The 72089-nt window shown below is 34.6% G+C and overlaps 4 protein-coding genes across 4 annotated transcripts; 3 read left to right on the top strand and 1 right to left on the bottom strand.

The window, feature by feature from the left end:
* The first annotated feature begins 1771 nt into the window (after positions 1–1771).
* Positions 1772–8923, top strand: uraha (urate (5-hydroxyiso-) hydrolase a). The gene is made up of 4 exons (NM_001045452.2): positions 1772–1915; positions 4233–4375; positions 8339–8474; positions 8677–8923. The coding sequence occupies exons 1-4, from the start codon at positions 1868–1870 to the stop codon at positions 8764–8766; spliced, it is 417 nt and encodes a 138-aa protein (NP_001038917.2). The 5' UTR covers positions 1772–1867; the 3' UTR covers positions 8767–8923.
* Positions 8924–18597: 9674 nt separating this feature from the next.
* On the bottom strand, positions 18598–37294 carry drc4 (dynein regulatory complex subunit 4). Its single transcript, NM_199634.1, is given in 11 exon segments — positions 18598–18783; positions 21342–21407; positions 21515–21724; positions 21910–21996; positions 22117–22284; positions 27071–27276; positions 32175–32229; positions 34598–34804; positions 34888–35085; positions 36785–36868; positions 37201–37294. Coding segments are annotated over 11 exon segments (1428 nt in total). The 5' UTR covers positions 37204–37294; the 3' UTR covers positions 18598–18639.
* A 5505-nt stretch (positions 37295–42799) lies between these two features.
* On the top strand, positions 42800–54512 carry mvda (mevalonate (diphospho) decarboxylase a). The gene is given in 10 exon segments (NM_001007422.1): positions 42800–42987; positions 43149–43219; positions 43484–43598; positions 43688–43825; positions 44180–44379; positions 46214–46288; positions 50302–50520; positions 53776–53891; positions 54018–54126; positions 54323–54512. Coding segments are annotated over 10 exon segments (1203 nt in total). The 5' UTR covers positions 42800–42911; the 3' UTR covers positions 54407–54512.
* Positions 54513–59040: 4528 nt separating this feature from the next.
* On the top strand, positions 59041–61396 carry cyba (cytochrome b-245, alpha polypeptide). The gene is given in 6 exon segments (NM_200579.1): positions 59041–59112; positions 59575–59644; positions 59761–59835; positions 59998–60081; positions 60209–60290; positions 60746–61396. Coding segments are annotated over 6 exon segments (558 nt in total). The 5' UTR covers positions 59041–59054; the 3' UTR covers positions 60935–61396.
* The last annotated feature ends 10693 nt before the right edge of the window (positions 61397–72089 follow it).

The raw sequence follows: 72089 nt of genomic DNA on the forward strand, positions 1-72089 counted from the left end.
AATCAACATAAATCTAAATAACATCCATTAAAAATAGTGATAGTTATAAGTATATGCTTCTAGCATTTTTTCCCCCTCAAGGAGACTAAATGCTCCTGGATGTTAAGTGAAATTCATGCTGACTGTTAAAGCTTTAGATAATGATAAAAGTATAAACTGGAATAATTCAGCATTGTTTATATGGAGAGCAATTTTAAAATCTAAGGAGGTCTGATTGTCTTGACACTCCTAAGCACACTTGTCCAGCACTTTTGTACATGTCAGTTTTATCACCATTAAGCACGACCAAGGGTTGACCAATATGCTGCAGTCAAAAAAAAAGCAATTACTTCTGTTAAAAACATAAAATGCCAATGAAAATAGCTTATTTCACAATTTAGGACCAGCTACTATGAAAGCCTGGTCACATCTGCCTTTCAATCTCAACTTAGAAATACATAGTAATGCCTGATTTAACGATTGAAGACCCAGAATGGGTCGAGGTAATCGAAACTGGGAATCGATAAAAATTTTAATCGATAAGTGAAATCAACCTGGAATCTGAATTGATACAATTCTAATGATACCTAATCTAGGTCTTAAATCCTATTAAACAGGTCTTATTTTTGCTTTTGCTTTTTTCAGGTAATGCTATCTCGTCAGTACTCCCTTATAACTAATGTTTATAATTTGCCGATAGAGTGTTTTGTCAATATGTGTGCAAATGCGTTCTGTGTATGAGAGGTGCTGGTGCTAGCTTTGACTGTCTGCTAAATCTACATCTAGCTGGGTTTCATGTGTCCTGTATATGTACCATCAAGAGTTTAAGGTAAATCCTGTTTTAAATGGAATTCTGCTGTCATAAGTGTTCAGTTTATTTTTGTTTGAGCACAAAATACTGAAAAAAAATATGACAATCTATGCAGTGTATAAAAAAAATATAATATTTAGATAATGCTTACATAACACCGTTAAATAAAATAACATGAGAGCATGTGATCATCCAAGGACAGAGAAGTAAAGAGGCTCTTGCTCCTTTCAATTTGCATATAGGAGCAACAGGGGGACAGATGATGCAATGATAGCAGTGACTCATCATATTAATAAACATTTAGAGGATCCAAACTCATATGCGCGACTTTTATTTGTTGATTTTAGTTCAGCTTTTAACATGTTGCAGCCACATCTTTTAATTAAAAAATTGAATGAATTTAAAGTTCATCCATTATTAATTAAAAGGTATTACTTTTTTCTAACTGATCAAAGGCAGCAGGTTAGTGTAAATGGTACAATTTCTGAGCCAAAAATTTCTGAGTATGGAAGCTCCACAGGGCTGCGTTAGCTCACCTGTTTTGTTCACTCTGTATACAGATTCATGTAGATGTTCTTATTCTAATAATTACATTGTTAAATTTTCAGACAATACTGTCATCTTAGGGTTGTTGAATAAGAATAGAGATTTATCTAAATATTTTTCAGAGATTGGAAGATTTGCGAGTTGGTGCGACGACAATCTTTGAGATTTGAATGTCAGTAAGACAAAAGAGATGGTGTTTGACCCTAGAGGAATTGGTGATCATAGCCACTACCCAGTTGTGCATGTGTCTTGTGACAAGAAAATGTAATTGGTTCGATACAGAAACCTCAGAGTACAAATTCTTGTTTGGTTGCATAGTCACAATATCAATTCAAGGCAAATAACACAGAGGTCACTGTCTGGCGCTAAACTATGTAACCAAACAAGAATTTGTACTCTGAGGTATCTGTATCGAACCAATTACATTTTCTTGTCACAAGACACAGGCACAACTGGGTAGTGGCTCATTTGTGCTCTCACACTACACTGCTTCTGCTCCTGCTCCAGCTTATCAATTTAATTGCATTTTAGATGAACAGACTTCAACATATCAGAGGTCATATTGTTTCAGCAGATAAGGTAAGGTAACTTTTTTGAAATGCAAAAAATAATTTGTTTATATTCTTCCTCGTTATGAATTGCATTGAGACCTTGTTTTTTTTTTTCAACAACATTGAACCTTTTATTAACATTTTTAATAGTTTAAATTGGTATAATGTGTGGGTTTGTGTTGTATATTATGGTACAAAAACTTGTAATAAATTCCAGTACATTTTCTGTTATTTTAGAGGACTTTTCTCTATATATTCTCTAAATAGGTAAATGTTCTCTGTGTATGATTGCTTACACATTATTTGAAATGACTAAAATGTCAATAAGTCACTTTTAAACTGTAAAGTTGAGTTTTCAATAGCAAAAGTCAAAAAAGCAAAGATGAAGTTCCCATAATGGAATTCACAACAGTAAATAAACGGAAAACACAAAATATGGAAACGGTTCATTTACAGATTTAGTTTTTTCAAATTGCATTGATTTTCATTGCAATCATTGGTCCCATAACCACATTGTCTCCATGGCCAAAATAATAATTGATTATAAGCTGGGATTCATCCAGATAACAATAAAGAAAATTTTCAACTGTTATTAAACTTTAATTTTGGATATTTTATTAACCATGACAAGAAGTGCCAGACGGGTGTTTTTTCAAGGGTCAAAAAAACATAAAAATGTTTACTGGGCAATGACTGCTGAGGTTGTATCATTCACTGAATCTTTGATAGAATACGGTAAATCCTTAGTGTCGAGCCCTGAAAAGTCATGTGAAATAAAATCTAATTGCAATGCAACACTTTGAAGCCACAACCCATTTGCTTATGCTCATTGAACAAGATCATACAAAAGGACAAGAACAACAATAATGTTGAAAAACTGCTTGCTACTAGGCTAATGCCAAGCCTTGACTATCTGCTTCAGTCCAACATTCACATTAGAAGGATGATGAAGAAACCAGGATTTAAATTTCATCAAAACAATGAAACAAAACACAGCCAAGAAACTTTCAAGAGGTTTCAGAGAAAGAAAATCAAGCTGTAGAATGGCCCAGTAAATCACCCGACTTAAATCCAATGAAAATTTCAAAACAAAGCTCAGATTTGATAGACAAGAACCACAAAGTTCATCAAGATTGTTAAACTCTTTTGAATTCTGTGAAAAAACATCCCACCTGAGCACTTAATTGTCCATAGCTGTGACCCTTCTGGAATTTAGTTTGAGACCATTGGTTCATATTAAAAAGCTAAAGCTGTTCATTTTGATTAGAATTAACAATATAAGCAAAGATTGGATTACTATTGCTAAACTTCAGATCATTGTTGTAAGAACGTAGTTTTCGAAATGTAGTTTTGACGAATTACAAAAAGTTATCATGATGGTGAAAACCTGTACATTTGTAGTCTAACCATCTTCCACCTTCTGCAATCTTACTCCAAAAATGAAAAAAGGGCAGTTATAATAGCTAAAAATGTGGAAAAGTGGTGGTATTATGTAATTGTATTGTATTGCAATATGGAGAATTAGCTCATTGTTTTCTTTTTCTAGCTTAATCCCTTTATTCATCTGGGGTCACTACAGTGAAACCATCAACTTATCAAACATGTTTTACGCAGCAGATGCCTATCTAGCCCCAACCCCTTACTGGGAAACATCCATACACTCCCATCAACACATACACTACCAACAATATTGGCTTACCTAATTCACCGCATATCTTTGTACTTGACGACAAAACCCTAGCAAACACGGGGGAAACATGCAAACGACACAGTTGAGGCTCAAACCAGCAACCTTCTTGCTGTGAGCCAATTGTGCTACCCACTGCCCCACCATGTCACCCAATATGGAGCAATAAAGTGTTAATTTTAAATCAAAAATAATTCACAGATACTTAAAAATGAAATGATTTAATGACAATGACTTGAACTAAGTTACCCGAGAGTGAGACGATGAGCAGAAAGAAAGGCCCAAAGACAGAGTAAGATGGCAGTAACCAGTGAAGAAAGGCTCCAAATCAGGAAAGAACAGAACAGCAAAAGAGCCAGAGCAGGAAAAGAGTAGAGATAAGTTTACCACCTATTTTGTATCTTCCTTGACCATGTGAGCAAAGCCCAAATACTGAGACATACAAACTGACCAATCATTGTGTGACCACATCGTAAAACCCCTAAGGTACACACACATTCCTGATCTTATCAGCATCTGCCTTTGGAATCTGTATGAACCTTCTCGGTGAAAAAGACATGTTCTGTAATGGAAACAAATGCATATGATAATTTACATTCATTTCAAAATTGTTTATACTTTACCATCAGTTAGTTACTGTTGTTATATTCTTCTACAGCACATAAACATGTCTGCTACTCTGCCAAGTCCGCTTTCGACTCATGTGCTCAATATAGCCCAAGGAGTTCCTGGAGCCAATATGACCATTGTCCTCCATCGCCTTGACCCCGTCTCATCAGCCTGGAACATACTGACAACAGGGTAAACTGATAAGCAAATTATTTAACCGATTAACTGACATGTCATCATGTCAATGATTCGTTGTCAATTGGTGTCATTAAAATACATGTGCTGGTCTTATTAGAATATCTTTAAGAAGTGAAACTTAAAGAATGTATACATTCATTCCACACAGATTGATAAATTTGAATGATTATTTTCAGTTGATCAGAATACTTTAATATAACTTAAAACCCAATACAAAGAAAGGATTTTTAAGAAATATTGGCCAAGTAAAAAGTATAAAGATGGTATGAGTATAAAGTATAAATGTATACGTAAAAAGTATGCTCCATTTTTTTTTCTGTCCCGAGAGGTCATGTTTTGATCCTCGATTGGTCTCACGCAGTCTAGTGATGCGATTTAGCAGGTCAGAGTTCACCAAGCTTGAACTTTGCACCGCAGCAACTTGCGAAACTTGACGCATGACCCTGCGTTTCCAGTCTGACCCATTCGTGTGCATATGAATAGAAGTCTATGGGAGGAAAAGCCCAGTGTGACCACAGCTTTCTACTGTTGTGTGTGGCATGCTGTGCATACTACTTAGCATTTTGCAGAAGTAGATAAATGCTGGTCAAAAATTTAATTCAGCTCTGCAGAAACTTCCTGTCAGAAAAAAGGTGTTAAAACTGAACACAGAAAGCCTTAAGCTTTTATTGTTGTGAATAAAATTCCACCTGTTAATATCAGTTGCCTATTTAAGTTGAAGAAATGAAAGTTGTTGTGCACCTCCTTAATGTAAACTTTGCATTGAGGATAACAGAATTCTATGAATCGAATTATTCATTTGTATCCAATAAATAGTTACGATTTTTGACATTGAAGAAAAACCTCTCCTTACCTTATTTATTGAACACGCATGCAATTGAGAGATTATTCCAACAGTTGCTCTGATAGTGGCCTCCACCTCTTCTGCACTGTTGGGTCTGGCATGTCGCATTTTCTTCTTCACAATACCTCATAGATTTTCTATGGGGTTAATGACAGGTGAGTTTGCTGGCCACTTAAGAACAGATATAATGTGGTCGCTAAACCAGGTACTGGTAGCTTTGGCACTGTGTGCAGGTGCCAAGTCATGTTGGAAAATGAAACCTCTATCTCCATAAATTTGGTCAGCAGCAGGAAGCATGAAGTGCTCTAAAATGTTGTGGTATAGAGTTGTGTTGGCCTTGGACCTCAGAAAACACAGTGGAGCAACACATGCAGGTAACATAGCACTCCAAATCATTACTGACTATGGAAACTTTACACTGTACCTTAAGCAACATGGATTATGTGCCTCTCCTCTTCTCTAGACTGTGACCCTATTTTTTTTTTCATCAGAGAACATAACTTTAGATCACTCAGAAGCAGTCCAATCTTTAGCCCAATATGCTTCTGATGCTGTCTGTTGTTCAAGAGTGGCTTGACATAAGAAACATGACATTTAAAACCATATAAATGTCTGGCATTTATACATCTGTGCAAAGTGGTTCTTGAAGCACTGACTCCAGCTGTAGTCCATTCTTTGTGAATCTCTCCCACATTTGAATGGGTTTTGTTCTCTCCTGAGTGCAGTTATCCTTAACTAGACTGAGAGACCATTTAAAGGCTTTTACAGGTGTTTTGAGTTAATTAGCTGATTAGAGTATGGCACCAGGTGTCTACTGAACCTTTTCACCATATTCACATTTTTTGAGATATTGAATTTAAGGGTATCATTAGTTGTCATCAAAATTAAAAGAAATAAACACTTGAAATATATCAGTATGTGTGGAATGAGTGTATATTGAGTGTATACTTGTTATACAAGTTTAACTTTTTTTTCATAAATTTAGTTTGATAAATCAACTTAAAGATATACTAATTCTAGACAAGCACCTGTGCACTTCATCCATGTAGGAACTTCTGTTTAACTGTATCTTGAGAGCCCTGATCTTATAGAGAGCTTTATACCTACTCACTGCAACTGATATATCAGGATATATGACCTTATATATATTCTGATATGGCAGAATGACCTTATATTATTAGTTTTCTGCAAGCTGGTAATGTCTAAATTGTAGTGTTTATGTGCAGATTGTTTAATTATGATATTGCTAGACCTAAAAAAAGTCATATTAGGATTCTCTTGCTTACTGATTGTTACAGTTTAATACATGAGTTTTGAAGGTAGGCCTAATTGTTATTAACTTTTGTTAAACTATATAACTATGACATTTAACTTGAAAAAATGTTATGCTAGTGCTCCATGTTTATTTGTAATTTTCAATAAATTTACAAAGATATTCATGTTGTCATAATGGGCTATAGTTTGTAGAAATTTGTAGAAGATCATTAATTAAATAAATTATTACAACAAAACAACACATAGAAAAGTGATGTACAGAATACTTTTTGAATGTGGTGCAATAACTACTATAATGATTGTGTGAAGTATCTAAATGTGCAAGCTTTGTGCAAAAGTACATTTACATTAAAAATAAAAAAATAATCATAATAAAAATATATAACAGTGTACTGGAATATCATGGAATTTCGTAAGGTCCGGTATAATTTCTTTCAACTCCATTTGATTAGATTGATGCAGGCATTCACCAGACAAGCTAAACATTGTAACCAGCGGATATGACACTAAAAACCACATGCAGGTTTAATAGCAAGGTCAGGTAAGCTATGGTCAATACAGGGGCATACAGATGTATACAGGCAATCCATAAACCTAGTCAAAGTAACAGGCAAGAGGTCAGATGGTAGGCAGCAGGCAGGGATAAACAGACTAACAACACAGAAAAACAAGACAAAGTAAACGCATTGTAATGTGATGTAAACAAGACTCTGCGAGTGAAGTGAGTGTGTGTGCTACTTAAGTAGTGTGTGTAATTAGTCCTTGACAATCCTCTGGTGGTGTCTGTGCCATCAGTCAGGATGAGGAAAATGTGTGTGAGAGTGGAGTACATTGTATGGAGATAAATAAAATGGTGGATTTGTAGTCCGTAAACTATTGTGTGTGAATTCCAGCGATCTGTGGAGTTAGAATCGCTGGTGATCATGACACATATCAAGATAATATAACTTTTAATAGCTGTGGTTTCAATATGACCACTTTAAAACCTGTGTGTTAAAAAGTAACTGGCATTGTTATTCTCATAGTGAATATTAAAGTCATGCGAACATGTTTTCAAGCTAAAAAACATTTTAATATTATGTTACTATTTTAACACATTATTTTAATAGTATTAATATAGAAGCACAACAACAGCTTGTTTTATGTTCATTAGTTAAATTAGGTTTTTCAGTTTGTGAAAGTCTGAGATTTTAAAATTTAGCTTAAAGTGCACAGGAACAGTGGGCATCCCATTCTCCATTCGCATGCTGGATAGAGGATTGAAATAAAATTTTTATTTTAATTCTAAAATATGTCAGATAGTGCATAGATCTATAGCAGCAACTGGCTAAAGGGTAAGAGTGACCTGTGTGAGAGCAGTGGGCTGCCTGGAAAGTCTCAAAAACACACAAAATCAGGGTGAATCAAACATGAAAGATGGTTTGCACATTCATAGGGATAATTAACTTGCAAATTTGTCAAATATTCAAAACTTCCTGTACACTGTTATACATTTGTATGTATTTGTATTTTATGATTTTATGTATTTTTATTTTGTAGCCATAAATTGTTAATATACTGTCAATTTAGTTTAAATGTATTGTGCATGTGAATTTAGCTACTCATGCATAAATAATATCAGTGAATTCTTTGTAAAACTATCTAGCCCCATTAATGCCTTCCAAATATTTTTATGTTAATCTATAGTGTATATTAATATAATATTAATATAAATAACAATATATATAATTCATATTAACAGCAAATCTTGACATGGCCTAAGCAATATGTATCAGTTTTGTCTAAATAATTGAAAAAGATTTTAATGGACATTAAAATTGAATGTTTGTGAATTATAGGATTACTAATGATGATGGGCGGTGTCCTGGGTTAATCACAAAAGAAAACTTCATTGCTGGTGTGTATAAAATGAGATTTGAGACTGGAAAATACTGGGATGCTTTGGGCGAGACATGCTTCTATCCATATGTAGAGGTATGGAAAAACTACATAACGCACACAGGTCATTTTAATTCCTGGACCTGGGGACTTAATTCAGTTCATAGAACTGTGAGTCTCAAAATTGAGCGTGTTAACTAGAATGATTGGTTGGTCCCCAGGACCAGGAATGAAAACCACTAACTTGCCATTCTTTTGACAATTTTTTCAATAACAACTGATATTTCCTTTTTTTCAGATTGTCTTTACCATCACTAATACATCACAGCATTACCATGTTCCTCTACTTCTGAGTCGTTTCTCTTATAGTACATACAGGGGAAGCTAAAGGTAAAACTGCTTGTATTTTACAGTGCTGTACTTGTATGCTCCCACTGTAACCACTTTGTTATAATCTTCAGTTGTTAGTCATTTAAGTATTTTGTTGATGACTTGAACATTACATGTTAATGTAGAGGATCAATAAATTTTGAGTTGACACATCAGAAATTTGTCATGTATTTGTTTGTTTGTATGAATCATAAAATGATCATGAAAAAACAATCGGTAACACTGTAGAAGGATGTCATTTGGCATGCAATGCACAAACACATGAGTATACTGCTGTACAAATCCACTGTATTATGAGGTTTAAGGTGGCAGCTGAAGTGCAGCAAGGAGTATGCATCTTTAATGTCAGTTCCCATCCATTGACAAGTAAGCATGAGTTATATATCCATATGGAACAGTGCCCTAACTCTTTCCCCAAGATAACTTATCAATTCAGAGAAAGCACTTTATTGTGGTAAGGGAAGCCCTTACACATGTCCTGAGTGGGAAACACTCTGTCTTCTGGGAATGAAATATAAGACAAAGTAAGATCGTAGGTAAAAATGTTATGTAAAGAAATTATGCAACCTTCCTTTAGAGTAGTTTCTTCATTATCACAGCTTGCCAGAGTGAAATGATCTGCCTTCATTAATCAGCAGGAGGATGAAAATGTGTTTTATCCAACCTGAATTTAAGTGGGGATAAAACATAAATGTAAATATAGAATAAAATACTTTTTTGTTGTTTGAAGGCATATTTGGTTCTTTGCTTTGATATATATTCCTAGAAGAGATTTTTCTGAGGGAAATCAAATTAAGATGAAAATCATCAAAAAGGCTGGTAGTGGCTGGCAACTTAAAAAAATGTAAAATAAAAAAACACTGACAGTGAAGAAATGAAAAGTGACATTTTTGATTTCAGTTTGCACTCAAAATAGATGTGTACTGTACTTGCGCCCAAATGCATGGTTTCGGATTAAGTTTATTAAGGTAAAAGTCATAGTTAGTGGATTGGTAATAGTGAAAATTATACCTTAAAATCAGATAAGAGTTGAATACATTCACTCATAACTTTTTATTGCATATTTATATTTATAAACTACTCAATCATCACTGTTAAATGCCACTGAAACTGGAGTAAAGAAAAGCATTTTCCCATTACCTACAATAAAGAAACGTGAATAGTGTGATTTCAGTATTTTGTACTTAAACATTATATTTCCAAAAGTTTTGGATCCGTATAATTCATTGAAATAAGAAGTTTCCATTACTGCCTTTATGTCCACAGGGGTTTAAAATTCAGCATCTAGCCATGCAGACAGCTTCTACAAACATTTGTGAAAAAAACTAGTTCATACACTCAGTGCATTTATTTTTAAACACATGCCATAATATATTAAATATCTACCTTTACCAAATGGTAGATATGTTGGTTTATGGTAAAAGTACCAGAATATGCTATCAGAAAATATGAAGTGTAAGACTAATTTATTTACAAACATAATCAAAATAAATCACTTTTGAACACTAAATCATTTTTATTGTTTGTTTGAAGCATGGCATAAAATATTTCAAATTCTCATTTAACATCTTTTCTTGTTAGTTTTTTTTTTTTTTTTTTTTACAAAAAAAATGTAGTAGTGCAACATGATTATGTTTGTTTAATTTTTTTGTAAACCATTTGTAAACATGTGTAAACCATTATTTAAAACAATCCTTTTAATTACTTGAACATTCATTATTTAAAACAGTCAAAACAAAACCCTTTGATAGAGCGGCAGTCAAAGGGATAAGGGATAGGTTGCCATCTGTGTTGTGTAATAAATGCAGTCATGAAATTCCTTACTACTAAATATGCCAAGGTCAACAGATAGTGGTGGTACTATAACAAAGTAGAAGCAACAAAGTGGAAGCAACAACAAACAGCCAACAAAGAGCTCAAAGCCATGATATATCTCTTAAAATTACATTTAAAGATTTAATAGAAAATTCAATACAATCATATATATATATATATATATATATATATATATATACATATATATATATATATATATATATATATATATATATATATATATATATATATATAAATTTTTTTTCTTGTCTGCTCTTCTAAACTATGAAAGTATGCTCTCCCCTCCGTCATTTGGCCCTTGAATGAATGTAATGTTCAATCATCTTTTCAACATAAATACTATCTAGTTAGATATCTAAGAATATATCAGCCTCATATTCCACCTGTTAATGACACCCTGTTAACATTTTTAAAATAAAGTTGGTAATTCAACTTAACTTGGTAAGTTTTTGCTGTCTCAACTAGTCTGTTATAGAGTGTTTGTCCACTCAACTTAAAAACATACTGAACCAGCACCCTTTAAATTGTGCCCCATACTTCCAATCCAGCAGGTAGCGGAATATGCACCATTAATTAAGTTTGCCAACCGCCAGTTAAGAAATCAGACACATGGAATTTTTTTGCCAGGTTTTTTAATTGTTTAGTCATCTCATTTGATAAGTAATCCTACTTCAAATGTGTAATAACTTTTAAAATGACATATATATGTACTGATAGTTAATGTATTGTTCACAGTATAAATGTTTCTTGAGCAGATTAGACCTTTGCTAATGCATGTGGAGTTTGGCCACATTTATAATGCTTAGTAAAGATTGTTTTAGGTTTGAATTTGCAATATCTCAATATGTGTATAAAAAGTAGGACTTTCTTTTTCCCTGACTGATCTACTACAGGTATTTTTATATAGACTTTAATGGATCTCAAATGTATATTCAATGGAAGACATTTTAGAAAAATATTAACAGTAGTTCATTTAAATGTAATTTTCTCATTTTAAAGGTTGTTCCAAGAGCAGACTGACTTAAAGATATTTTACCAGTATTCATTCATTCATTTTCTTGTCGCCTTAATCCCTTTATTAATCAAGGGGTCGCCACAGCGGAATGAACCACCAACTTATCCAGCAAGTTTTTACACAGCGGATGCCCTTCCAGCCACAACCAATCTCTGGGAAACATCCACACACACATACACTCATACACAGCTTAGTGTTTTTAAATAAAAAGATTTTTTACTGTTTTGCATTTCTTATATAAACACAGATTCTGAACAAGAGCTGAGCAGTGGAAATCCGTAACTTTTAATGAACATTGGAGCAGACATACATTGAAATAAAGATGCTGAGATCAGATTTTTGTGTTCTGGGCCCGGATTTTCAAATGGTTTAATCCGTATAAAATTGATCTGGATTTAGTAATCCTTTTTTGTGATCCGTGATCATGTAATCCAGCTTACTTTTTGAGCCAGTTTTTCAAAGCAACATCGGGTTGCATCAATCTGATCCGGATAGAAACTTTTCAGGAACACTAAATCTGGACCGGGATGAACAGGATAGGAAATCACAACGTAGAACTAAAGATATGTAAAGAGCAACAAGTAGAAATATAGATGTATTGAATTTAAAAAAAAAAGACTTTGTCAAAAACTCTACAATAATTTTATACTTTCTCATCTGATGTGGAGAGAGCAGCTTGTCTGAGTGTCACCTTTAGGAGGCAGATCTCAAGTCTGGCCTTGGTTTGCTGCAGTTTGGTCAGAGTCAGTTGTTCCTCTACCAGACGAAGCTGTGCTTCTGCCCTTTCAGTCTCTTTTTGCAATTGTTAAAAGTGATTTCAAAAATCAGCGATTGCCATTATTTGGATTTTTTGGTTATTCTGTAATTATTGCATGCATCACTAATAAATATTCAAAAAAATATATATATATTTTCCATTGTAATGAATATATACAGGAGAAGTCAGAATTATTATCCCCCTGAATTATTAGCCGCCCGGTAAATTTTTTCCTCCAGTTTCTGTTTAATGGAGAGCAGATTATTTTTAACACATTTCTAATCATAAAAGTTTTGATAACTCATTTCTAATAACTGATTTATTTTATCTTTGCCATGATGACAGTTAATATTTGACTAGATATTTTTAAGACACTTCTACACAGCTTAAAGTGACATTTAAAGGCTTAACTAGGTTATTTAGGTTAACTAGGCAGGTTAGGTTAATTAGGCAAGTTATTGTAAAAGGATAGTAGTCTATTGAAAGAAAATAAAGCTTAAAGGGGCTAATAATTTTGACCTTAAAATGGTTTTAAAATAACTAAAAACTGCTTTTACTCTGCTTTTGCTGAAATAAAACAAATAAGACTGTCTCCAGAAGAAAAAAAAATATTATCAGACATACTGTGAAAATTTCCTTGCTCTGTTAAACATCATTTGGGGGAAAAAAATCAAAGGGGGGCTAATAATTCTGACTTAAACTGTATATCAATTAGTGACAGAATAAACTATATTGTTTTTGGTCAATTTTGACAGCTGTTTGGGGGATTATTTTATGAGGTCAAACTCTCTATTTTGATGTAGGTCTATACTGAAAGGCTGAATACGTTAAAGCCTACCTAATCACTGTAGCCTGATGGATGAACAAATACAATTAAACCTTATGAATAAATGGGATATCTTGTAAGATACTGCATGATCCAAATCTAGTTTTGTTTGATAATTTTTTAAAGTTTTTATTACATTTTGGGCATGAAATCCATGATGAATCCACCCTTCTGATGGGATCAGTTTAATCCAGGTTTTTTGGATCAAAGTGATCCAAATCCTACAAAAAAAGTCTGAAAACCCCAAACTAAATGCTTGATCCGGATCAAAACCAAGATCAGATTATGTGATCTAATCTGATTATGTAATCCATTTTTTCTTTTGAAAAACCCATTTTCAAGATTTGATCCAATACCTTATCCAAGCCCTGGATAAGGTCCGGCCCTGGGCCCTGGGCCCGGTTTTTCAAAAGGTTTAATCCGGATCAAATTGATCCGGATTTAGTAGTCCTGTTTTTATGATCTGTGATCACGTAATCCAGCTTACTTTTAGAGCCAGTTTTTCAAAGCAACATCGGATTGCATCAATTTGATCCGGATATGAACTTTTCAGGATTACTAAATCTGGATTACCAGTGCTCAACCACAATGTAGATAGACAGGCCTGTGTAAAGAGCAACAAATATAATAGCCAGTGTGGGGTCAATATAACTTTATTTTTATCTGAAATAAAAACTAAGAAAATTTTATAAATAATAAAATAATAATAATAATAATAATAAATAATAAAAACAAGAAAAACCCCACCCCATCCCAACCGTTGCAGGTCTTAGTCTGCTCATCTAAGACCTGCAACACTGTACATTGAGGATATTTATAATAAGTTTCAAATATAGATGTAAATAAAAAAACACTTCATGTCAAAAACTCCACAATAATCTCAGACTTCCTCATCTGATGTGGAGAGACCAGCTCGTCTGAGGCCTTTAGGAGGCAGATCTAAAGTCTTGCCTTGGTTTGCTGCAGTTTGGTCAGAGTCAGTTATTCTCTGCCAGATGAAGCTGTGCTTCTGCCCTTTCAATCTCTTTTTGCAATTGTTGAAAGAGAAATCTAAAGTCATTGCCATTCTTTGCATTTTTATTTTTGGTTATTCTGTTATCATTGTATGCATCACTAATAAATATTCTAAAAAGAAAAATATTTTCCATTGTGATAATTATATATAATTATAATTATATATGTATATCAATTAGTGACAGAATTTTTTTTATTGTTTTTGGTAAATTTTGACAGCTGATTGGGGGATTATTTTTTGAGGCCAAACTCTTTCTACTTTGCTGTAGGCCTATACTGAAAGGCTGAATACGTTAAAGCCATTAAACACTATAGCCTGACGGATGAACAAATAAAATTAAAACCTTGTGAATAAATAGTATATCTCGTAAGATACTGCATGATCCAAAAATAGTATTATTTAATACATTTTTAAGTTTTCATTACATTTTAGGCATGAAATCCACCCTTCTGATGGGATCAGTTTAATCCAGGTTTTTTGGATCAAAGTGATCCGAATCCTACAAAAAAGGTCTGAAAAACCCAAAGTAAAGGTTTGATCTGGATCAAAACCAAGATTGGATTACGTGATCTAATCCGATTAGGTAATCCGTTTTTTCTTTTGAAAAAAACATTTTCAAGATTTGATCCAATCCCTTATTCAAAATCCTAGTGGATTACTTTTGAAAAACCGGGCCCTGGTGTCAGTCACACCCTCGGCTGGTTCCTGCAGCTCCAATCACCGCTCTCGCTCACCAACCACCTCTCACCACACCCGTGCACAATCAGCAGCATACTAATTACCTGCACCTGAACCCACAATTACTGGACACCATAAATATCCACCTCTTTTTCTGATTCATCGGCTGGTATCGAAGTTGGGTGGTTCATATCACTGGCTTGCCTGCTTCCACTCCACTTCTTCCATGGATGTCTGAATGAGGGAAGTGACTAAGCTATTTTGGTGTTTACCTGAAGATCCGATGTTTACCTGATGAGCTGTGTGTGTATGAGATCGCCAACATCTACTACACTCCTGCTTCATCACTCTGATTCAGTAATGTTGTTTTGAAAAACCCTCAAAAGATAACCTTTCTTGCGTTAAACTGTGACAGTGTCAAAGTCCTGGTGCCATTTTTTTATTTTTCCTCAGAGTCTGTGTTGTGTATTTTATTTTATAGTTTTACAGTTGTTGCACATTTTTACTTTACAATTACTTTGTAAAAATACTTTATGGGAAAAAAAAATACTTTGTAAAGACAATTATGTAGTATTTTATGTGTAAATGCTAAATTAGGAGTTAAGACCTTTTAATAAAAAAATAAAATAAAAAATAAAAAGTGTTACCTTTTGATTTTTATGGTTCATCTGAGTATTAGTAGACTGTCGGTTTTAATATCTGTTGATGCTGCTCCTTCATCAGACATTTAACTGACTATAAGAAACTTTACAAGTAGGTGTCTACTTGCACTAACCCTAACCTAACAGTATAATCTACTGAGAATTATTTGGCATGTAGATGCAGTGTAATTTTAAATTAAACAAACGGACCATTAAAATAAAGTGTGAATGAATGTGTAATGTGTTTTTTTTTCATCTGTTTAGTTTCTAATTGAGAAAATTTGCTAGATTAAGTTTAGTAAATTTGAACATTTAGGTTAATGTATTTAAAATAACTTGGCAAGTGTTGCTTACTTGATAATGTAAGTTTACCTACTAAAAATAAACTTTGCAAGTCCAGTTCACTTGAAATAAGTAATTGGGTCAATTATTAACTGTCCACTAAACATTTTAAGTTGAGAACTTGGATAATTCAGTCAATACAACAACTGAGTCAATGCAACAAGATAATTTAACTAAGTTAAGTGAACAAATCAATTTTTACATTGTAGCTTTAGCTTGTCTTGTTTATGCTACAGCTCTAAAAAGTTAGTTTTATTATGGAGTTATTCTTCACTGTGATGCCAATGACATAACTCTATATCTTGAAAAACATTCAATATTCTTTGTCACAAAATACAGTGAAATACAGTCCATACATGCCGTCACACAATGCTATAGTATTAGAACTGCAATAAATAAATATACATTTTATATACATGGATACAAAATCGAAGTAATGGTATGGACAAAACAACTGTAGTCAAAGTCATCGCAATAAGACACAGGACTCTATGCATGAACGCGTGTTTACTTCCACATTGCGCATTTTACAGATGGCAAAACCCAGGCCTTCTGGGAATGGCAAAGAGGGGAGGTTTACACTCGATATGAATGAGAATCCTGTACCAATGAATGCCCAAAATCTGGAACATGAATATTTTCAGTTCCAGAGCCAACTTGGGTGAGTGAGGCATCATTGAATGTTGTTGATGGCTCTTTTGGGAGCTCTTGGATGAGTTTTCGCTGTGCTCTTGGGATAATTTTGGTCAGCCGGCCACTCCTGGGTGTGGCTATCCATACAGTAAAAATATATATTTTTCCTCACCAAAATATGTTTTAAACATGTGTTAAATGTTCTATCTGTGAATTTTATTTTTCTTAAATCAAAAATATATTTTATTTTAACCAAATTTTTTTTCTAAATAGATTTTCTATTTCTAAATATATTTTAGGGTGAAAAAAAATACATTTTGAATTTCACTGTAAAATTTGATCAAAGTGTCCATTATTTAAAATGTTTAAATGTGTAAGTAATTTAATAGAATAATAATACCTTATAATTTATTAATTAATAATAATAATAATAATTAATATGTAACAGACATGCATCATGTGTATCATAAACTGTTGAATACAAACAAAATGTTTAGTTTCTGAGATTCAAAATTATTAGCCTCTTGAAGCTAATCTTTTCCCCAATAGTCTACAGAACATTGTTATAACTTGCCTAATTACCCTTTCCTGCCCAGTTAACCTATATAACCTAGTTAAGCCTTTAAATGTCACTTTAAGCTGTATAGAAGTGTTAAGTAGAGCTTGAGAAGTATTGCAAAGAGGAATGGGTAAAAATTACCAAAGACAGGTGTGCCAAGCTTGTGGTATCATATTCAAAAAGACTTGTGGCTGTAATTGCTGCCAAACAATTTCAAAAAATCTTTTTTCACATTGTTATTATGGGGTATTGTGTGTAGAATTTTGAGGAAATAAATTAATTTAATAAATTTTGTTATAAGGCTGTAACATGGAAAAGGTGAAGTTTACAGATGCACTGTACATCAGTTACTAGTGTTTTTGTGTGCTTAAGGATGGGGTTTTCAAACAGTGGATGTTTCTGTCCAGGGTTCACAAGCATTGCGAGGTATTTGAATGATTGACAGCAGTTTCGAACAGAGAGGCCTGCTTCTCGAACAGCGCGAGAGGACTGAATTCAGTTAACTTTTGCAGTGTATTGCTGTCAAATACATGCTTATTACTTAAAATGCCCATCTTAGTGTTTATTTTTGTGAACCACTTTGTTCAAGTTTGTTCGAAAAAAAAAGTGTTTAGGAGAGTTTTAATAGAGCAACATCCTCAGATACATGCAGAAAATAGGATTAAAAAGCAGACATGGCAATAGTGCAAAACAAATTTAATTTACCATTTCAAATAAATCAATAAATATAAAGTATAGTAACCCATGTCAGTTGTACTTTTTATATAATATTGTTTTAGAAATTCTGCAACCATGAGTCAGTAACCCTCTCTGAAGATAAGTTGTAATCAGAATGTGTGTAAAAATGAGAGGTCAACTGTCTGGCTTTGTCAATAAAAAAAATTAATTTACTATTTAAAGAAACAGGTGAGAAACTTTTTCAGTTCAGTAATGATGAAATAAAAAGCATTGTAAATATGAGTAGTTAGTAGCAGTAGTCACTGCCTGTTAAACAAACAATAATAAAAGGCTGATTTATTATTTTTTTTGTTAGCAGCCATTGGCATAGTTTTAGGCCCTAGGTAAAATGATACTTAACAAGGCTCACTTCACCATTACTATTGGTCAGTATAGCTGCCCTGAATTTCTTCTAGTTTAGTTTAACACCCCAATTCCTTTGTCTTTTGCATATTATTAGCCTAAATAACCTGATGATTAACTGTAAAATTATTACTGTGGTTATATACGATAGCTTAATTAACTGAATAACCACAATTAAATATAATTTCTATGTCTTTAATAAAAAAATATTTGCAATGCTTTGTTAATTGTTGAAATATTGTCACAATAAATTGCAGGAGAATAATATGTTTTCTTAACTTTCAGCCTGTTGAGCTCTCTTGGACACTGCATATGTTATTCAGATGGAATGTCAAATTTAAAAAGAACATTTTCCATATGCTATTTAACAGAAGAACACACTGTAATTCTTCACATTTATTAAAACTAAATACTAAAAAATCTGAATGAAATTTTATTAAAATAGCATTTGATTATTTGTTTATTATTATTATTTTTTTTTTCAAAATGCTAATTTGAAGAAGAAACAAACATAGCAGGGCCCTGGCCAACACTCTGTCCATTGCTTTTAAGTGGCTCGAAGCAGAGCTCTTCCACAGGAATACCAAATGCTCGCAGCTTTGCTTCAGAAGTCTTTAGCAAGTCATTATGGGCCTGTGGATAGAAATAGACAACTCTTTACACATCATAAAGGCAGACTATAGTACATAAAAATATTTTTAGTTTAATACTTTTAAACTAATACACAGTCATTCAGAAATACGAATAACCTTCTTGACATGCAATTTTAACTCCCATGTTCATTAATTTTGTAGAGATCATCCACAGGATACAAACCCTTGAGACTTTATGTAGTGCAGGGGTGTCAAACTCAATTCCTGGAGGGCCGAAGCCCTGCACAGTTTAGTTCCAACCCTGCTCCAACACGCTTACCTGTAGGTTTCAAACAAGCCTGAAGGACTCAATTAGTTTGATCAGGTGTGTTTAATTAGGGTTGGAACTAAACTGTGCAGAGCAGCGGCCCTTTTGAAACTGAGTTTAACACCTGTGCTGTAGTGTTTAAATTATCTTACTAGTTTATACTCATGCGAGTGAGTGATTTATGTAGAGATATGAAGCAATCACAACCATGTACACCACTAAATATTCTGCTCATTAGTAGACATTTCAAATAAGACATCCCACCCAGCAAGTAACAAGAGGAGAATGAGTTGGAATCCAGATGTACGTTTATTTGTGGATTTTGGAAGAAAATGCCGCCTTCTCTTAATTGTTGTTGCAGCCGCATGCCCTGCAAGTGTTTTTCTCACTAAAGTGGCACTATTTCCTCTTGTTTGTTCTAGATTGATATTTTATCTAGTAATTTGCGGCTATCATGGAGTCTATGAATATGCAAGACACCTCTGAGACTTCCTGAAGAGGTGGTATGTCTAAAAAGTGTAAACCTACCTACACTAGGGATTTACACACTCTAAAATAAAAACAAAATTCAAATTGTTTGCATTTTTTGTTTGGTTATAAAATATATATATATAGAATATTCCCTTTCACAGAATATTCCCAGCAAATATCCATAAAACTACCAGAATGGCTTTACCAGTAAATTAAAACACAAAACATGTGAGGGTAAGTTCTGATATCATTAACTAGTATTTTTGTTGACAAAATATGATTTCAAATTTATTTTAAACTGGCATTAATGTAGCTGGTTGTCTCAATTAAAAAAAAAAAAAACTAAACCACAGGATATAAATTACGCTCTACTTGCAGGTTAAAAAAAAAACAAAAAAAAAAAACTTATTTATCCCAAATAGTCATGGGTTGAATCATACATTCCAGCAACAAATATAGAAAAGTTACACAGAAAAGTACACAGCAGTGCAACAACTTAGGAATCATTAACAGTGTCCTTGTGTTTGAAAACAAAAGATGCCGAAATGCCATGTTGTTGTAGTCATTGACTTGCTACTCTAAATAGACGCTGTGTCAGAAATCACCAACTACTCAAGTATGTAGTGCATTTGAATTTACTACATGAGCATTAGAAAAGTACATTTTATATAGTATGAATGTAGGTAGTATAAATGGGACTCGGATGTACTACATTTACAATTTGTTGTAAGTACATGACCTACCCATGTCAGTTGTGTTACTTTAGTCTCATGAACTGAATCACGTGGAATCATGGGATAGCATAGCGTCCATTGGATGTGCACTTCAGAATACTGTGCATACTGTTTTTTGAATACTATGAATTCAGACATACTACTCGGGTCGCTCGAATTCAGACATACTACTTGTTTAATGTACTAAATACTATGAGTTTTTGGATGCAGCCAGAAGCTCACAATGCTTCTTCCGCTGAGTTCTTCTGATTGGTCCATTGCTTTAGAACTGAAATGAATGAGTGTTGCAGCGTTTTAAAGTTGGATACAGTGTTAGCATTTTCATTAGGAGATTTCAGTTTTGAAGTTTAGAGAATACAATTAAAAAAATATTCACAAGTTATTGTTTTTTCTGTTGTTTCATAAAGACGCTTGGCCTCAAACATTGAAATTTTTATACACAGTCTTCTAATTGTACTACTTTGTTTTCATTATTCCACTTATTTTGTACTTTTGTATCACAAGAAGCATTTCAAGTTCTGTAGCTTATTGCAATAAACACTTTTGCAAGTTTGAAATAAACAGAAAAAAGCAAGCACTGAAGATTTGTTGCTTATTCCTGTCGTACATACTGAACCTTGACTTCTGTTTACCCTTATACCCTTAATATTTACCAATTTGACTACACAGATGTCTGAGCAATGAAGATGGGCTGTGTGTGATATGTTGAAAAGTATTATATTATATTATATTATATTATATTATATTATATTATATTATATTATATTATATTATATTATATTATTATATTTTAATATAATATACAACTCTGATGAAGAGAAACACTTTCGGATATGTAAACGAACATTTGAGTATGTGCTGCAGCTTGTGATATCCTCTTGAAATAAAAGACCAAAACCCTAACTCACCAGTTGGCAGCTTGCACTTACCGAAAAAGTATGTATGTGTGAAAGGTGCTTTAGACTAATTCAGCTTTTTTTCGTGACCATGGTTGTTATGTTTGCTGTTGTATGCTAAAACTACATGTGACATTTATTTTCTCTGAAATACTTAACATTGGTGCCATCTGCAAAAACAATTGCTTACCTTGCAAACTCGTGCAACTTCATACTGTAAGTCTTTAATAGTATGGTTTTTGGACTCCAAAACTTCCTAAACAAAAGTAAGTAACTCTTGAGACACATTAACAAACACCATTTTTTTAGAACCAATTCAATAATTATCTTTTCAATTGGAGAAGTCTTTATAAAATCCTTTACCTCCAATTTATGGGTGACCACACTGAGGGTGGTGGGGTCCAGGTTGGAAGCAGACAGCACCTCACTGAGCTGGGCTTCCTTCTTCTCAAGCGTGTCATTGAGTGTGTTCAATTTGCACTCAAGCAGCAAGTTTTTAAAACCACTCTTCTGTTGAACCTCTAGAATGGCTTTAGTGAACTTCATGTACAATTCGTCCCGCTCCAGTTGAACCTGCACAATCAAAATTTCTTTAGCTATTACACATGCAGCAGTCATTAATCATTCTGCTGTTATATTACAGTGTGAACACAACATTCTTGTCGTTCTTGCTCTTTAAAGCATAGATCAACTTTTTTCCCTTCAAGTATGATGTCTAGCTTCTACTAAATTTCTAAAGAAAAGTTCCTCCAAATCACCTTAGAAAATCTCTGCTCCAACACTTCAAGCTCCCACTTAAGCTCTTTCATTTCTCTGTCAGACATTTTGAGACGAGCTCTTGACCGCTGTGAGCAAACATATAGAACATACATTACATATATCACACCACATACAAAAAGGAAATTCTGTTATATTCCAGAACAATTCACTAGCTTTACAGTACATTTCTAGGACCTTAAACATACAGTTAAAATGCTCTTGTCCTTCTCATAATTGGCAAGCTGTTTCTGAAGCTCAGCAACTTGTTCTTTTGCCTTCTGTGAAGACTCTTTAAGCTCCTTATTCTGCTCAAGTACTTCCGCCATCTCTTTATTTCTCTTCTCCTCGTTCTTTTTCATTTCCTTTAACTCTTCCTGCACACATTTCACCACAAGAGAAAACATTTAAAGCCTGACAAAAAAAAACACTTAATGTATCTCAGCAGCAGCAGTGTGAGAGCATGACATCAGGGAGCAAACATATAGCTTAAGTGCACAATACATAACAATAGTACAAGTAAAAACTTTAAGTACTTTAAGTGATCGGCGTGACCCACCGCGCCTGCCTTGAACATAGCCGTGCATTTATACTTCTGCATGCTTATTGTGTTCTTTAATAACGCTTCCGAAATGCAAGCTGGCAGTTGGTTTTATGTTCTCCTTTGTTGAGTTTTTCTGTGGGTATTTTGTTCTTTCTGAACGCTACAAGTAGCCAAAACTTACTCATTTAGAGGCGGGTACCAGCGGATGTGCAAAAACTTTAATCATAAGGTAAACCTAAAACACAAGTCTCCATCTGGAGCACCTTTACGGGACTCCACACTTGTGAACACTCACTCCATCGGGCTCTCAACACTATCCACGCTTGTCACCTGTACCAAGCCGACAGAGCTTGGGCTACACAACATTGCGACATGTAGTAACATTTTTTGAAAGGTGCGTATCAGCATTGTCGGCCATGCGACAACACGAAGGCTGTGCCGGAGCATACGTGTGCACTTGACGCAGAAGTATAAATAAGCCTTTACAGTTGGCGTGTGTTTGAGCGCTTCTTAGAAATTGAGCACATTGAAAGAACAATGGCTCATAATTAAGTCAATTGTCAAATGACAAAGACCAGTGTATTTGCAGATAAGGGATGGGGAGATGCTTTTGAGAGGCCACAGAGAGGACGCTCTAATGCTGATTCACATGGAGCCCTCAGCGCTTGACCGAGGGCGTGTCTGAAGTTAGAGCTCATACAATCGTCATAGAAGCATCAGCCAATGAAATTAGACCGCAACTGGCTACTGTCTAAGCTAGAGTATTTGCATGAATCAGACTGATTGGCTGACGCTTCTTTTGGCCCTTGAGAGGTTGAGAAATTCCCAACTTCTGCAGCAAGCTGCACACAATTTAGTTTGGCAACACTTCCGTGACGTCTCCCATTTAAATTGAATTGAAAATGTTGGCACTGACGCCCCATGTGAATCGGGTGTAAGGGTGAGAGAGCTTGTCTCTACAAGATGGGCAGTTTCCTAGAAGATTTTTTTTTTTTTTTTTTTTTTTTTTTTTTTTTTGCTACAGCACCTTAGCGTCTATTTATTGTTGAGAAACCAGAGTAAAAAATGTTTTGACATGAATGACAGCTGCCATCCCTGACTTCCTCATCATCCAAGCCCTCTGGACTTTTTAAATTAAAATACATTTTCATTGATCGGATCTCAAGTGAACAACACTAAATAGATGTGTGAAACGTTTTGAGCTTGTACACTTTCAACCCTATTCTAAGGTGAATTTAACTCAACTGCTTTTGTAATGTGAATAAACATGTGTTTGAATTCATTGAAACAGCTGCTAAAGAACACCTCTCCACCTACTGAGCTCATTCAGTAAACGAGCGAGATGTGTTGTAGAAGTGCACTGGAGAGACAGGTTTAAACCTTGTTGTTGACAATCCTTTGACAAGCTTATATATTATTGGAGAAACATGTATAAAGGAGAATGTTCTCTTACCAGTCCAGATATGCTTTATCTCTTATTTATTTAAAAATAAATAAGTATTTGACTGCTAATTAGATTTTTAAAATCTCAGTTAATAATTTCTGTTCAAAGCAACATTCAAGAATGCAATTTAAGCCTCAGAAACTGGATGGTTGCATGCTTTTGATCTGTCTTCTGAACAACTGATTATTCCTAGAGTATCAAAATCGATTGTGGGCAGTAGATCCTTCTCATATCTGGAACCTCAACTCTGGAACAGCTTTCCTAGCACAGTTCGGGAGACAGACACTCTCTGTCATTTTAAAACAAGATCTCTTTGCATTAGCATACACATAAAACAAAAATGCATAACTTTTGAAATCTAAATCCTCTAAAGGATTGTTACGCTGCATTAATTAGGGCAAATGAATTAAGGCAAACTTCTCAATAGACATTATAATTTTAACGGCATCTAGGCTTACATTAATCTGTTTCTCCTTAACCCGAGATCTACATAAATCCTGCACCAAGCCATATCCTGAGCAGATGCTGTGGCGGTTATGGAGGAGTGGAGAGCATGAGACTCGTAAAGATCCCAGTAACAGACAAGTCTCCGAATTGATCCTATTGGCTAGCCTGAACTCAGACCTGACACTTCTCCACGATGGACAGCCATCATTCTCAAGTCTCCGCCACCTAGACTGCAGCTCTGCACAAAAAGTTTGGCCAATGGAGAACTGGTCATGCTCAACTGACCCTGGTTTTTCTCAAGTTTTTTTTTCCCTTCTTTTTCATCAATCGGTGAAATGTATTTCTCAAGACTGGCTTGCTTGGTTTGGGACTTGGTGTGGAGCTGCGCATCACTGGATTTGCTCCAGTGTTTGGGCTTTCAGCAGTTACATTTTTACTATAATTAAAGCTTGGCTGAATATGTTTACATTTACTAGAACTTCTTCAATGTTAAGCTGCTTTGGCAAAATCCACATTGTAAAAGTTCTACAGAAATAAAGATTACTTGAATTAAATGATTTCATAAAAAAAGTATTACTTTTGATTTAAAAAAAATAGTGGTAATGAATTCAAAACAAAAGCATAATAAGAACAGCATATAGCATATAAACATGTACATATACAAATATACATTTAATTTTGTAAAACAGAATAAAGTATGTTGGCCTAATAGAAGTCAACTGGGAAAAAAATGATTTATCTATAATTTTCTTAGTTAATGTATATAAAGTAGTCTATTTATAAAGTGTGCTTAATTAATCTGGTACTTTTTAATGTTTCTTTTTGTACAATATGAAAATTGCAATTTTATTTTTTTTTATTTTTATTTTTTTGCAGTAACAACACCAACTCACAGACATTTCCTTGTCAGAGAAGTGGCTAAAATGGTGTAAAGTGGACAAAATGGACAGATTTAAATGCCAGGTGTGAATGGTAATGTGACACCTTTGTCCATGCGTGATAGGATATATATCTATAACACACATACACTTTCCTTCACACACATACACTATGGACATTTTTTTTAGCTTACCCAATTCACTTGTGTGTGGGAAACCTGAGCACTCAGAGTAAACCCACGCAGTGAGAACATGCACACTCCACACAAAAATGCCAACTGACCCTTATGCTGTGAGGTGAAAGTGCTACCCACTGCACCACCGAACCACCCTATAGAGTCATGGTTATAATTGTTGGCACCCTTGAAGTTTTTTCATAAAATTAAGTATTTTTCACAGAAAAGTATTGCCGTTAATACATGTTTCCTTATACACATTTTATTTCTTTTCTTATGTTTATTATGTTAAATATGTTTATTTCCTTTGTGTGTATGGAACAAAAAAAAAAGGGAGGAAAAAGAGCTAATTTGACAATGTCACACAAAACTCCAAAAATGGGGTTGACAAAATTATGGGCAGCCTTTTAAAATTCTAGATAAATACGAATGTTTTAAGTATGTGATGCTCCTTTAAACTCGCCTGGAGCAAGTAACAGATATGGGCAATATAAAAATCCCACATGAAAGCAGATAAGTTCACTTGACCTTGCACTGTGTGCACCTGCCTATGCCACACTAAAACCTGGTTTATACTTCTGCGTCAAGTGATCGGCGTGACCCAAGTGCATGCATGCATTGGGCTCAAACGACTCTCACGTCCGCCCTCACTCGTCAGCGCTACCAAGCTGACCAATCATAAAGCTTGCACTACACGTCGTTGCAATGTGTAGTTACATTTTGTGGGAGGTCCTCATCAGCGTCGCCTATGGCCACAGTGAGGGCTATGCTTCCACGCGTAGTAGGCTGCACTGTAGCGTACGTGTTTGCTTGAAGTATAAATCAGTCTTCTTAAGTATGGACAAAAGCCACTGTTGCTAATCACCCTGGGCATGGATGGAGAAGAAAAACTGTCCCAAACAAGTTCCAAAGAAATTCAAGCTCTCCTGCAGGTTCAGGGAGCAAGTCAGAATTATTAGTCCCCTTGAATTCCTAGCCTTTCTGTTTACATTTTTGCTTAATTTCTGTTTAACGGACAGAGAAAATTTTTTTCAGCACATTTCTAAACATACTCGTTTTAATAGCCTATTTCTAATAACTGATTTATTTTATGAAAGTAAATAATATTTTACTATTTTCAAGACACTTCTATACAGGTTAAAGTGATATTTAAAGGCTCAACTAGGTTAATTAGGCAGGTTAGGGTAATTAAGCAAGTTATTGTATAACAATGGTTTGGTTCGAAGACTATCGAAAAAATAGCTTAAAGGGGTGAATAATTTTTAAAAAAATAAAAAAATGCTTTTATTCTAGCCAAAATAAAACAAATATATTTCTCCAGAAGAAATAATATTATCAGACATACTGTGAAAATCAGACATACTGAGCTCAGTACATTCTGACAAGAAAGAATGTTTACTTATTCTTATAATTTGTAATTAAAACTTCTGCTAGCTAAATTGCAGAGAAATTGCAGATCACATATACCATGGCAAACAAATAATTTATACACAGTTATTCAGTTATTCAAGACCTTCTAACCAAAATACTGGAAATACCATATAAAGGTAAACAACATTGCCAATCCCTAAATTCATTCTGTCAAATGTCTTTGTATGAAAACTAAGCATTGACAGCTACAAGCAAACTGCATGAACCTGCAATATAAATAAAACCATCATTGTGTTCTTTTACCTTGAGTGAAGTGATAAGGTCCAGATTCTTGTAGACTATGTCACTGAAGTAGTTTCTGATGTCTCTGAAAGCTTTTTCATGGTTCTTCATCAGCATGTTAATGTGGGTGTTCTTCCGCTCCTCAATCTCATGAATCTCTGTCTTGCGTCTCAGTTCTTCCTCCTGACGCAGTTTCTGCATCCTTTTCTCATATTTGGACCCAATTTCTGTGACAGTATTTTGACTCAAGTTAGATTATTGCACAAAGTCTTCATTTCTCATTCCTTTTGTTTTATGCTACACTGTATTTTTACAGAAAATTATGTAAAAAATATTTGCTACTCATCAATACACAAGTGCTTCAAAATCAATAATGAGATAATGAATTAAAAGAACAGCAAAATAATAATTATCAAAGGGGTGACCCAAAATGGTCGAATATTTAATAATTCGATAGGAGGGGCCTGATTTAACTGTCAATCTCTGTTAAATAATCACATAGATTTTGTCATAATGATGTAAATAAAATTCACAAGTATTTTAACATGCATTAAATAAATCCAACCACCCATAAAAGGTTTACGTTTCACTTTCTATGATCTGTGACAAACAGAGAATGATGATCTATAGACAGCAGGGATTTAAAACCTTCAAAACAACTGTGATAAGAAAGTTAATAAGTTCATTTTTAATTTATTAAAATTAAAAAGGCACTTGTAAAATATGATACAAGAACAGGAAAAGGCAAGTTGTGCCAACAGCTCATGTCCTCATTCAACATCTTCTAACTTAAAGCATGTAAGTTTTTGTAAACCTATAAGATTCTCATATCCTTTCTTTTCATTCAACTTGATTAATCAGTGTTTTTTTTCCATTAACAAACTTGACAGGTCTGCAGTGCCAGTAAAGCCTAGTTAATGTTACATGACTTTCAACATTGGCAAATCGCTATGGCATTCAGATTATGTGTCTTTAAATCACTGTGGTATTTCACAAATACGCCAGTTTTAAGAATACATTTAACATGATTCCTGCCTTCCTACCTTATCTAATGCTTTATGTGCTTTAAGACTATAGGACAATACATACAGATTACAAACAATACATTACATGCACTTTGGAGTGAATTTAGGGATTTTTAAAGTCCATTTCAATATGGAGAGTAATTGCAAACAAAAAGGGAGTTTCTCGTTCCCCAACCCCACAAGCTGATGCATTGGGTTAAATCAGACTTTCCAGTCTCCATAGTCTGTCCATTACTTCTACTGTATCTGTTCACCTTAGGGAACGGAAGCAACCCTGTGATGTCAGACAGAGATATTCCAAGATTGCAGCGCCCAAGCTCTAAAAGCTAGAATAAAACCTGCTATTTTCGTCAAAACAGTTAAATTAACCTTGTTTGTTTTATATATTTTCATTACAATGAAAATAGAATTGCCAAATAATGTAAACTTACTGCTTCACTTTTACTTTAAGACACAAAAGTAGAGTCCAATATTATATTAGACGACTAACATTACACCCAACAGGAAATTTCTTAAACCATGTAAAGGATTTTTTCACCAGCAACAGCAACAGCAGTGCCCCTTATTTTCCTTTTATTGCAATGTTCAAATTATACAAATAAGTGGACCAATATGAAATATTTTATATTTAAAACAATTTTATTGTTTTTTTTTATAGAAAAAATACCAAAAGTGGGTCATGTTTTTAGCTGTAAAATACTGAAACGAAAGAAGTTTAAAGTTTGATTGTTTCCAAAATACACATTAAACAGTAAGTAGTAACTGGACAAATCTTTTTAGGCAGTTTCAGACTTCATTAAAATGTTGAGCCATTTTAAATGCTCCATTGTTCTGAGGTTACATGGGAAACGGCATGGACCATCAAGTTTTTTTTTTTTGTTGTTGTTGTTGTTGTTGACATTTTTGGATAAAAAAATTCAATGTTCTTAAAATACTGTTTATGATTAAACAACAAACCTCCTTTTTCATTCAATTTCTTAAATGTTACTGCTTAAATACTCCTATAAAAATGTGAAATATAAACCACTGTTTGTTTTATTTGTATATTACATGGATTTGTATTGTGAATCTTTGTTCTTTGTTTTATCTTTTTCATTAAGAAACATGTCTGCCTTTATTTTGTTATATTTTGCAACCTACCAATAATGGCTTATATTGCTTATAAAATAAGGAAAGTAATTTGGCTGTACAAAAAATCCAAAAAGGTCCACATATTAATAAATAATGCTATGACAGCTGTTTTAACATTAAGATGTGGTTGAATTGTCTCTTTTTACAGTTATAAATAGTTCAACAACACCAGATTGAAGTGGTCTTTACAGGTACACAAAAAGTTGATTTCACTATTTCAATTCAATTTAAAAAATGAAACTCTGGAAAGCTTGAAAACTCGACAGTGTCCACACTGCAGCCCGTAGCTTGATGACAAACTGAACCAGGTCTAATACATAATGAGCATGTGAGTGAGCGGTTGTGTCTAGAAACCCTAATTTTTTATATCAATTATTAAATTACACATTAAATTGTGTGGTATTCACATCTACACCTCCTCTAACCCTAAACCCAACAATTTCAGATATTAACGTCTACACATCCACCAACTCTAAACCCAACCATCACTGTAGCATGAGCGTTACTTTAGTTACAATAGCTATGTCTCATTTCAGAGGCTGCAGCCTCAGAAGGATGCAGACTTCAAAGGTGAGTCCTTCAAAATCCTTTACGTTTTGAAATTAGACAATCTAGCCTACAGAGGACAGATCTTGTTAACAGATCTGTTAATAAGCTTTGATAAAATTTGTAATGACTTTTTTAAAAAGTTTACAACTTATTTTAAGTAATCTGAAGGCAAAACAAGCTGAAAAATATATCCTTTGAATAATACAAGTACACATAAAAATGTAAACTGTCTATTGACCTTATTCTAAAATGTGGAAGTGCGCCTGTTTTCGCGATTGTCTTAGAACTTCCGTTTCAGTCGCCTATGGGAGAAATGACAAGGAATAATAAACGGCAAAAAACGGTCAAACTACTTGCTCTACAAACAAATGTTTGCATGACTATACAGACCAAGTAGAATAATATAACAAGGAAATATCAGTTAACAACATCAAACAGTGAAACGAGCAGTTTTTAATGTCTAAAAATGAATGGAAGTGAATGAGACCGGAAGTCTCGTGCCAAAAAGATTCAAATGGTAGCGCCCGCTCGTCTGCGGAGAATAAGGTCAATAAAATCACTCTTTAGTAAGATGTGTCATACTATTTTTGTTTATTAACAATGTTAATAGTGTTTAGATATCCAGGTAAAATAAACTTATTTCATACATTTAAACCAGAGTTTTCTTTTAAAAACATCCTGCTGTTTTTTTTAAGATACAGCCTTTGTCATGCAGCGATGACACAGCGCACTTCAAATGCTTCTTCATAGGATGCAGCCTCTGAAATGAGACACAAATAATGTCTACTACGTATTGGACCCTTACCAAACACACCTGTATGTAATTATCAAGTGCTGCTTCAGATCCTAACTAATTGATTTAGGTGTATTTAATCAGGATTGGAGCTGAATTCTGCAGGAAGGTAGCTCCCCTGGAACAGGGTTGATGACCCCTGATGTAGATTTATTACACTTAAGCTGCAGTCACAGTAGAGTTTGTATGTGCGAAATTATTAGACATTAAAAAAGCGAGTGATTGCTCCATGTTTTAAATTTCTGTCTAGAGAGTTCATGTTTTGATCCTCAATTGGTCTCGTGCAGTCAAGTGGTGCGATTTGACCCTTGACGCATGACCCTGCATTTCTGGTCTGACGCATTCGTGTGCGTATGAATGAAAGTCTTAGGGGAGAAAAGCGCAGCTTCAGACCAATATATTTATTGTGTTTATTTCTTTTAATTTGGATGATTGTGGCTTACAGCTAATAAAAACCCAAAATTTAGTATGTCAGATAAATTAGAATAGTACCTAATATATAAAAAGTAAAAAGTTTAACAGAAACGTTGGACTACTAAAAAGTATGAAAATGTACAGCACTCAATACTTGGTTGGAACACCCTTTGCATTAATTACTTCAGCCATGTGATGAGGCATGGAAAGCTTAGGTTGCTCGGATAGCAGCCCTAAGCCTTTTACGTTGTTTGGGGCGGTGTCTTGCATCTTATCTTCCTCTTTATAATACCCCATTCTCCATGGGGTTTAGGTCAGGTGAGCTTGCGGGCCAATTTAGCACAGGGATATAATTGACCCTAAGGCTGCGTGTATACCAAAGGTAGTAGCAGTGTGGGTTAAGGCCAATTCACACTACAAGACTTTAAACATAGGCAGATCGATGTGCCCTTCAGACTACACGACTTAATTTTTTGTCTTTAAATATATGTGGTATATACACTACACGACACTATGTAAATTACCCACAACAGCTTTGTTCAGCCACCAAGACCCAGCCAATGAGCTGTTGAGGGCACAGCTGTCAGAAAGAGCTGATGATGCATCATTGACACAGAGATATGTCAGCAGATCGATCACTCATCTATCTACACACTTTAAGGGATAGAAATTGCTTAATCATGCTCTTGTGTCCATGTAAACACAGGGTGAAGCGAGTACATCGATAACTATTTCAGTCAATCACAGACATGTCCGTTGAGCTGCTGAACACAACAGCCATTCAGCTCATGGCTCTCTAATTTGCTGCAGCTTGTCACTACATTTGATCAGTTGGCCAACTGGTCTGGAATATTTAGCATGATGGATATTGATGTTTCGTCTTTGACCAAGTATTGAATGCTGTACATGTTTATACTTTTCGGTAGTCCAAAATTTCTGTGTTAAAAATCCTTTTTTTTTTTTGGTCCTAATTAGTATTCTAATTTTCTGGGAAACTGATTATTAGGTTTTCATTAGCTAGAAGGCAAACATTAATAGTTAAAAAAAAAAAAATAAACACTTTAATTATATTAGTCTTAGTGTAATGAATCAATATAATATATACATTTCACTTTTTGAATTGAATGACTGAAATAAACTTTTTAATGATATTCTAATTGTGATGCACTTGTACTTAAGTGTGTCAAAATAATTTATTAGACAGCAACTTTACCTTGTACTTGTCTGGCAAAATCATTTCTCAAATCAGTAGTTTCCTCATCATGTTTCTGTTGAAAGACAATTTTGTTTAGCTAAACGTAAAATGCAAAAAAGAAGTGTAATTGCCACTGTAATCAGTAATCATGGTGTGAATTACAAAAATACAACTTTCCAATGTTTGTGACATGGATCAGATCAATTTTCAGAAATACATAAATATTATAATAATTAACATTTCTCAAAATGGCAAATGTAATTTATTACAAGAATACTGTCAATTAAATTAATTTGTCAATTAAATAAATGACATCCTTAATTAGACAAATGTTTAAATAAACTACTTACAGGGCTCGACAGTGTGACCATTTCACTCGCATTTGCGATCTGAAAATAGATGTGTGCGAACTGGATAATTTATTTAGTCGCACATGTGCAAATTTTTTTAATAGGCTTTATTGATGACTAGGCGTATAACGTTGGAAATCTATTGCAACTGCTCTCAACAACAGCAGATCTCTGGTTTCACACCATGTTAAAATCAGTTTAACGTTTAAATATTAGTCTTTATGATGCACAATCTTTGTTACTGTTTTTTTTAACAGTTATGTGTTTGTTGATTTTATATATAGTAATAAATCCATATTTTCAGTAAATCGGATACACTGTAAACACTTACATTAATTAAACTGACACCATTTGATATAAAATATTCAAATCAACTCTAAACATTTCTAAATAGTATTCTCTATGACGCACAAGCTTTTTTTTACAGTTGTGCCTTTGTTGTTTTTATATACAGTAATGAATCTATATTTTTATTAAGTCAAATACACTGTAGACACTTAGGTAAATTAAACTCTGACACCATTTCAGATAAAACATTCAAATCAACTCTAAAATTGTCAGAATACTATTATCTATGATGCACAAGCTTTGTTATTTACAGTTATGTCTTTGTTGATTTTATATACAGTACTGAATCCATATTTTCAGTATATCTGATACACTGTAAACATCTAAATGAATTAAACTCTGACACCATTTGAAATAAAAGGTTCAAATCAACTCTGATTGTGAAGGGGGTCCGGTGTGAAGGGGGAGCATTGTGCGGTGCGCGTACTGAAGAGCGGGAAGCCGGTATGGAGATGGTTGCTCATTGGGTTTGGTGTGCATGGAGAATGTAGCAAAAAACAGAGACTGAACAATACGTGAGATGGGTCTGAAATACAGGAGACTCCCGGGAAAAAACTGGAGTGTTGGCAGGTATGTTCTTTACTGATCACTAATCAGTCACAGCTTTACTCTAGTACAGGCTTATAAATAGTACAGGCTTATAAATAGGTCAAAGGTGATGGGACACCGCCTTGGTCCCAAAAAAAAAATGGTTTGTTTGCCACCCATTTACAATTTGTAGTTTTGATCCTACCTACCTTTTCTAAATAATATTTTACTCTAAAAAACAAAACAGGGGAATCCCTCTCAGCCTGGTGCTGGAAAGTAAAGTATATCACGGCCAACCCTATGCCTGCGTGACACTTCTCCGGGTAATCGAGGCTTTTCCCTCTGAAACTCTCCACACACAATTGCGTTCTTTACTGTATTATGGAGAATATACTTTTGCTTTACATATTTTTATTATTGTTTTTTTTTTTTTACATTTTTACATACAGCATGCTTATGGTTTTGTTGTATGCTACTGTATACAACAGTTATGTTTCTACATGTCATTTATGTTTACAGTGTACCTGTTCCTTCTCTTAGCAGATTATTTTCACTGTAGAACATTGTATTGAAATGTAGTAATAAGTCAATGCAAATGTTAATAAAAAAAAAATGCCAAGCAGTTTTAAGTTTTGCATTTCTTCTTCCTAATTGTATTAAAATTTGACTTAACCAATGATAAATCAAGATACATACCTCAAATAAAAACACATGGCACATTTTATTATCTACATTATAATATTTTCTAAATGTTATATTTTTTATACAAAAATATTTAAACCAGCTAGAACTTAAATGTAAACAATAATAAATATTACAATACATATACACTATACTTACTTCCAGACCATTTATATCAAAGTTGATATTTAGCCGCACCATGTTGGTGTTTCGTAACATCTCATTTTTAGGAGATGGGTCGTTAGCCCAACACTCAACTCCCAAGATGGAGTACCAGGACATACACACATACACTACAAAAAATGTAGCTTACCCAATTGTTGCTTCTTGACCTTCTTGCTGTGAGGCGACAACGCTACCTCTTGCACCACCATGCCGGCCACACGTTTACACCATACATTAATTATTCCTGTATGTCACACTGGACCCTGTAGTTTTAATTTCACCCTAACCCACGTCACCTAAACTATTTGACCCTTTAAAAAGTAAAGTAATTCACACCTTGATTTAATGATGTTAAAATCATTGACGTACTAGATGAATTCTCTTTAACACATTTTCACTGGACAGCTCTTGTTGTTTCAACTCAAGTTTCAAACTGCGCATATCCTTCCACTGCTCCTTCTCCAAATCAGCATGCTCATCCTGCAGCAGTTTGGTGCTGATGATGCTTTCAGCCTTTAGCTCAGACAGCATGTTCTGCTGTTCGTACAGCAAGTGCTTCACCTTCTGTTTATAAACCTGAATGATACAAAAAAACTGTGTTGTTTTTGTTTTAAGTGTTGACTTAATTTGTGGTAAAATGACTAGACCGCTTTTAATACCTTAATTTCCACTTGGTGGCGTTCCTCTACTTCCTCCAATTCACGCTCTCTGTTTCTCAGCTCACACTTATTCTCTTCGAGATGTCGTCGTGTAATTTCCCAGAAAGTGTGAATTTTGTCCCTCTCTAGCTGGAAATAGTTGCGTTCTTCTCTCTCCCTGTCCAGCTCCTCTCGGAGACGCATTATGTGCTCCTCCAACTACCAAACAATCATGAGTTAATGGCAGGTTGTTGAAAAAAATAATAAAATGAACATCAACAGCTTACAAATTATGCTCAATTACATCATCAGGGATGGGCAGTATTTATAATACATGCATTTTAAATACGTATTTGAGTATTTTGTAATTTGTATTTGATAGGGATGTTTAAAATGGGTTAATATTTTGTATCAAAATACTTTAGTGTCTTGTATTTTTAAAATATAGTAAAATACTTAAGAAGGTTACATGATGACATCATAAAAATGCAACCTCTGATTATAGCTTTATCAGCTATTTGGCTTGGCTTGAGATCAGAACAGAAAGTTTATTAAGAAGGTCATCACTGCTTGGAGTATATGCATGGAAATTTTGCACACATAAAGAAAACAACAGACAAATGGCAAAGGTATATTTAAGAGCAAGTCAACAATCAAACTGAGACTGTAAACTGAGACTCTTCCAGTGGAAAAAGAACTGAAAAAATCTTGGGAAAATGAGTAACCTTCACAAATAAAAGTAGTTTTAAATAGATTGATGATAGATGTATCAGAATAAGACAAACAACAGAAAAATAAGTCATACAGTGGCGATACCTATACTTCATTGGCTGTTTTAAATGAAAGTAGCTAATCTGCCGGTGCTCTTTACTGGTAATGAATAGGAAAGATGTCTGTCTAAAGATGTCAAAGTGGCAGAATACAGTATATAAGTCACAGAAATGTAATACTCTAGTATACAGATTGGCCAAAAACTCTAGACTCCACACTTTGCAAAAACAGATAACTCAATTTTTTGAAGATGGTGTGCACTGAAGAGAACAATTGCAAAAAAACTGAAGATTTTAGTAGTTGTTCAGAAATTATGTTTTATATTAAGCATTGAAGATTTCAATAAAAATAGATGTATTTAAAAACATGGTGTGAACAAAAAAATCAAATAACCTCTTCATAGATCATATACGTTTTGAAATATGAGACTGTTAAGAGATTGTTGCAGTTTCACTAGCCAGGCAATAGATGGAAGCACAATAAAGATTTTCCCATAAACGCACCGATAATATAATCCTTCCTGTGCAAACTGGGTGTATAGAGGTATGCAGTTACATACCTTTGACAAGCAAATATGATGGGTATGACAAGCAAATATGACAAATATGTTCAGACAGATGAACTTTATATGATTGGATATATTCCAACTCATTATCTTACATGGCTTTTACAGTGATTAAAGAGAACATATTCAAGACAGGACTTTGTGTATAAAATTTGTACAAATGTATACTAAAATGAAAGAGAAACAAGGATTATTAATACCTGTCAAATCTTGTTTACTTCACTAAGTCAGTAAAATGGTGAAGAGATTGACCGAATAAGCCTATTGATTGAAGGGTTGAGAAGAAATGTTATACTCCCTTGTAAAAGTACTTTGTAGTATATTCAAAATACAAAATACTGCATTGTTGTGGCTGCAGTATTTTGTAGTTTATTTTGATAGATTTCAAATTGATGTATTTTGGTATTTTATTTTAAAATACAATTCAATGTATTTTTGCCCATCCCTGATCATCATCGCCATAATATTATTTTAAGCTAACTTACTATTAAATTAGGGTGAACTGGCTGACAAGGACATTTTAGTGGAAATGGGTGACTATTGCAGATCTGTGGTTACTATCTAACGTTACCGACAAAATACCTGCTCTTTTGACATCTCCTCTGTGGACAAGCCGTCCACTACTGTTGGAGTTTTGCCCTTCGGCGACGATTTTCTTTTTGGTGGCTGAAATATGAAGTGATAAGTTAACGCTAAACAGGCTAACGTTACATTCGATCAAGATGAGATCTCTGCATCTATTACAAACAGCACAGTATCGTTAGAATGTAATGTTGCTAGTCAATAAACGATAAGAAATACGTTAGATTTGGTAGATTAACTAAGTTACCATTTGCAATTAACGTTAACACATTATAACACATTTTGGCTTAACGTTAGTGTTTATCGATGAGCTAACATTTAAAAACTGAAAAAATAACACTAAATTTATAACACAAGTTAACAACATAAGAAATACATAAAACACAAAATTTCAAAAAGTTTTAAGATTTTCTTACCATTATTTGGGAACGCGTAATTTTCGCCACAAATGAAAATGCATTGAATTGTTTCACAACGGTTTCCTAGCAACATGGGACTGGTGAACCAAAAGGGTAAAAACATTGTCTTCTTCTTTGTAGGATGGGCTGCGTTTTTTGCACTAACTAAAGGGAACATAGCGCCACCTCCTGTTTTATTTTCAACATGGTTGATTAGGTTGAAGTCAAATCTATTAGCCCTTCTGTGGAATTTTATTTAAAAAAATCTCAAGTATGAATTGGGTTAACTAGGCAAGTTAAGGTAATTAGGCATGTTATTGGATGACCATGGTGTGTTCTAAAAACATTTATGGGCTAATAATATTTGGGCTTATAATGTTGAAATTTAAAATTGTTTAAGAAAAATATATTAAAATAGTTTAATTCAAGCCAAACTAACAAGACTTTCCATAAAAGAAAATACAGGAAACACAAACACCACAAACATAAGGAAGAACTTTTTATGTGACAAAGAAGACATGGAAAGCAAATACTGTTTGTAACTTTCAATAAGTAATTCTGTGCAGTAATTGTATATAGAAAAGCCTAGATTTCATTTACATTTCAAGACATACAGTGAATTGTTAAAATTAAAACAAATGGAAGAAGTTTCAGTTTTGGCTATATGTGTAAAATATAATTTCATAAAGGGCTTTAATATATACAGGGGTTGGACAATGAAACTTAAACAGTGACCAATTTAGTGTTTTTCATGGCTAAGTTCGACCAGCCGGGAGGCCAATCATTGATTGTCTATTCCACCAGTAAAAGCAGGGTGTAAAGGTTTAATTAGCTGCGTAATAGAACAGTTTTGCTTTAAATATTACAATGCACACAACATTGATGACATATCAGAGTTTAAAAGAGGACAAATTGTTGGTGCACATATTGTTGGCATATCTGTGTCCAAGATAGCTAGTCTTTCTAGTGTATCAAAAAACATGGTAAGCAGGAGGATTTGAGCATACCACCAATAAGGATGTACCACATTCAAAAGGAATAACTGAGGATGCAAGAGGTAGTTGTCTCCCAAATTGTACCCGAATTGTCATCCAAAACAATAAAACCACAACTGCCCAACTCACTACAGAATTAAATGTGCATTTCAACTCTTGTTTCCACCAAAACTTTAGGGAGATCCACGTTATCAGTATGAATTGATAACAGGAAAGTCAAGTTAAACTTCTCCCATGGCCTGCAAAGTCACCAGAACTAAATATTATTGAGCCACTTTAGGGTGTTTTGAAAGAGCAGTTAGGAAACGGATTCCTCCACCAGCATCAATTAGTGACCTGGCCACTATTCTGCAAGATATATATATATATATATATATATATATATATATATATATATATATATATATATATATATATATATATATATATATATATATATATATATATATATATATATATATATATATTATATATATATATATATATATATATATATATATATATATATACATATATATATATATATATATATATATATATATATATATATATATATGTATGTATGTATGTATATATATATATATATATATATATATATATATATATATATATATATATATATATATATATATAATTTATTTATTTTTCTCTCTCTTGTTTTTTTATATTTCCCAAATGATGTTTACAGTATTTCCTATAATATTTATATATATACATATATATATAATTTTTATACAGCAGTTCTTCTTAACCCAGCCACTGAGGCAATTTGTTCCGGCCCTCCAAATAGTGTGACCAAGACATCAAAAATAAATTTAGTTCAGTCGAAAAATGGCTGCTATTGTTATGAAGTGACGTGCGTCTGTTCAATACAGCATAAGCTGCAGTTAAAGCATAGGCAAGTGGCGCGGGCAGCCGAAAACATTTGGATGTGTTTGTAGAAAAGGCCTTTTGTACTACAGTATACATTGACATCGTCAATAGGGATGCAACAATTAGCCGATTTCACTATAATAACTGCGCTTTAATTTGACACAGTTAACTAATCATAAAGGCTTCTCTAAGCCGCATTTCTGTTGCACAGAACAAAACGAACCTGCTGCAATTAAAGAAAGTTATGCCAAGTTGCCAACTGTGCTCTATTTTTACTATAACAGCAGCCATTCCCATATCATGTCTTCTCCCCTTGCAAGTTTGTTTAATGTAAGAATATATGACAATATGCGCGCACAAGCGGAGAAACGGATGCGCTTGCGTCTTTCTGGGTGCACACAGTATAAAACATCTCACTGTGAGAGTTGTGCGTGCCTTTCAGTGCAATGTAAACAAAAGATATGTTAGACAAATTATTATTAAAATGATTATGCATAAACGCAGATGCAATAACAGTTAATCTAAATAGCTACTTGCCTAATATAAAGCTTGAATTTACCTTAGACGTGATAACCGTGAAACCATGATTATTCTTTAGACTATATAATCGTACAACCAAAATCTATAATTGTTGCATCCCTAATAGTTATGCAGTTCAAAAAATAACATTTGAATGTGTCTGAATGTCTGAATGTAGAAAAGTCTACTTTAGCAATGCAATAATTTTGTTGTGCTCAGAAATACAACATTTGAATGTTTGTAAAAAAAAAAAAAAAAAAAAAAAAAAAAAGAAGAAGTCTATTGTACAATGCACTGATTTTAAGTAGTTTCAAAATACAACATGTTAACATTTTATTGTAGAAAAAGCCAACGTGGGTGTCCTAAGGAAAATACAGCATATGGGCTCCTATATGCAGTTATGTTATCACTCATAAAGCAAGTCATTTCCCTCTGGCCCTTCGTTTGGGATGCTTTTCATGAACCATGCCCCCATGAAAAACTAATTGAATAGCCCTGGTCTACAGAACAAACCACTGCTATACAATGACATGAAAAGTCATGAGGAACACAATAAATAGAGTTTTTTGTTTTGTCTGCAATACACTACAAATCAAAGTAAATTTAAAAAACACTACTTTCTTTTTTTATTTGCATTTTCCATACTGTTACAACTTTTTTCTGATCTGGGGTTGTAGTTCAGAAGGCCAGTGTAATCAGGTGAGGTATTATTCAGTGGTTGGTATTGTGATCTCTAGTCGCGTTTCCACTATCGTGCCTAAAGTGAGCGAGCCAGTGCGAGCCAAGGCCAGTCGCGTTTCCACTGTCACTTCCAGGGCCTAATCGGGCCAAAGTGGGGCTTTCTTGGGGCCAGCTGCCGGCCTTTTTCAGCCCGCCGAATACCTTGGGCCAAGGAGGGCCAACTGGGGCTTCGGGGCGGAGTGAAAGGAGAGGCGGACTTTGCCCCGAGTCTGGGAAAGATGGCTTGCCATCATTACACTAGTTTGCGCCAAAACACATTAAAAAACACAGAAAAATTGACTTAGTGCACATTAAATTGGGAAAACTAAAAAAATACAGATTTTGTATTATTAAAAAGTTTAGAAGCTAAACTTAAGAGGCAGTTGTAGTTTAATTTTATTGATGATTCCACATACGAAATTTATTCGGAAGCTTAACAAACTGCTTTGGAGAATTTGATGTTCCCCCATTAAAAGAAAAGGCCTGAGCATACTGCCCAAGAGGTGTTTCAAAGATGGCCACTGACTCACCAAGTGAAATGACTTGCCTTAAAAGGACTTTGTTGAGATGCATCCAACATTGATGTCACGTGATACCTATAATTTTTTCACCACTCTCTGGATTTCTAGAAAAACGCAAGATGAATTTGTACATTTAAACAAGCATTCTGTAAATTCCATCAAAAATGTATTGTTATGCTCCTGGTTGTACTGATCTTTTTGTTTGACTTACTCATTTTTAAACACCATGCATATAAGACCATGGTGAACAATAACTCCTCAGTGGCTGTTACCTGGAGAGGCTGCATGCAGATACTATTGGTTACCTGCAGCAATTGCGGACCTTTATACTTAGAATTATTGAAAACAAACAAAGACGCATGCAGGCAATATGGACCCTTTTCACAAGACTGTTATGACACATTTAATGGTCATCAGCATCTTAAATACTTGAATAAAAAAAAAAAAAATATATATATATATATATATATATATATATATATATATATATATATATATATATATATATATATATATGTATATCTATATGTTTTTATGATTGTATTATAACATATTTCTATCAAATTACAAAAAAATGAATTACCGCTTGTGTAAGGCGTTTCTAATGCAGTGTCAATGGACAGGGCAGTAAACTTGATGTTGTTCTCCCTTCTGGCTATCATCAGTCTCACACACTTTTTTCCTTTTGTTTTTTCCTTTTTCTTGATAACACCATTGTTGTGGTTTTATTTTATTATTACAGCAAATAGGATTGTAAACAAAATATTTGTTGTACCCTCTCATTCACTGTATATTAAGTTTCCACAACTGCAAATTCTGCTGCTGAGAAACCTGGAAGAAGGGAACAATGTGACAAGGGTATATTATGGACAATGTTCAAACGATACAATTAAGCTGTATAACACACATTTAAATTTTTACTGCCAGTTCTAAGAAAACTTTCATTATCCTGTTATTAAACATTTCTGAGAAACATCAGATCATTTATCAGTTTTCACGGTAGAATTGTTGCCAATTAAAACATTACAATGGATAGAGAGCTCATAGAGAGGATAGAGGACTCATGTCCTGCATTAAATTCTTTACAGTCACAAACACCTAATGGTTGAAAAGAATTAATGAATGAGATATTCAAACATCTACATAGGTTTTAAAATACAAACATCGTGGTTATATTTTTGTGGATACCAGCTCACAGAGGAAAAAGAGGCAATGAAGAAGCTGATAGACTATGGGGGAGATGGATGATGGGTATTGTATCTCATTAAGTAAATAAAATGTAAAAGCAATCATTAAAGCTTATCAAGAAATAATATTATATTATATTATATTATATTATATTATATTATATTATATTATATTATATTATATTATATTATATTATATTATATTATATTATATTATATTAAACCATTAATGGAAAGAATATGGGAAACGCAACAAAAGCAGGATAAGTGAGAATAATAAAATGAAACACAGAATAAGAATGCATTTTAACAAGGTTAGTAGTCGATCACACTATGCTTAACAAGAAATTAAAATTAATAAATAAACACCCAACATGACTGAATGTGGAGTTGTGTGAGGAATCTGTAGCAGGTCATAGTGAAAGACAAAACAATGAAGAAGGAAACTAGGAAAGTGTGAGAGGAAGAAGACACATATTATCATTTATGGAACAACGTGTTAATTCCGTTTTGTTAGTAGTACTATATTAATATGAGTATTTAATAATTATTTTTTTACAATACGCGTCTGGTTATTCCTACACAGTAGGTGGCGATAATACGCTTTAAACGTTGGTTTTATCCGTTATAAAACCGAGGAATAAGAAGTAAGACCATTGTGGTCCGACGCCAGTTATTGGTTCATTTTCCATAGTGTTGTACGGTGAAGTCTTCAATTGGTCAAACACCGAACCTCGTGTTCATCAAGAGCCAATCCCAATCCGCTTTGCTGTGCTTATTTGGTTTCAGTGTTTAAACAAGCAAAGAGTAGTTTGCGATCAGTGGAAGTCTGTTTGGAAGTATGTTTGTTGTCATTTAAAAAATATATAACATTTTATCATTATTATTTTTTGTACAAAATTATAAATACGAAAATGTCGGAAAATATTCTCCAAGATCTTGAAATGGTCACCTGCACCGCACCGGTAAACATTGCGGTCATCAAATACTGTAAGTGTGATTTGTCAAATAGAAAATATCACACATCAGTAATGTTAACATTAACATTTAGTAGTTTTACATGTGATAGTCGCTTTTTAAACTTCTGTTAACGTTAGGATATCGATGAATGTTCTACTTAGAGCTGTTATTGCTTATTCACAATTAATCAGGGGGTAAACGTGATGAAGATCTCATTCTGCCAGTCAATGCATCCCTCAGTGTGACGCTGCATCAAGATCACGTAAGTGACAGTACCCATATACTTCAGTGTTGTCAGCATCTGTTTTTCAAACTGCATTGTGTGCTCCAAAATATTTGCTGAATCAGTGAGACCAGGGTAATATAATATATAATAATCAATGTAATATATATATATATATATATATATATATATATATATATATATATATATATATATATATATATATATATATATATATATATGTGTGTGTGTGTGTGTAATTATATATTATAAAGTATAATACATATTATACCTCTTTTTCAGCTCAGAACAACTACAACAATTGCATGCAGCAGAAGTTTTCATAAAGACTGCATTTGGCTGAATGGCAAAGAACAGGATATCAGTCATCCAAGGTTGCAGTCGTGTTTGCTGGAAAGTATGTTCCTGGCTTTCATATTGGTAAAATAAATTAGACTGTATGTCAGGTGTCATTATTATGACATTATTTTTATTTTAATTTACCAGTCCGTAGATTGGCTCAAAGAAGAAAAAATACTGGAGATCCCGCTTCTGATGTCAGCAACAAGGTCCATATCTGTTCTGTGAATAATTTCCCCACTGCTGCTGGCCTGGCATCATCTGCAGCAGGCTATGCCTGTTTAGGTAAGTGGGGAAAATACTTATCAATTTTTGGCAAGCTGTGCTCATGATGATGGTGATGATTTGAAGTTCAGTTTGTTTTAGTATTGAGGTAAAGTAGTTTTTGTATTTGCATATTTAGACTTTATTAATAATAATAAAGTTTCAAAAAGTATTTTTGCAAAATCTATGTAACAAAATCATATTAGCAGCTAGTGACTATCCAAGTACAACATTTTCCACAGTCATTTAAATAGTGCTAATGTTGTTTTGAAGTCATACTTGTGTGCAATTTCAGATCCAGTATGAAGAAGTTGTTACTGTTCAAAAATGAACAAATGTGCAAATATTAAACCAACTTTACCTCAATTGTTTTAGTCTACACACTGTCCCAGTTGTTTAATGTGGAGGGTGAGCTGTCTGGAGTGACGCGACAGGGCTCTGGCAGTGCCTGCAGGAGTTTGTATGGTGGCTTCGTTCAGTGGAAGTTGGGGGAGCGATCAGATGGAAAAGACAGTATTGCTGAACAAGTGGCATCTGAGTTGTACTGGCCAGAGCTCAGAGTATTGATTCTTGTGGTGAGTGTATGGACATAACAATCATAGACTAAATTATTTTATTCAAAATATTTGTTTAATTGTTTACATCAGTAAATAAGTGGCTTATCTCCTAGGCTACTTGGATATTGGAAACAATAGTTAAGATTCATTTGTTAATTAAACCCTCTTTAAAACATTGCTGTGTTGTCAAAACCTTTTATGGGGTCACCACAGCAGAAGGAACCGCCAACTTAGCCAGCATTTGTTTTTCGCTGCGGATACCTTTCCAGCTGCAATCCATCACTGAGAAAGATAACTGATTAAATAAAACAAATTTAGATTAAACTAGGTAAAAATATCTGGATAGATTTAACTATGCTTACTATGTGTGCTTGGGTTTATAGTGTAGGGCAGATCTATCAATTCTTAAAATCATGATCAGCAGTAAAGTGACTGGACAGCATTATTTAATAATATTTCATGATCAATCAAAATAAGTTATAATTTTTAATGATATGAAATAAATTTTAACAAATTGAAGTATTTGTAAAGGCTTGGTGCAGACAGAGTGTGGTCTTTATAATATAAATTTTTCCTTTAGAGGGATTTTGCTATACATGACAATATAAACATTTCTTAATCTCATGGCGTAAACCATAACTAACCATGTAGATTAATTTAAAAAAAAAAAAAAAAGATTTTTTTAATATTGTAAAAGTGGCTTGTATCTTCATCAATCCACATGGACAACAGCTGTCTATTTTTAGATAAAAAAATAAGATAATTATATATACACATACATACACACACACATATATATATATACATACATACATACATACATACATACATACATACACACACACACACACATATATAAATATATATATATATATATATATATATATATATATGTATGTATGTGTGTGTGTGTGTATGTATATATATTAGTTAAGCCTTTAAATATATATATATATATATATATATATATATATATATATATATATATATGTGTGTGTGTGTGTGTGTGTGTGTGTGTGTGTGTGTGTATGTATATATATTAGTTAAGCCTTTAAATATATATATATATATATATATATATATATATATATATATATTTATGTATGTGTGTGTGTGTATGTATGTATATATTAGTTAAGCCTTTAAATGTCACTTAAAGCTGTATAGAAGTGTCTTGAAAAATATCTAGTAAAATATTATTTACTGTCATCACAGCAAAGATAAAATAAATTGGTTATTAGAAATGAGTTATTAAAACTATTATGTTTAGAAATGTGTTGAAAAAAAAAATCTTTTCTCCGTTAAACAGAAATTGGGGGGAAATAAACAGGGGGGCTAATAATTCTGACTTCAACTGTATATACATTAGTTTTTAGATGTGTAAATTTATATATTTTGTTTAAATCATTATAGACCATCATCATTATTTTCCAAAATTCAATACAGAACTTTATTATTAAAAAATATCAGTTCTAAAGGTTTTAGTATCACCTTCACCTAAAATAAGATTTAAGCTTGAACCTGTTACAATTACTGCAGAATGCGGTTCAAAAAAGCAAACAAGTTTTACCTTTTAAATATGTCTTGACTATGTCCAAAGTTTGTTTTAAGTAAACTATTGTTTGATGGGTGAAATCTCACAAAATATATATATTTATATTTTACAAATCATGAATAGAAATGTCCTGCAAGATGCATTATAGAGGAAATCTCCGCCTCCAAATGTGAACTTACTAGTGATCAGTTACAGCAATTTAAAGTGTACAATTTCTCTCATATAGATGCAGTTTTTCCTAAGAAATGGTAGTCAGTTACTCGTTTTATTGTCTAATATGAAAATGTTTTTTCATAGGTCAGTGCTGAGCAGAAATCTGTTGGCAGCACATCTGGAATGCACACAAGTGTGGAGACGAGCCACCTTCTGAAGGTAAATTGTTTAATCAATTATGTTCTTATGGGATGTATTTTTGCAATATCATAAAACTAAGTGTTGTTTTGCTTATCGGTATGCAGGTAATCAGCAAAGTAATAAATAAATGGCAATCTCTTTTTTTGCACCGAGGTGGTTTTTGTTACAGAAAATGTCATAGTGCCTGAAGTGTTACCTCTAAGATTTTTTCCAGTTGTGGCGGCAGGCCTTTTACACAAATTTATGAACTACCTGTGGCGTTATTTCAATGACAATTGGAGAAATGTCGTGAGCACAATATTACAAGTAGAGATCGCATTTATGTGCAATACGAACGTGCTTGCGCGCCAATTTTCTCTTGCACGCCCCCTCAAATATACGCTGCTCAAGCGCAGATCTTCTTGTGCACTCTTAAATAAACGATACTGAAATCCGATATAGCGTGTTTATTTAGTGAGTGTGTTTTCAACATTTAATAGATTTGCTAGGAATATTTATGAATGTCTCCAATAGACTTACAGAGCGGCATTAATGCGTCCTGAAGTAAAGTGAAACGGCTATAAACTCCAGCAAGATAAAGTCATTATATGCAGAACCACAGACCTTTATCTATAAATAAATTATAACTATACAATCTGTGTTCATTATAACTGAAAGCCATGCCGTGTTTGCTGGCCTCATGGATCACGCACCTGTCTGTCAGTTAGTCAGTCAGTCAGCACATAAACTCAAAGGGTTAAACAAATAATGCACAGCACTAAACGGTTACAGAAAAGTTTGCGCTGTTATAATTCACTTACTTTTTAATACGTTTTGGTGCAATTGTAATCCGCTATTAAAAACAACAACAACGACTGAATGTCTTGAATAGGAAGCATTTTGGTGTGGCGCCCCGCAAAGGAAGAATTAATGTAGCGGAAACCATGGCCTGTATCAGTATGCATTTTATTCACATTTAATAAAAGAAATCATACTTTTCAGTCAAAATAAAAAGTCCTTTGGTATTTGTATTTTCAATTTCATGCAAAATGCCAAAAAAATTCTGATCTCGATGTTTAGTTATCCAACTTGGCTTGAGCCAGAATTTGTAATTGTTCAGTAGAGGTTCTGCTACACCAATTCTTCTGTTTACAATGATTAATTAGGAAGTTTAGGTCTGATGATATGCAGATGTTGGTTAGATCTTTATGGCCCTGGCCTGCTTATTTGGATATTTTTAACAATCAAAATTGTTCTGATAAAAGTGTTTCTGGGCCCATATTTATCAAACATCTAGGAATTACTTCAAATTTTTTTTTATCTTGTCTCAAAGCTGCACTTAAAAGTTACTTATTATGCATCTCAGCCAAAAAATTAAGTTAATTGTAGCAGTAAATCTTCAATGTCAGTTATGCCACATACATGATTTTGAATGAGAAGAAAGGCATTGATGAGTCACTGAGTAGAATAATGATAAGCTTAATAAGACCTGTCCCTGATCATTAGTCAATTCAATTGTTGGTCTTTGCATTGCTTGGGTCCTTCAATGCCTTAATACAAAAAATATATATTTTTATTCAGTAACGTCTATACACAAATTGCTGCACATTAATTCAGTTTTTAAATTAGCATTTATTGATAAAAATAATGGATTTTGCAACATTGAAGTTGTAAGGTCCAGCCAGCTAGTCCAATGTTGGTGTCTACTGGTGGACAAAGGTTCACTGCATGTATGGTCTTTCCAGTGCACAATGTTGATTAACTTTAAACTTAACTCATATCTGACTCCAATTTTAGTATGAGGGGGTTTAGAATATTAAAATATTCTCGTTTTATCTGACTCCATTTATATAATATTGATAAGATTATTTTGTTTCCTTTAACATTACTTTAGATTATTATTTAATGTTCTCTTAGATTCATTATTCTATGTTATTCTCATTCATTTCGATTCCTATAACATCCTGAGTCTTGTACTGGCCGAGTATACAATCTCTTAAGCACAAGCATGTCAGTCTTGGTCACTAAACAGAGGCGATTGACCACTATCCTAAAAAGATAGAACCCTACTTTCTCAGATTAGGATATTTTTTATGTGGTCCCCATAGAGCTATTTAGGACATACTCACACTATGCTATCCGAACCGTGCCCAGGCCCACTTCCTAGATTGTTTGAGAAGTGTGAGTGCGCTGAATCGGGCTCAGGCACGGTTCACTTGGCCGGCCCTAACCCGGTTGGAGGAGGTGGGCCTGAACGTGGTTCACTTGGGCTTTGGCACAGTATCCTTGTGTGTTGGGTGCAAAACGTGCCAAAGCCCGAAACTGAAAGGAAGACGTGACTTTTAAGGGACCGTTTTATGTGGATTTATTAATCAATCTTACTGTTCAATGAACGCAAACTGTCGTAGTTTATTAAATACGCAAAGCCCTCACTGTACGACAGCTGTGCACCTTCAGCAAACCTCCTCATTCCTGCAGCACGAGGGCTTTATGATCATTTATGAGCACCAAAAGTGGAGGATCTGTTCAGCGAAATATGTGACTGTGTGTCACCGCATCCCTAAGGACTGTTTGGCAAAATATTTGTTTGCATGTCACTGCATATCAAACGACTGAAACATTATAACTAGAGAAATCTCCACTGTGCATGACGTAAGCGTGCCCAGGCCCGATTGTAATGTGAGTGCGGGCTGTCAGGGGAGACGGGAGGAGGGACAAGTGTGCTGTGGCCCAGTTTGAGGCAACTGTACATAGTGTGAGTATGGGCTGAGTAATCACTATACTATCCAAATAGTATTATAAGTTTAAAGATGAAGGTCTATCCCCTTAGATAACCTTTTACAGTCTAAGTATACATGAATTAATGCCAATGTGTTAGTCGGAGCTCTAGGAACATCGTATAGCGTGCCACGCTGCTCCGTCTACCGTGTTTTAGTCTGTTACTAACCTGTACAGGGGCTTTTGTAGCTATGGACTTAATGAATCTACTAGAGATAAAAACACAACCTCTGTTTGAACAATTCAAAACATAACAATTTATTAGCCAGGTAAATGTGTATTATGCCGATTCATTCAGTCAATTCATAAATGATCAATAAAAGACATCAAATTGTCAAAGATAAATCCAAGATTAAAAGATGCATACCTAACTTCAAAATATACATAGCTATGGACTGATCTGGATAACAGAATCGTGCCGAACATTTTGAAACTTTAAGTAGTCAATCCAAGAATCTTCTTGAGGAAAAGGGTGTGTGAATAGCAAAAGGCATTTGCAGTTAGTGAAAGAGTTTCTGCCTATAGGAAAGGCACACCCTTCGCAGTGGTTCAAAAAATACCTGAAGTTAAGTTAAATATTGATTGTTTTGATTGTCTATTTCTGAGAGAATGAGACCATTGTACTAGTCAAACTGAGACATTTCAAATGGTATCAAACATGATTGATAAAGTTATTTGGGTTGATTTAGAACATACAGACTTTGAAATGACCATTCTGTGTGAGTACAGTATGTAGAGGGGTGGTTAAACAAAGGGGTTGCAGGGGCTGCAAATATAAATGGAATAAAGGAGGGGAGCTGGTTTTTCCTGCATTCCCACCTGGTGGGTTGTGGAGCCGATTGTCTCTGTGTTTTAAGCTTGTATTTATATTGTTAAAGACATAAAATTATTTATGATATTAAATAACGAAGTACATAGGACATAAGTACATAGGAAATTTTGTTTGCTAAGTATTTTGATGTAATGTTCTAACATAAGCATGGTGTGAGAAACCCTTTTTTCATAAAATCCCATCATAAAAAATCTAACTTTTCTTTTACTCCAATAAAACATGACAAAGTCTGGGTCACTCCAAAATGACATAAAGGTGTAACTTGCTGAAAGAATCAATAAAAACTCCTCACCAGTAATGCATTTACAGAGTGACTACAAAACAAAATAAGAAAGTTAACATCTTCTGCAATTTACCAGTGCAATGCAAGTAAGGTATTCATGTTATTGTGATGTGTATAAGTTTGTAGGTATAAAAGTTCATATGCTATACTTTTCCACAGTACAGAGCAGATGCTGTGGTCCCCGGTCGTATGGAAGAGATGATAAGGGCAATTCACCTACGAGACTTTCCAAAATTTGGTGAGCTGACCATGAAAGACAGTAATCAGTTTCATGCCATCTGCCTGGACACCTACCCACCTATATTCTACCTGAACAACATATCGCACCAGATCATCAGTCTTGTACACCGCTACAACCAGTACTATGGCGAGACCAGGGTGAGCATAATATAACAATATTTAGAGATTTCACTAACATTTATGATAATGAGAATTTCGTGCTTAAAAGAGCCACCTCAGCAGATATTATGACTTATCAACCAGAACAGAAACAAAAGGTTGACTGAGAAAAGCAGAAGTAGGACACAGTGATAAAAAAAACGTTGTACTTTTGTAAATTAGACCTGTGGTTTTACACTTACCACATCTGGAAGCTTACTGCTAAGCAACTTCTTAACAGATAATTTACCCAATTATTAATATTCTGCCATTGTTTATGTCTCAGGCCTCTGATTTACAAAAGTTAAGTGATCTGACCAAGCAAATAACATTGTGAGGCCGGGACACACCAAGCCGACGTTCCGGTTCTTTAAACTGGATTTATACTTCACCTGGCTCTGCACCAGCACCACCAGTCACACCCTATTCATACAGGGCTTCAGCATCAACGCTTGACAGAGTGTGTCTGAAGTTGGAGCTAACGTGATCGTCATAGCAGTGTCAGCCAATGAAATTAGTCAGCAGTGGGCTACTTTCTGAGCTGGTGTATTTGCATACAGCGATCTGATTGGCTGACGCTTCTGTCTGCGATTGAAAAGTTGAGAAAGTCCCAACTTCTGCAGTGAGCAACGCCTTTAAAGTGGCTTCTACAGTTACACAATGCAGTTCGGCAACGCCTGATGTCACCCATTCAAAGTGAATGAGAAAAGTTTAAGCTGACGCCCTGTGTGAATGGGGCGTCAGTAGCTATGTTTCCATCTAAAGATGCGAATAAAGCAGCATTTTTATCCATTGAGTCAAAGACAACAAAAATATCTCTGGCGCCAAATGTCAAAAGTAAAAACGGAATTTACTGCAGTTGGAGAAGCTGCGTGAATCTTTTTTATTTAATAAATAATTTGCGCCTCAGAAGACAATGCTGGCATGCAAGGAACGTGTGGTGGCGTTTCAAGGTGTGAGACATGGAGCACAGACGCTCTTGACAGTTCTGGAGGTAATTAATAATATAATAACACTAGTACTGAAATGGTTAAGGCTTTTTAGAATGACCAAAACAACATTTTCAGATGATTTACAATGTGGTTTGTCCATTCACACACATTTTTATCATCACATAATTTCTTATAACAAAATCACATGACTTTTTTAATGCACATACTGGAATTTGTTCGGTTAAAGTGTTTCCATCGTAGTTTATACGCATCTTTTCTTATCGAATAAAAAGTTTACCCTAATTAGTTATGCACATACATTTTACACATAACTGATGATGATTGGCTGTAACACAGGAGATTGCATATGCTTGGGTGTATGTAGTGGGTTAGGAGAACCAGCTCATTTGCATTTAAAGGTAGAAGCAACAAAACAGTTACAATGTAATATTACTCAAAATTTCACATATTCAGCAGGGCACAATAAATTATCTGAAGAGTATTTTGAGCTGAAATTTTACAGACATATTATGGAGACATCAAACACTTATCTTACATTTTATAAAAGGGATAAAATAGGAGCCCTTAAAGGGGTGTCAAATTCAGTTTAGGTTCCTTGGGGTCAAACTAACCCCATATTGAAAATTAATGGGAAAAGTGAAAAACAAAAAAAGATTAATTTGTCCAAAACAAATTTAAATCCATTTAAATTCTGAAAAGATTTGCAAAGGCCTGGGTGTAGAGCACAAATGGAAATTAGAACAAAAATTCATACACGAAAACAAACAAGAACACATGTATGACTGCAACAGAGAACATGTTTTACTGACCTTATTGTAAAATGCGGAAGTACGCTTGTTTTTAGATTGTTTTAGAACTTCCAATTCAGTTGCCTATAGGAGAAATGACTAGCAATAATATATGGCAGAAAACGGTCAAACTATTTGTTCTACAAACAAGTATGTCCATGACTATATCTAAAAAGAAGAGTAATATAATCTTATATCAGTGAAAATATCTGTATGCAACATCAAGCAGCGTAACTAGCCATTTTTAACGTCTAAAAATAAATGGAAGTGAATATGACCGGAAGTCTCAAGCCAAAGAGATTCAAATAGCTGCGCCCGCTCGTACACTAAGAGTAAGAAACATGGGTGTCTATGTGTGTATATATCATATAAAAATGAACATTTCTCTATGTAATTGGTTTACCCCCCCTTGGCTACTCCATCTAGTTAATTATTGATCCACTATAGAGATCATAGAATTTATAATAGCATATTATATTTGATTGGTGTCTCCTATGTTGTCCATTAGCAACATTAATATAGTATAGAATAGTGTAGAATGTTAGTACAGTGCAGTATAGTATAGAATGTTAGTATAGAATCGTGTAGAATGTTTTATAATAATAATTTATTTAATTTAGTGTTTGTTTTATTTTTTATTTATACATTTTTGTACGTATTTTTGTAACTTAATAGTAACTTTCCCTGGTAGTTAATTACTTTTGTAACAACGTAATTCAGTTACTATTTGTGAGACATAACTAGTAATTATAACTATTAATTACTTTTCTTTAAGTAATGTGCACAGCTGCGAGTTGTGGAGGCTTTTCATTACTGCATAGATGTTCATAACGGGCCCTCAGAGCATTCAAGCAAGGTGTCCAACTAGCATTTAACTTAGATTTTTTAAAAAGACAGATGCCATGTTTATTTTTTTTCTCACTGTGAAACCTTTCTATAGTTCAGACAGAGAAATATTAAAAATAACAAATATTTTTGTACAACCTACATATTTTATTATTATTTTTCTATTTTTGTATAGCGGCTAGTGAAAAATAAATTTGAGATTGTGGAAAGGAAATTTATATATAGAGGGAGCAGTTGGGCCATGATGAAAACTTCACTAAACAGTAAGGGGTTAACAACAAGTGAATAAATAACAGAAACAGTCAGGTGTATGAAATAATCTTGTCAAAAAGACAAACAAGATTATTTTGATTACCTCATTGGTAGTTTATTACAAGGAGGCATTATGTTAATATAATGTTTACATTATATCAAGGCATACAAGTCTTGATACCCTTAAACTGTTTGGTGCTGTCTTGCAACTAAATAATAAGTAGATGCACTCAGTGTTTTTTGTTTCCGTCAGCTTTTTAGCTTTTTGTGCAAATGAAGAGTTAAAGAAATAGTTCATCATTTACTCATGACATTTCTACATTGTCCCTTCTATGTCCCTTTTGTAAAAGTCAGTATGTTTTTTGAGTTTATAGTGTAAAGTGAATGATGTATTTTCACCTTCTGTCTTGCTGTAGGTGGCATATACCTTTGATGCTGGTCCTAATGCAGTTATTTACTCCTTGCAAGACTACTTACCAGAGTTTGTAGAGGTGGTTCGCCATTTCTTTCCCCCTAAGGTCAATGAAGAAGAGTAAGTTGCTTAAATCAAGCATGTTGCTGTTACAGTATTACTAGTTTAAAAACAAACTTTGCAGCTCTTTACAGTACACAGAGACACAATGTTGTGATCAGAACTATCAAATGCTTTGATTTACAGATTTTTCAAAGGTCTACCAGTGTGCACAGCTGACCTCTCTGAGGAGATGATAAGAGACATCAATATGAAACCAACCCCCAATGGAATACGCTATATAATCAGCACTAAAGTAGGCATCTAAAAACGACATGAACACTAAAGCATATCTATCTGTTTGTTCTGTATCTGTAACAATAGTATGTCATAAACACTTTAGGTAACACTACAGTTTTATTACCAGTATAGTGTTGTTGAATTCAGTGTCAGTAAAATAAAAAATTGTATGTGCTTTCTTATAACTGCTTATAAATATTTTGCACTTTCAGGCTGGCCCTGGACCACGTGTGGTGGAAGATCCAAACCTTCATTTGCTGGGTGCTGATGGCCTGCCCAAGAAGATTGCAGTTTAAGAATAACCATTGTATACTTGTAAAGATCATTTGTAAATATATTTCAATAAAAAAAAATTGCTGTGAGTAAATTTACTCTTATTAGAATAAAGATATTTAATTGTGACATTTGTCTTTTGGCCCTGAAATGCAGTGTGAAGTTAAAGGATAAAGTTAAAAATGTTTTATAATATTCCTCATCTGTCAGTAACTATTAGTATTTCTTTGTGTAAAGGTGTTGATTAGACAGTTTTACAGCTAATATCAGGCTGAGATGAGCAAAATAAGTGCAAAACCAGTGTTATTTACAAGCTAGTCCTATAGCTGAAGACTAAGTTTTTAATCCCTCATTAAATGTTTCACACAATCACAACTGAAAGCTTGGAGTGTGACTACATATAAAAAATGCATGTATAGTATTATTCCATAGGTATGGGGTGCCATGTAGGATTAAATTCAAATTTTTCTTATTAACACATACATAAAACACATGCATATACACATATATATTACTCTAAATTACACCTATACATCTACACTATTGGATGTTCAAAATAATATATGGGACATTCCACTGAAAGGCTAACATTTGCTTTTGTAATTTCTTGAAATTATTTTTTTTTAAGACTATCTAGCAACACATTTAACTGTTTGAAATGTATATAAAATGTATGTACATTTTTTTTTTTTTTACAAGGTTTCAATGTAGGGGAAGGATCTATTTTCCTCCTGTTACCAAAAATTAAGTTTCTGTTTAAAAGGATGTTATAAAAAATGTAAACTAATTATTTTGTTTTCCACTCACAGTCTACTAATCTAGAAATAGTAGGTAAAATGTTTGAATAATTTATATTTTTTACTAAAAATTCTCTAAATATGTACACAAGGTGTTTTTTATGCAAAGCCTTTTTTTTATTTTACAGGAGACTCAAACTGCAAGTAAAAAAAATTTAAAGTCATGTAATTAGGTCAACTAGGATAAAGGATAAAAATAAGAAAATTTTACCAAATTAAAAAATATATACATAATAATTAATTACAGGAATGAACCCAGTAACAGGAATGAATTTCCAGACACTTGTAGGTGGATTGGCACTCTGCATGTATGGTAAATATATAATAAATGTGATACACTCACAGGCCAATTTATTAGGTAATCCTTACTAGTACCGGGATAAAGCTCCTTTTGCCTTTAGAGCTGCCTTAATCCTTCATGGCATAAATGTAACAAGGTACTGGAAATATTCCTCAGAGATTTTGGTCCATATTGACATAGCATCATGCAGTTGCTGCATATTTGTCAGTTGCACATCCATGGGAATCTCCCATTGCACCACATCTCAAAGGTTTTTTTATTGGATTGATATCTGGTTACTTTGGAGGCCATTTGACTACAGTTAACTCATTGTCATGTTCAAGAAACCAGTCTGAGATGTTTTGCACTTTATGAAGTGCATTATCCTGTTGGAAGTGGCCATCAGAAGACAGAGAATGGCTACACTGTGGTCATAAAGGGATGTATCGTCAACAACAATACTCAGACCTGCTGAAAAATCCATCTTAAACCAGTCCAGGCTGGTTGGCTGGTTTTAGCTGGTCGACCAGGCTGGGACATGACCAGCTAAAACCAGCTATATCCAGCTTAAACCAGGCTGGTCAAGCTGGTTTTAGTTGGATTTGGCTGGTCATTTTCCAACCTGACCAGCTAAGACCAGGCTAGAAATGGCTGGAAATGGCCAAAACCCCTCTAAAACCAGCCTGGTCAACCAGCCTAGGCTGGTTTAAGCTTGATTTTTCAGCGGGGAGGTAGGCTGTGGTGTTGACACAATGCTCAATAGATACTAATGGGTCCAAAGTGTGCCAATAAAATATCTGCTGATGTAGCCCATCCACCACAAGGTTCGACGTGTTGTGCATTCAGAGATGCTCTTCTGCATACTTCTGTTGCCTTTCTATCAGCTCGAACCAGTCTGGCCATTCTCCTCTAACATCAACATGGCAATTGGCCCACAGAACTGCCACTCATTAGATATTTTCAGTTATTTTAGACCATTCTCTGTAAACCCTAGAGATGGTTGAGCGTGAAAATCCAGGGAATCAGCTGTTTCTAAAAGGCTCAGACCAGTCTGTCTGGCCCCAACAACCATGCCACGGTCAAAGTCACTTAAATCAACTTTCTTTGCCATTTTGATTCTCGGTTTGTTTGAACTGCAGTAGATCGTTTTGACGATGTCTATTACATGCCTAAATGCACTGAGTTGCTGCCATGTGGTTGGCTGATTAGAAATTTCCATTAAAAAGCAGTTGGACAGGTGTAACTAATAAAGTGGTTGGTGAGTGTATGTGTGTGTGTGTGTGTGTGTGTATATATATATATATATATATATATATATATATATATATATATATATATATATATATATATGACCAGTGGCTGGTGAGTGTGTGTGTATATAGTGTGTGTGTGTGTGTATATATATATATATATATATATATATATATATATATATATATATATATATATATATATATATATATATATATATATATATATAAATATGTATTACATATATATATATATATATATATATATATATATATATATATATATATATATATATATATATATATAATGGTAACTGAAATCTAAAAGGATCAAGTAAATCATTTTACATTAACAAATTTTTGCATTGGTATATATGCACTTGAGAATGCAACTGCCACAATTGCCATAGGGCGCATGGGGACATTTTCCGGTGGCCTGGCAGTTTATCTGGCCTGCAACGCACTTCTCCCAAAGTCCTGGTTTCTCTATTGCCTTTAAAAGTTCTGGATGATGCAACTTCTTGTTGAAATACCTTAAAGAATGTTCCAAGTTTATTACTTTCAAAAGCAGATGGATTATCCTGGGTTATCTATCCAGCTATATCACTGGATTTTTCTGTGGAAATCTGTCAAATACTGAACAAAATTATAGTAGACTTTGTTTGGAACTTTAAAACTCACCTAATTAAAAAAGTTATGCTAGCTGATCAGGCCATGGGAGGATTTGAGTAAAAATTATTTATTTATTTAAATTAAAATTATTTAAAATGAAGTAAAGACTTACTTTATTAGTGAGTTATTTCCCAGTGATGGGTTGCGGCTGGAAGGGCATCCGCTGTGTAAAAACTTGCTGGATAAGTTGGCGGTTCATTTCGCTGTGGCGACCCCGGACAAGAAAATAAATGAATAAATGAAAGACCTTTTAAACAATCCAACGCCATGTTGGAATTTCATTCCAAATTATATTTTTAGCTCAGTTGGGGGTTTACATTTTTTTTGTTGCACTGTAGTTTTGACATCTCTAAAATACCATTAAGTTTATCTTAAATATATTGGTCCCTTACATATAATTATAATTTTTCTCCTTGTGTCTATTTTATTTGGGATTATAAAAATAAATCTCTTTTTTTTTAAATAACTGGTTAAATAAAAATATACTTTTAGTTAGTCAGCTCTTAGATGACTGTGGTGTCCCTTTTCCATATGAAAAATATGATTAATTTTCTTTTCCTGTTCTCCCAAATGCCATAGATTTTGGTGCAATCCCTGATTGTGTTATACCTTTAGTCAAATCTAGCGCCAATGGTTCCTCAGATTCTTTTATTTTTGACAACACAAACCTTTTTGATGACCAAACTCTTCTCAGTTATATGTCAAACAAAGTTATTCGCTTGGTTATTAATATATCTCGGATCTCTTTACCTGCTTGCATAGGTTTTTAGAAAAATATATTTGGTGACATAAATTGGGATCAGTTTTGGCTTCTGTAGAAAAAAAAAAAAATTTTTATCTAATAAAGCTGTTGAAGTCTCAGTCAAAATCATTCATAAATTTTACATTCATGAATGTTAAAACTTTTTTTTAATTCAGAAAGGACTTTGATTTATCTGTGAACTCGTTAAAACACTCAAACTATTATATTGCATGTAAAACTTTTTTTTTTGGTGTAAATAATTGAAACTTGTAGGCCCATAATTTGCTGGAATTTTATTTATGTAACCCTTTTTATCTCTTTGTTCATAATGTATCTTTGTAATGTTCTTTCTTGCATAATAATAAAAAAGGATGTTCCAAGTTAATCAGAGGGGTAAATGTGTTTTATATATATATATATATATATATATATATATATATATATATATATATATATATAAAATCATTGATTGGATAAACATTTGCCTGTAAATGCAGTTTGTTTGTTAAATTTGAATACACGATACCCATTCGGTGGAATGTGCATATGAGCGTACATAAACATGATAGATGCAAACACTTTCATACACACGACGCACATACGTACGTATTAACTCGATCCCTGGATAAACACCCACATTAACACACACACACACACACACACACATAGATATAAACTCGCGACATGCAAACACATATGTTCTTTTTTATTGGGAGAATGTTATTTTTTTTACCATCGTCCCGCCTCCTGTGGTTTTTACAGCACACGATACGTCCGCTCTAGGACTTTCATTTCTCTTCATAAAATACAGCAAATGCGGAAGTGACAGTGGGTTGGGTTTGTTACGCTGGTCACAACCCACTTTTCTTTTATAAAAATGAATTGGGAAAAAAAGTTTATTTGCCAGTGACAGCACGCACTCAAGTGATCATGGCGAAGATTGAGTGGGCGATGTGGGCCAACGAGCAAGCTTTGGCTGCTGGACTCAGTAAGTCCACAAATACACTTTTCATATTTAGGTTCTAAAGAACATTTAAGCGAGTAATTGTGTTACATTGTGATATGTGAATACAGTTAAATTAAAACAATATAGAGCTTTAAAAAGAAGATAGGGGATATAATGTTGTTTAAACATAAGTTCTTGTTATGTAGGCTACCAGTTACATTTTTTAAAGTGTTATATGGGGTTTGGTAGGCTGCTTGAGCTTTATTATTATGTTATTAAAACCAAAAATATCATATTTAATTGATTATTTTTGAGTTGTAAAATATTATGTTTTATATATATATATATATATATATATATATATATATATATATATATATATATATATATATATATATATATATATATACATATACATATACACACACACATATATATATATATATAGTTTTAGGTCAAATACAGGCCTTTGTAAATGAAATGTGTAAATCTTTTTTCCTAAAGTTTATCTGACTGGTGGAATCGTTGGGGTGGCTGGTCAGTTCAGAGGCTGGCAGTTTGCAGCTTTTGGGATGTATCCTTACATGCTATGATTGAATGTTTATGCTCTTTCGGTCTTTCAGTGAGTAAAGTGCCTTATTAAAAAAATAAAGTACCACAGTCTATTTATTGAGACCTTAACTGTGAAAGTGCTGCTGGTGTGTTTGTGTGTTTGCTTGAATATCCACGCAGCAAACGGGGCAAAGGCACCAGTATTGAGAGAAGGTAAGTGTTGATGAAAGCCAAGTTACAGGAAGTACAGGCTGGTGATTTCAACACACCACCAACAATTCATAACCAAAAAAAACACTGAGTCATTTGTATAGTGACAACTTCCTTATGTGAACCATGCATTACTTAAAAGAAAGTTTTTATGTTTAATTACAGCGGTCAGTACTGCTTTACAGTGTGTGTAAAATCTTTTGGACCCCTGACCAGAAACTATTACGTCAGAGCTTTCTTACATGCTGCGTAAGTCGTCAGTCACGCCTTGTCAAGCATGTCCCTTTTTTTGTTTAAGATGATTTCGAAAACATTTTTTTTTTTTTTTTTGCTGTATAAGCTGGTGTCTTATCTTTGTGTGTGATTTACATTGCAGGCTCTGTGTCCCTGGAGGGTTCATGTTAGCCACAGTTTTGGGATGTGTGTGTCTAGGAATGGCAAGTTTGATCTACCTCTCTGTAAGTTCATCCAAATAAATGCAAAATAAATAAATGCTTATTTATCTGAAGATAAGGCAAACAACATGACTCAATTAATGTAACTGTAACAAAATGAAGATTGGGGAACTAAAACCTTAGTTTGCTTCCTGCACACTTACTTCCTCTTCAAAAACCCCTTTTCACTTTTAAACTGTTGCAGTTCACCCTAAAGAAATTTTTATTATTTCACCACTGATTGTTGGAAACTCACATTTCTTCTGTGAAACAAATAAAAGTGTAGAGAGCATAAAAAATCTTGATGTCACAATTTGTCATATGCTCATTCTTTGAAAATTAATTTACATTCTCCATTTGCATTAAACAGAGCAGATATTTTAATGCTGTTTCAACAAATGTTCCCATGTTTTTCTAAATAGGTGTTTATGAGTATTAACATTAGGGTTAGCTTTTGATTGTGAACTTTTGCATTATAGGCAGCTATTCATGGAGAGCACTGGGAGCCTATACTCCACATAGAGACAAAAAAACGTCTTGGGGAGAGCATCAAAGAACCTCCTCAAAACCCACCTCCCAGACCTCCCCCTGAACTGCGACGTAAAAAAGCAGATAACCTGGATGCTGCAGCATATGACAATCCTATGTCTGTCACCATCAACGAATAAAGATTTCCTAAAAGTGTAAATAGTTCAAGAGGTGATGGCAACAAGTAACAGTAATATGGAATGTTTATGATGAGTTATACAGACAAACTGCATTATCATCTGATATAATTGTCTTAAAACTTAGGATGTCACTCATTTGTTGTGTCTAAAATAATGCCACATTTTAGTTCCACTTTTTTGTTATATGTGTAACCTTTTTCTGTGTCTTTTTTTTTGTTGTCTAGAAACAATATTTTATTTATCTCTGATTTTTAAAGTAAAGAAAACAAAATCATGAGATGGTCATGTATGAATGATGAAAGCCTGTTTTAAAATGTTTTGTTACAAGGAACAAGGAAGTTAATTTCCTTTTGTGTCCTCTCGATGACTTGTTTGAAATGTTATATGAAAACAAACAAAAAAAACTTCATCTGACATCTACCAAGTAGATATAAACAATAAAGATAAATGGAAAATATCTGATTCAGATTTTCATATATTCTGATATCTTGATTTTTGTTCTTGAATGAGGATTAATAACGGCAACACTGGATGAGGTTGCAGCATCATCTAGTGCAGAGGTGGCCAACCCTTTTCCTGGATATCTACCTTCCTGCAGATGTCAGTTGCAACCCTGATTAAACACACCTGCCTGTAATTATCAAGTGTTGTTCAGGTCGTAATTAATTGGTTCAGGTGTGTTTGATCAGGGTAGGAGCTAAACTCTGCAGGAAGGTAGATCTCCAGGAACAGTACCCCTGATCTAGTGAGTATGCGGAGCTGTGATCCTTTTCACAGGATTGTTATTGGTCATCAGCATCTTAAATCCTTGAAAGTTTTTTACTATTTAGATTTTTTAAAAATTGTATGAGTATTTATATGTATTTATTTAAGTTTTATATATTTTTGCATCATATTTATATACAGTACTCTCCCAATTACTGCAATTACTGTGCTAAGTTTTTGAAATGGATACATTAATGGGGCATATGAACACAATACACTATTACAATACAATCTATTTACTATTGTTGAGTCATGGCCTAAGAAGAGTATGTTAATGTACTTCTCCACCACTTATCTTCTCAACTTTGCTTTCATGTTTAGCTGGTTTTGGGGGTTGGTTTTCAATCATGTTTGACAATGCTTTGCTCAGGGTATAAGGAGGAATGGTAACTGTTGATCGGGAAAAATGGCTTTTACTCTGCATCTGCCACACATCGGTGTGTAGCCTCATATGCTAGCAAAGTCTCGGTTACATAACTGTTCATTTGTTACAGCTACAGTGCATCTTGAAAGTATTCATAGCACTTCACTTTTTCCACATTTTTTTATGTTATAGCCTTATTTCAAAATTAATTGATTAAATTAATTTATTTCTAAACACAATACCCCATAATGAAAACATGAAAAAAGTTTTTTTTTGTAAATGTTGCAAATTTATTAAAAATTAAAAACTTGAAAAATCACATGTGCATAAGAATTCACAGCCTTTGCTCAATACTTTGTTGATGCACCTTTGGCAGCAGTTACAGCTTCAAGTCTTTTACAATATAATGCCACAAGCTTAGGACACCTGTCATTTTGTTGTATGGCAAGCGACGGTGTACACTCATTTTCAGATCTCTCCAGAGATGTTCAGTAGGATTTAGGTCTAGGCTCTGGGCCACTCAAGGACATTCATAGAGTTGTTGTGAAGCCACTCAGATATTTTGGCATTGTGCTTTGGGGTCATTGTCCTGCAAGAAGATGAACTGTCACCCCAGTCTGAGGTCAAGAGCACTCTGAAGCAGGTTTTCATTCAGGATGGATCTGTTCATTCCTGCATTCATCTTTCCTTCTCTCCTGGCTAGTCTTCAAGTTCTTGCTGCTGAAAAACATTCCAACAGCATAATGCTGCCACCACCATGCTTTACTGTAGGGATGGTATTAGCCTGGTGATGAGCCATGTCTGGTTTTCTCCAAATGTAACACCTGGCATTCACTCCAAAGAGTACTATTTTAGTCTCGTCAGACCAGAGAATTTTGTTTCTTAGAGTCTGAGAGTCCTTTACATACCTTTTGGCAAATTCCAGGCATGGAGTGGCTTCCGTCTGATCCCTCTACCATACAGGCAGGATTACTACACAGATGGTTGTCCCTCTGTAAGATTCTCCTCTCTCCACAGAAGAATGCTGGAGCTCAGACAGAGTGACCATCGGGTTATTGATCACCTCCCTGACTAAGGCCCTTCTCCCCCCGATAACGTAGCGATGGCCGGCCAGCTCTAGGAAGTGTCCTAGTGGTTCCAAACATCTTCCACTTATAAACAGATCTTTTAAACCCAGTTGCTTTGCGCACGTCCTGTCTTGCTGATATGATTATACACATTACCATGGAGACGTGTTAATATGCAGCAGTCAATCAATTTGGTGGACATGGAAAACTACACTCCTATGTCACATTTTAACATCAGGATATTTTTAAAAAGAGAATTGTTGTGTTTTTATCATTCCAATATGACTGTGGACACACTTTACATACACACAGTTCTGTCCAAAGCAACATTGACACAGTAAATTGAATAAATATAAAGTTAGATTTATTTTGTGGTCACAAGTAAATACAATTTTTAAGGAAGAGTTCAGATCTTAGGTATAACATTAGATCAAACTAACACATGCACAAATTTGAAGTTGTTCCATGCTTAATTACAGTACCTCCAGCCATCTCACCCCCCCGCCCCCTCACACACCTGGGTGCACTTCAGATCAGTGAGGATAATGTGCATCAAATCTTCAGTAAACAGAAAAGGACAGCACCAGGCCAAGACGGTGTTTCGCCAGCCTGTCTGAGAACCTGCGTTGACCAATTGGCTCCCGTTTTCTCATAGATCTTCAACAGCACAAAGTTCCATCCTGCTTTAAGCGCTCCACTATCATCCCAATCCCGAAGAAGCCAAAGATCACAGGACTCAAATACTACAGACCTGTTGCCTTTACATCTGTGGCTATGAAGTCATTCGAAAGACTGGTGCTAGCATATCTGAAGGACATCAATGGACCCGTGCTGGACCCCCTGCAGTTTGCCTAAAGAGCAAACAGGTCTGTGGATGATGCAGTCAACATGGGACTGCATTATATCCTACAACATCTGGGCAAACCAGGGAACTATGCAAGAATCCTGTTTGTGGACTTCAGCTCTGCCTTTAACACCATCGTCCCGTCATTGCTCGAGAACAAACTGACCCAGCTCTCTGTTCCTAACTCTGTCTGTCAATGGATCAACAGCTTTCTGACAGATAGACAACAGCTAGTCAGAATGGGCAAAATCACATCCGACAGCTGCACCATCAGCACTGGTGCCCCAGGGATGTGTTCTCTCTCCACTGCTTTTCTCCCTGGACACCAACGACTGCACAGCAAAAGACCCCTCCATCAAGCTCCTAAAGTTTGCAAACGACACTATTGTTATCGGCCTCATCCGGAACGCTGACGAGTCTGCATACAGACAGGAAGTGGAGCGGCTGGCTTTATGGTGCAGATACAACAACCTGGAGCTGAAAACACTCAAAACAGTGGAGATCATAGTAGACTTTAGGAGAAACCCCCTGCACTCCCCCCACTCACCATCATGAACAGCACTGTGGCTGCAGTAGAGTCATTCTGGTTACTGGGGACCACCATCTATCAGGATCTGAAGTGGGACATTCACAGAGACTCTATTTTGAAGAATCCCCAGCAGAGTACTGTTAAGTTAAACCGGCCACAGAAGCTGCTCGTACGTTCTACTTAGCTGTCCTCCTATCCATCCCCTGCACTTCAATAACTGTCTGGTTCGGCTCAGCTACCAAAACTGACCTCCGTAGATGACAGCGAATAGTCCGGACTGCTTAACAAATCACTGGCACTACCTTCCTACACTTCAAGAACTGTACTCTTCCAGAGTGTACTCTTCCAGAGTGAGTAAAAGGGTGCGCAAAATCACTCTGGATGCCTTGCACCCAGACTATGACCTATTTGAACTGTTACTGTCTGGTCGGCGCTTCAGGGCACCAATCACAAAAAAAGCCAGAAACAGGAAAAGTGTCTTTCCTCGGGCTATCTACCCTATGAACAGTTAAATATTCCCCAACTGTGCAATAAACATGTGCAACACTTTCTCATACGCACTTGTACACAGCACCTTATATCAATATACAATGCAATACTTTCTCCATTCACATTTGTACACAGCACTATATAACCGATATTTATGACAAATCTGTGCATACAATTCAGCATCCAGATTTCTTGATTAACTGCATCTCTGTTTAATGTTTATTGTCTTTTTTTCCCTCATATTTATCTTGTGTTGACACTTGTCACTTTATGTACACTGGATTGGGAATAAAATTGTTCTTTTCAGATCTAGAGGTCATTAACACTGTAAATATAACAAAAAGTCAATTGTTTTTATTATACTTTTTAGTTATATTTATTATATTTATGCTTGTATTTTTAAGTAATAAAAAGTTTATTTCAATTCAACAAAAAAAAATTTAAAACAGCTATTTCTTTTTACAGTTTGTGTCAGAAAACCCAAATTCAAGCCTCAGTTTATTGTGAAGACAAATATGGTGGCGCAAAGATCATGAAATTGGGATGTTTCTCAGTGTGGCTTTGGCCTATTTATCATTTACCAGGTTTTATGTATTACTTTGAACATCTCAATACTGTACTTGAAGACATCATGTTGCCTTACGTCAAAAAGGAAATGTCTTTAAAACTTGACATACAAGACATACCTGTTTCTTACTTGATGCAACACAGATATGCAGGTTATCTATAACAATGGTTAGGCAGTTAAAGAGTTAATTCAGAATTAAAAAAAAATAAGTTTAAAAAAAATAAGTTTAAAACCTAAAAAAATAGGTTTAAATAAAATGCCCATACTGCTAACTTTAATATTCCATTGTCATTTAAAGAAAGCTCATCAGTAAATGTCTTTAAAAGAAAACAGGTTATAACATCTGGTCTCATTGCTATACTATAATGTGGAGATTTATATATTAAAAAAAAAAAAAACCTTGTAAGATCTACTTTTCACATTAACATTCTATTTTACTCTCCCTAAAATTTAAATCCACACCCACACACACGTGCGCACGCACGCACGCCCGCACACACACAAAGAAAGGTGCTGAGGTGGAGGACTTCTCTTCTGCTGAATCCAGCAGTGCAGCAGGTCCCTTGCCCTACCTATTTAAATCATTCACCCCCTGCCAGTATTCTGGAAAATTGTAAACATGGGCAATTTGTCTAAGCGGTAACAAACCAATAAAAGATAAAGTCCACCATTCTTCAATTCTCATATAGCTTTCCTGACAAAAACTCTTGCTACTGAAGATTTCTATTCTCTCAGTGTGAAGTATTTTCTAAGTGTAAAGCAGTTCATTTTCTCTTCTTAAAGAGTAGAGTGTTTGCAGCAAACATGCCAGCATGTGTTAAAAATACTGTGTAAGATGAGTATGTCTGCACAGGAGCAACACTAGGAGAAGGCTATGCTGAAAAATAACTGATTGAGTAGAATAACAGAATATGTAAAGCACTGATTATGTTATGACATGTTAAATACTTGTATGAAGCTTAGAGTGAGTAACATATTATCAAGTTATTATCCTATCATGACAATGTTTGTAAACACTTAGTTCCTTTTGCATAAGTTGCATCTATGGAGAGAGAACTTTGGTTTCAAAACAGTTGCTGACATGACATAGACCTGTGACATCTCGCTGACCATAGCAAGCTGGCTGAGAGCCAAGAATAACAGGGCCACCTAGAGTAAAAACCTATCCTAAAATGGTTAAGAGTTAAAATGAGACACATAGGGGTGTGTCAAATAACCTGTATAAAGATTGTAGAAAACACAGAGACTTTAGAAGGAGCAGGAGAGACTTTGGAAAGAGAGAACCAGAGAAAGGAATTGTCCAGGAGAGACTTCAGAATGCTCTGGGGTCTGCTCTGCTCTTTCTCGGCTTTATTATGTAGAATAAAGTCTATTTTCTGATATTCAAAACCTCCGGTCTGACAATTTCTAATTGATAAGAAGTCGAATTACGACACTACACACAAACAGCTTGGTTGTATCAGTATGACAGCATCACAGTGAAAGTCATGCAACAAACCCTATGCACCACAGAAACACACAACTATGACCCTTTATAAATGCCTACTTCGTTCTGTGCACGGTCTCCCAGCTTGGCAGGTCTTAATTAGAAGGTAGGGTCTTCTCATAGGATAAGAACTCAGTCAGTAAAGAATAATGAGACACTGATGTGTCATCACTTCACTAGCAGTTGAGTGCTACTTCACAGATTTTGGTCTCACCCCAATATTGATTTTAAACCAGGCGCCCAGATATGACCTGAACGATTCAACTGCCATGCCCTTGATGCCCGCCCAAACATCTATGTTTTTATCTTTTAGATCCAAGGGTTGGACAATAAAACTGAAATGCCTGGTTTCAGACAATAACAATACATTAGTATGGTGTAGGGCCTTCTTTTGTTGCCAATAGCATCATTTTGTCTTGGGAATGTCAGATACAAGTCCTGCACAGTGGCCAGAGGGGAGTCATTCTTCTTGCAGAATAGTTACCAGGTCAATATGTGATGCTATGTAAGAAAAGTGTTTCATGGCTTGCTCCTCCAAAACACCCCAAAGTGACTCAATATTATTTAAATCTGATCACTGTGGAGGCCATGGGAGATGTTCAACTTCACTTTTATGTTCATCAACCCCCTTTGTCAGCAGTCTTGATGTGTGTATTGGTGCAATTTTATCCCGACATATGTCCCTGCTTTCAGGGGACCATTGTGTGCACATGGTCTTCAAGTTTCGGCAGTTCTTGGCAGTGATGCTCACATCTAGCACAAGTATCGGGCCTTGGGAATGCCATGATATTGCACCCCAAACCATCAGTGCTCCACCCCTATGTGTCACTCTGGGAATGCAATAGTCCAGGTGGTATTCTTCTTTGGGGCTTCTCCACATTGCAACTCCCTCGGATGTGAGAAAGACAGTAAAGAAGGACACAACAGACAGCAATGCATGTTGTTTTATATTGTCCTGCGCCCAAAATTTTCAATGCTGACACAATTGAAACTAACATTTGGCATGGGCACGAGTGACCAAAATATTTGGCTATAGCAGCCTGGCCTTAGCAAAAGAAAAAAAATGTGAAAAGTTTAGAAAAGTATGAAATGCTGGTATTATCACAAGTTACAGATTCATACTTTTAGTTTTCAAAACCAGGTGTTAGTCTTATTCCCTTTACCAGACATTGCTTTCTGTATTTAGAACCTTACACTGTAGCCTACTTTGATACATAGAGTCCACACAATTCCACTATTTAAATTTATTAAAGCCCTGTTATTGTCGTAATGAGGGCCCAAAGGTTAAGTCTTGCCCAGTTACATTAACTTACATTAAATTTGACTCCTATGTGTAAGTTGGGAAAAGGTGTGAAAGCTCCCGATAATGTTATTTCACACCATCAGAGATGATGAGACCTTTGTAAATCTACAACCCCAAAGCAGAAAAAGTTGGGACAATATGGAAAACACTAATAAAAAAAAAAAAAAGAAATTAGTGTTTTCCAAATTTACTTTTTCTTGTATTTCATTGCAGACAAAATGAACACAACATATTTCACATTTTGTCTGGTCTTCTCAAAGAATTTTTTTCTTTTCTTTTTTTTCCTGTGATTTCCTACATCCTTTGGGTTAAAAAAAAATCTACAATTTAAAGTTTTTACATTTTGTTTTTATTTTTAATTTCACAGCATGTCCCCTGTAGTGGACCACAGGACCGTTTTAGTTCGAAATGACCACCACCCAGACAACAAAACTGTACAGGATATGGCTGTAAAGGGATATAAATCCAATATTAATGTAACAAAAAAAAATAAAAGCTATTTTTAAAATTTGTATTAAAATTCCTGAAACAGTTTAGTCTGAAAGAGAGCCGAACTCAAAAATTATATTAATCCAAAACAAATTTATTAACATACCTCTCTCTTTCCCATAAAATGTGCTTTTTTGTATGTCTGCCATTTTGGATGCAGTGCAGGAAGTGGTTCCTAGCATGCCAGCCAATCAAATTACATATCACTAGAAAGCCCAGGGTTTCTTCTGAACAGTACAGGACTTGACAGAGTAGCTAAAAAATACAAAGATAATTCTTGAAAACGCAATGTTCACTATAAAGGACACATGTCAATGGGTGGGGTCTCAGGAGGATATACATCCTTTCCTGTCATACAGACCTGCAACAAATTCAAAAAAAAAGTTGGGACAGAAGCAATTTAAGGCTAGTAATCAGGTAAATTGGTTAAATAATGATGTGAGTTGAAACAGGTGTTGTCAAAAGGTGATTGTAATTATGATTTGGTACAAAAGCAGTATTCAAAAAAGGTCTTGTCTTTTAGGAGCAAAGATAAGTCAAGGATCACCAGTTGCCATTAAATGCGTGAAAAAAATAATTAAATGTTTAAAAACAATGTTCCTCAATGAAAAAAAGAAAGACATTGGCATATTTAACCTTCAACAGTGCATAACATAATTAAAATATTTAAGGAACGTGGAGGAATTTCAGTAACTGAAAGGGCCGCAAGCCTAACCTGAAAATCTGTGATATCCGATCCCTCAGGTGATTCTGCATCAAGAATCATCATTCATCTATAAGTGATATCATCCACATCCACACAGGACAGTTACAGTTTTTTCCAATTGTTTACACACATTTTCTGTATCCAGGTCTCATGTTGTCAGAACTCTACACACAAATCACAAAACACACACACACATTGGGCAAAACTCTTCAATTCTCCTGCAAAATGAAACTCTACATTCAAAACAATGTGATTTCTTTTTAAAATGTTATTTTGTTTTCAAATGATACACACAGACCATCACATCAATAGACAATAATAAGAACAGTAGAACACTGATGTGCTTAATGTTAAACACTATGACCACTTCTTCTCCATTCATCATAGTGACTTACTGTCAGCCTTTTTTGTTCAGTGTTACACTTACTACAGACAGTACATAGGCCTAGATAAGTGCATTGTAAAATATTTCAAAATATTGTTTTTATACAAAACACACAAATACCAAATATATTTTACTGTATTTTCCCCACAAAAACAGTGTACACAGTGTTCATCTCAACCCACACAAAGTTACACACACACACACACACACACACACACACACACACACACACACACACACACACACACACACATATATATATATATATATATATATATATATATATATATATATATATATATATATATATATAAACAAACAGCTATACTCTGTTTTTCTGTTTTGGTCTGGCCAAGCAGTGGGGGAAATGTCACTTTGCATGGTGAATCCAGCCATGAAAAGCATCAACTGCTATAGCTTGGAGAAAGGGTTTACATGTGTGTGGATTTCAGTCATACACTTTCCATCTCCAGGCAGAAAAACAATTCCTCAATAGGATTGAGGAATGGAGAATATGGAGGGAGATAAACAACTAAAAATTGTGGGTGGGCAGTGAACCAGTTATGATCCAGATGAGCTCTGATTTTTAAATTGCAATTCTGTGTGACAGGTGTTTACTCATCTGATGAGTTAGTATGCTAAGTAGGGCAACTGACTTTACAATTGTGAATGACAGTGTGTTTCTTGTGAAAACAAAAGATTTTCTGCATGTGCAAAATGCAGAGAATTGTGTGTTGTGTTTTGAAAAAAAGTGTGTTGTAAACCTGCAATTTGAGTGTAAAGCAGGAATTGTGCTTGTAGTTTAGCAGAATTGGTTCAGGGGGTTGGTGCATCAGTTACATGTTGTAGAAAAAAAAAGTAATTGTGTGTAAACAACTAAGAAAAACTGTAAAACTATACTGTGCCAATGCTAACAGTCTTAAGAACACCGTTGACTTCTCTGGGCTCAGAGGCATATTGGATGGGCCATCACACAGTGGAAACGTGTGCTGTGGTCAGATGATAAATGTTGTGTCATCCAGACAAGTTCAAAACCAAGGGTCTGTCATGGTATGGGGATATGTTAATGCCTTTGGCAAAGGTAACTTGCACATCTGTGATGGCACCATTAATGCTGAAAAGTACATTTTGGAGCACAATATGCTGTCTTCTTTTTTTTCAGGGATGCCAATGCATATTTCAACAAGACCATGCAAAACTGCATTCTGCACACATTACAAAGTCCTGGCAGTGGAGGAAGATAACACAGGTACTTGACTGGCCTGTCAGCAGTTCCGACCTGTTTCCAGTAGAAAATCTGTGGAGCATGTTGATGTGCAAAAAGTGACAAAGAAGCCCCCTTACTGTTGCCTGTGTAACGGAGGCCAGCTAGTAAGTGATGTGCAGGTAAACCTCACTCCTCTGATCCCTAAAGGTGTTCTAGCAACAGACGCTAGAGGCCATGGTCTTTAGCCTCCTTGGTAGAGTACCTGACTCTCTTCTGCCGGATCGATACCAGCTCAGAGCGGGTTGGGTGGTGTAGGACAGGCGGGGTTACATTGGTGCTGTGACCCAAATGGGAGTGAGGTTCAGGGGGGTGAGTGTAACGGAGGCCAGGTAGTATGTGCTGTGCAGGTAAACCTCACTCCTTTGACCTCTAAAGGTGCTCTAGCGACAGACTAGAGGCCATGGTCTTTAACCTCCTTGCAACCGACTCCCATGCGGAAGGTCGCCAGTTCGATACCAGCTCGGAGCGGGTGGGGTGGTGTAGGACCGATGGGGTTACACCTGCCTTAAGATGTGTTTGCTGGAAGAATGGGACAAAATTACACCTAAAACAATTCATCATTGTCTTTAGTCCCTAAATGATATTTTCAAGTGTTGTGAAAAGGAATGGCAAAATTACAAAGTGTAAATGCTTTACAATTTAAATTTTTGAATTAAGAACCAAAATTGAATACATGTTTATTCTGAAATAAACAAAAAATTATAATAATAAAATAAAAATCATGAGGAACACATTAAATAATGTTTGTTGTATTGTCTGCAATTAAATAAAAGCCAAAGTAAATTTAGAAATCACTACTTTTTTTATTTATGTCTTCCATACTGTCAACTTTTTCTGATTTGGGCTGATAGAAGGATTAGTAAAATATCTGTCCGACAAACAACATCCTAAGT

This window comes from Danio rerio, chromosome 18, assembly GCF_049306965.1.
Source record: "Danio rerio strain Tuebingen ecotype United States chromosome 18, GRCz12tu, whole genome shotgun sequence".
Lineage (NCBI taxonomy): Eukaryota > Metazoa > Chordata > Actinopteri > Cypriniformes > Danionidae > Danio > Danio rerio.

Coding starts and splice junctions, on each gene's coding strand:
- uraha (NM_001045452.2), top strand. CDS start 1,868: ATGAACAGACTTCAACATATCAGAGGTCATATTGTTTCAGCAGATAAG. Junction 4,376..8,338: donor TGGAACATACTGACAACAGG/GTAAACTGATAA, acceptor TGTGAATTATAG/GATTACTAATGATGATGGGC. Junction 8,475..8,676: donor GCTTCTATCCATATGTAGAG/GTATGGAAAAAC, acceptor CCTTTTTTTCAG/ATTGTCTTTACCATCACTAA.